General features: G+C 34.2%; 7 protein-coding genes across 8 annotated transcripts; 5 read left to right on the top strand and 2 right to left on the bottom strand.

The window, feature by feature from the left end:
* The first annotated feature begins 5,145 nt into the window (after positions 1–5,145).
* On the top strand, positions 5,146–14,171 carry LOC110690855 (plasma membrane ATPase 4-like). Its single transcript, XM_021867741.1, has 16 exons — positions 5,146–5,196; positions 9,422–9,541; positions 9,630–9,866; positions 10,017–10,778; positions 10,888–11,010; positions 11,114–11,218; positions 11,302–11,446; positions 11,552–11,716; positions 11,816–12,054; positions 12,156–12,188; positions 12,283–12,364; positions 12,462–12,622; positions 12,727–12,900; positions 13,009–13,191; positions 13,296–13,480; positions 13,588–14,171. The coding sequence occupies exons 1-16, from the start codon at positions 5,146–5,148 to the stop codon at positions 13,682–13,684; spliced, it is 2,862 nt and encodes a 953-aa protein (XP_021723433.1). The 3' UTR covers positions 13,685–14,171.
* A 16,097-nt stretch (positions 14,172–30,268) lies between these two features.
* On the top strand, positions 30,269–37,970 carry LOC110690854 (plasma membrane ATPase 4-like). 2 transcript variants are annotated; one of them, XM_021867738.1, is made up of 16 exons: positions 30,269–30,517; positions 33,225–33,344; positions 33,432–33,668; positions 33,821–34,582; positions 34,697–34,819; positions 34,917–35,021; positions 35,099–35,243; positions 35,340–35,498; positions 35,600–35,838; positions 35,945–35,977; positions 36,083–36,164; positions 36,278–36,438; positions 36,546–36,719; positions 36,809–36,991; positions 37,243–37,427; positions 37,549–37,970. In XM_021867738.1, the coding sequence occupies exons 1-16, from the start codon at positions 30,464–30,466 to the stop codon at positions 37,640–37,642; spliced, it is 2,856 nt and encodes a 951-aa protein (XP_021723430.1). In that variant the 5' UTR covers positions 30,269–30,463; the 3' UTR covers positions 37,643–37,970. The 2 variants fall into 2 exon arrangements, with proteins under 2 accessions (XP_021723430.1, XP_021723432.1); XM_021867740.1 differs by lacking the exon at positions 30,269–30,517 and adding an exon at positions 31,971–32,084.
* A 489-nt stretch (positions 37,971–38,459) lies between these two features.
* On the top strand, positions 38,460–41,165 carry LOC110690853. Its single transcript, XM_021867737.1, has 3 exons — positions 38,460–38,730; positions 39,136–39,303; positions 40,765–41,165. The coding sequence occupies exons 1-3, from the start codon at positions 38,582–38,584 to the stop codon at positions 41,006–41,008; spliced, it is 561 nt and encodes a 186-aa protein (XP_021723429.1). The 5' UTR covers positions 38,460–38,581; the 3' UTR covers positions 41,009–41,165.
* A 6,293-nt stretch (positions 41,166–47,458) lies between these two features.
* LOC110690852 (nifU-like protein 3, chloroplastic) lies at positions 47,459–50,243 on the bottom strand. Its single transcript, XM_021867736.1, has 4 exons — positions 49,637–50,243; positions 49,421–49,544; positions 48,418–48,716; positions 47,459–47,984 (listed from the first exon to the last, which is right to left on the bottom strand). Exons 1-4 carry the CDS (start codon positions 49,754–49,756, stop codon positions 47,793–47,795), a joined length of 735 nt encoding a protein of 244 aa, XP_021723428.1. The 5' UTR covers positions 49,757–50,243; the 3' UTR covers positions 47,459–47,792.
* A 276-nt stretch (positions 50,244–50,519) lies between these two features.
* Positions 50,520–54,856, bottom strand: LOC110690849 (pentatricopeptide repeat-containing protein At2g18940, chloroplastic-like). The gene is made up of 2 exons (XM_021867734.1): positions 54,495–54,856; positions 50,520–54,135 (listed from the first exon to the last, which is right to left on the bottom strand). The coding sequence occupies exon 2, from the start codon at positions 53,260–53,262 to the stop codon at positions 50,716–50,718; it is 2,547 nt and encodes an 848-aa protein (XP_021723426.1). The 5' UTR covers positions 53,263–54,135; positions 54,495–54,856; the 3' UTR covers positions 50,520–50,715.
* A 1,882-nt stretch (positions 54,857–56,738) lies between these two features.
* On the top strand, positions 56,739–63,062 carry LOC110690850 (adagio protein 1-like). The gene is made up of 2 exons (XM_021867735.1): positions 56,739–57,342; positions 60,749–63,062. Exons 1-2 carry the CDS (start codon positions 57,110–57,112, stop codon positions 62,370–62,372), a joined length of 1,857 nt encoding a protein of 618 aa, XP_021723427.1. The 5' UTR covers positions 56,739–57,109; the 3' UTR covers positions 62,373–63,062.
* A 2,453-nt stretch (positions 63,063–65,515) lies between these two features.
* Positions 65,516–66,706, top strand: LOC110691061. The gene has a single exon (XM_021867998.1). The coding sequence runs from the start codon at positions 65,516–65,518 to the stop codon at positions 66,704–66,706; it is 1,191 nt and encodes a 396-aa protein (XP_021723690.1).
* The last annotated feature ends 4,705 nt before the right edge of the window (positions 66,707–71,411 follow it).

Below are 71,411 nucleotides of genomic sequence, written 5' to 3'. Positions count from 1 at the left end.
TATTATTGGGTCATCGTTGACAAGTGTATGAATGATCATCACTTGCCCCTAAGATGGGTGGGGTCCACATTTACATTTGAGAAATTGGAAAGACAAAAACGGTGTCGATTTTGTGACGCATCCTAGTCATTTTCGGTTGTCCTAATCTCTCCGTCTTATAGCTTCAAACAATTGATACTATTCTATTTATAACTCTTTTTAATTTCACTTCACTAATTATTTTTTTCTAATGAATATGTTAATATATACAAGCACATATTACAAGTGTATCATCCTTTTTTTTTTCTATAGAATAGACTTTTCATGATATAAAAAAAATTAGAAACTATACTTGTCAACTATGCTTGCTAAACTTCCTTCAATTCAAACATAATAATTAATATAAGTAGTTTTTTTTTCAAAGTTTACTACTCTTTGTATTTCTTTTTGTTAGTCTTAGCTTGTTTTAATTTTCACATTTTTGTTGTATACACTTCTTTAACATGAATGTTTTCAAGTACATATTATATTAAAAAAATTTGACAATTTGAAATTAAGTAATCTCTCCATTTTAAATACGTAGTACTTGTTCCATTTCTTTTGCGCACGTATGCCAATGCAAATATTTGATCAATTATATCTTTAATTATTAATAAGTATAAAATATAACAATTGAAAATTTATAATCTATTCATGGAGAGGATTCCAACAAGTACCCACAAGACTATATTTTTTCTTATGTATAAATCACAAATATTAGTCAAAGTTGGATAAATGAATAGTGCAAAGAGTAGAAATTAATGGAGCAAGTATTTGAAAACGAAAGGAATAAATATTAAGTATTTGAGATTAATCAAAACGTAATATTTTAAAAAGGGTATGTTCCAATTTACTAAAAATAACAGAACTGAATTGATTTGAGCTGAACTGAAATGAATTGTTTATGAGATAAGGGAATGAGGAACTAAACTGAACTGGACTGTTTGGAGCTGAACTGAACTAAACTGAATTAAATTGAAATTAAGCTAAAATATTAAGCCCAAATTCATGTATATATATTTTTTTTCGTATACATATAATCAAGAGCTAGCATTGTAGAATCCATTTGCATTGAAATAATAATAATAATAATAATAATAATAATAATAATAATAATAATAATAATAATAATAATAATAATAATATAATAATAATAATAATAATAATAATAATAATAAAAGGCTTATATATCCTTAGTTTTGACCAAAAAAAATAATGAAGGAATATTTGTAATTTGAACTTTAATAACGATATCCACATGTGAGTAAGTAATTGTTATGTTCATACATATTTAAATTAATTATCGCTGGAACTTATTTTATTGAGATAATATCATATCATATAATTTTGGGGATTATCTTATACTCCCTCCATCCCTAAATTACATTCAATTCCTACTCCTATCTATTAAGTGAGTAATAAATGCTAGAAATAAGAATATAATTTAGGGACGAGAGGAGTAGAATACTAGGTCAGTACCGTGCGATATAGAAATTGTGTATTCAGTCAATTTAATAAAGCTTTTTTGGCTTTGAAATATAATGGCTAGCCAACTATTGTGGTTGGGTTAGTAAAGCTTTTTTGGAAAATGTATAATATATCAATCATTTCCAGCATTAGCTTTACCTTTGAAAAATGATGTCAATAATAGTTTTGAAGGGAAATTTTTTAATAAGAAGCTGTCACATGAATAGTTATGATGTCAGCGGTAATTACTTTTATTAGTTAAAAAAGATTTAGTTAGAAGATATTATCTTGTATTTTAGTCAATTTCTTTTTTCCTAATATATTGTTAGGGTAAGGAATATTGTAACATATATATTTTCCCGCAAGTTAATTTAATGAGAAAGTAAGCCGTGATCATAAGAATTCGATATTCATGGTATCAAAAGCCATGTTGGGTGTGTTGTGATTTGGACCAGTATTATGAACAACTCACATGTGTGGGGGGAGTGTTGAGTCCATATGCAAACTCAAATGTGAGTAAATATATTGTCCCACATTGAAAGAGTGTAAAAGTCAAGATGAGTATTGGAATGTGTATCCTACATTGAAGAAAAAAGAAAGTTGTGTGACTTGTGTCCATTTTATAAGATTAAAGGGCTATTCCCCTTATTGCCATATGGTTTTGAGATCAAAGCTCTTTGTTCGTATAAAGTGGATAGATGTGACAGGTGTAGCTTATGCTCATTTATCACATTTACATTGAAATATATGAAAATTATAAATAGTTTTATTAAAAAAAAGTAAATTAATACTAAAATAATTACCGCTGACATCATAACTACCCACATGGTGGTTTCTTATAAAAAAAAAATCCCTAAAAAACTATTATGGACATTTTTTTTTTCATTTTAAAGGTAAAACTAATCTTTGGAAATGATTGATTAATTATACATTTTTTAAAAAGCTTTTATGATTAAATACACAATTGTGCGTGTGATGCTTTGTTTGTATTTTTTAAAAACAAATATTTTTAGTATTTATGTGATGAAATTTGTTATTTTATTCATATTATTAAATATTTTATTTTAAAATAAATTGTGAATTTTCTATATTATATACTCATATAAAATTCCTAATTTCAAAAGATATTTTATATATAATTAATTTAAACTTTAAAATTTCATTCGTCAATTTTGATTATGTGACATATGAATTATTATATAATTCTATAAGAATTTTTGATGATCTTATTTAATTGGTTATAACTTAAATTTATAATCTAACGCGTTAATAAAATTTTATTCTATGTGGATTTCTAAACATTTGCGAAAAAACCTCTATATAAAAAAAATTAATTATCTTATTTAATTGGTTATAACTGAAATTTGTAATCTTATATGGCATGTAAATAAAATCCTATATGGATTTTTAAAAACTTGGGAAAAACCTCTTTATATAAATATTAATTAATTAATTATCTCTCTAAAATAAATATAAAAAAAAATTATATTTTCTTCTTAACAAATTTACCAATCAAAGACGGCGTGGGGATGGAAGATGACAACTCCAACAGAAGTTCAATTCATGCATTCTCAAAGCAACCGACATGTCACAGGTTGCATGAGAGAGATATGATACTCATACTCATTTCCTTAATGTATTACGGAGTAACGATTATGACTTACGAAGTATTTTATTAATGTGGTTTTAAAAAAACAGTATTTTATTAATGTTATTAATACTTATACAATAAGGTACAAAGTACTGATTTTTAGAGTTACTTTGCTGAAATATGCTCGTTATATATGCTCCGCTTTTGCTATACTTCGTCCATAAACTCACAAAAACAAGGCCATATACGCTTATAAGGGCCTTGTTCACATATTCTGAACTAAACTTATTGGAGCTGAACTGAACTGATTGGAGCTGAATTAAATATTTTATGAGAGAGAGAAATTAAGAGCTGAACTGAACTGAACTGAACTGCATGAAATAATAAGTAAATGTGAACATACCCTAAGTAGTTATAATGGTTTCATTTATACATAGAAAAATTATACTTATTATTATTATTATTATTATTATTATTTATAAAAAATAATTAATAAAGCAACATATTATAGAAGATGAAAAGGAAATATTAATACTCCCTCCGTTTCATAATGTTAGTCCCATATGAAATCAGTCACATAAAATAAAAAAACAAATATATTTGGAATCTAACATTAAAGTACAACAGATTTCATAATTAGTTTACCTTATTTAATTTTTTTGATTTTTCATTAGGAAAGCATAATTCATAATTGCATAATTTAAGATAAAAATTTCCTAACTTAAAGTCATGTCATCAATACACAATCAATTAATTCAAAAAAAAAACAAGTTATAAATGAAATATATTCAATATGGGTAGATATTTTTGAAACGCCCAAAATAGTATATGGGACTAACATTATGAAACAGAGGGAGTAATGTTTTTTTATTAAAGAAAATATTAATAATTACTTTATGTTTAATGTTAATAATAATGCTGCTTAATGTGTAATTTTATCATAATTTCACACACGTATATCTATTTCAAATAATTCACAAATGTATATCATTTTCTGAAAGATATTTTATCTTTATAAAACCCTAAGAGTTGCATATATCTTAAACAGTTAATTAATTAAAAACATTAACTCGATCTCCAAACTCATTCAATTGGCTAAACTAATGAAGTAAAGTGTAATTACTTTTTTTTGTTTGTTTATTATTTTTTCGTATAACCTTTAGTGATGTGTGATTTACTATTTTTTATTAGTCAGATTGAAACTTCCTTTGTTCGTTAATAAAAGTACATACTTGGTTAAAATATCCACACTGATACTCAAAAAATCTTTTCTACTTTACTATTTCTCTAACACTTTACTTAGGGCATGTTTACATTTAATGAGCTGAACTGGATTGAACTGATTGGAGTTGAACTGAAATGAACTGATTGGAGATGAACTGATCTGAATTGAACTGAACTGAAATGAATATTTTATGAGAGAGGGAAATTAAGAGCTAAACTGAAATGATTGGAGCTGAATTGAATCTGAACTAAACTGAAATTAAGTAAATGTGAGCAAACCCTTAATTGTTAATATTTCATATGACTCTATGAATACAAAGTAAATAAAATAAATAACACTATAGACAATAATCTCCGTATTATATTGGTCTCACCTATTTTCTCCACACCGATCGGTGCGCGCATACAAGAGAGGGGGCGGAGGAAGTAGTACCTATGAAACGACCATTACTAAGAATGTGATTTATTAAAAACAACATTAGAAAAAGAAAAAAAAAAGCAATTAATCTCTTTTACGGTATAAAAAGGATACCAACATACACACAAAAATAGTCTTCAGTTCTTCACCTCACTCACTCTCTTCAATCACAATTCACAAATTAACAAAATTTCTTTTTCACCCATACAAAATAAATAAACCCCCCCCCCCCCCCCCCCACACACCCCCCTCCCAAAAAAAAAAAAATAAAAAAATATTAAAGGGCCAACTTCATTGAATGGCTAACCCACTTTAATTTTTTTCCTCTATATAATCACTCTTTTCCCCTCTTTTTTTCTCAGAGTTTCTCTCTCTTTGTTTTCACTCTCTACTTTCTCTCTCCTCTTAAGCAGTAGCAGCAGCAGCCATGGCGAAGGCCTTTAATCTCGAAGACATTAAAAATGAGGCTGTTGATCTGGTAATTCTTCACTCATTCCAATTCAATTTCATTCAATTCAACCCTTTTTCATTTATTCTTGGTTAATTGATTTGACGATATTCATGATTTTTTTTCTTTTTAATAATTAGATTAGTTGTTTAGGGATACTATATCAATCCTCCCGTCCCGATGAATTACAATTCATCGGGACGGGATAAATAATAAGACAAAAGAACACAATGAAATTGTTCGAACCCAGTTCGAAATCCTCTGAAACTGGATTTCGAACTGGGTTTGATTTATATGTTCACTTTAGAGATCTAATTTCAAATCCCATTATTTTTTTTATCCGCTATTGGGCATTGAAAATTTTATCCGAATCAATTGAATACTAAATTCCAATTGGTCACTATCAAAGTATCAAGTTAGTGGTTAAATTGAAAAAATGAAATGCAAAAAATAAAATAAATTAAATGTATTTTTGGAAAAATAAAGTCAAATTAGGGGAAGCATTTTTCGCAGAAATAAGTCAAAAACAACTGATTGACGGTATTTTTTGAGGAATTTGTTTGAAAAGATAATTATTTTAATAATTTTTTTTTTTTATTTTCTGACCTATTTTTCTGCAAAAAGATGTACTCAGTCCATCAAAAGATTCTTCCTATTTTACCTGCTGCCGTTGGTCCCATATTTTTTTCTTAATTTTTTTCGATTAAATTATCATTTTTGTTAATTATATTTTTAATTGTCATTTTGTAATTATTATTATTATTTTAGTCGGCAAAAAATGACCGTTGAAATTATTGTTTTTCTCACCTCCTTCAGATCTCTACTTCCACTAGTTGTGATTAAAATTACGTTTTTTTTTTTTTAATTTTTAATTTTTAATTTTTAATTTTTGAGCCAAGATCTTGACTATATGAGATTATTGTTAGTCGAACATGATTTAGAAATTAATTTGATTGATTTTGATTTGAGATCTTGTTTAAATAGGTAGATTTGATTTTCCCATTAATTTGGCTTAATTTTTTGACTGTCTACTTAAGATTTGTTACCTTTTGACCATTTATGCATGTATGAGAAGTTAAGGTGTGGAAGAAATTCTAGCCTTACTTTTAGCATTTCTGTTACTAGTGTCACATATACTATTTCGGTCCTGTTTCTGTACTAGTTGTCTTAGGTAACTCGCTCATAAATAACTAAGGATATGACATGATTTTACCAAAAACACAATACGGTGTAAATTATATGTCGCGATGATTGACTATTAACGGAGTATAACATGATTTTAATGAAAACACATTTTTCAAACATTGAAAATATGGGTATGTATAATTTGACTATTAAATATATGTTGGGAAATAGTAGTAAAGTTATATTCTTATTCTCATGTATTATTGAGATTTTATGACTCATACAAAACAATTGTTTATAGAGTATTTAATATGATTAGATAATTGGTAAAATAAAGTTTTATGTGATGGAAATAAAACATGGGAAAAAAGTGTCATGCCACTCAATTTTTTGATACCTTTTGGCTATTTGTGTGTGAACTTTTCCATGTAACCAACGATGGCAAAAAAAGTCATGTACCCATATTTCTCTCTTCATTATGTCTAAGATCTACTCCACTAATGCACTAACCTCTTAAATATATTTCACGTGAATTGCTTTTTACTTTTTTAATTTTTAACCGTATCTTATCTTACGGGGTTTAAAAATATCATTCATCATAACAAGTCATACGACATTTACTATATAATCAATTAGCTATGTGAAACACGATAAATCAATTAACACTTTAGTAAGTCATACAACAGCTAAAGCAATCAATTGGTCATGTGAGAGATGACTCAAGTGGTTAGAGCTCCTTTCTTGATTCTAATTGATTCTTGGATAAAAAATTAGTCATGTAAAACGACTCGGGTTTGTTAAAAAATGAATTAATATCACCCTTGAGTATAAAGTCCTGGTTTGTTTGGTTGAAATGGAAGTTTTAATTGATTGATCCACTTTAATAGGGGAAAGCACGGAGATCAAACGGGCATATATTGGGGAAGTCAAAAAAAGGGTGTTATTCTTTAATTACTGACCATTTTGTTAAAGTTTCCTTTGTCACGGGGTTACCAAACAACTAGTTATAGTTTAGGTTTACTTTTTAATCAAACTTATCTAAAATTAATGTCTTGGATTTAGCAACTTCATCCTCCGTATTAATCACCGTACTAGATTCTTGCAGTTTGACCAGTGGATGTTTAGTTTAATTATTTTATGCTCGTACTTTCTCTGTTATTTTTTAGTTATATCACATTCAAAGTTTTAATGTCTTTCACGATTGAGGTTTTATTATACTTTCTCGTATTGTTTAAAATAATTCGATACCCACAAGCAAAGAATTTCTTTTACAAAGGCAAATCGAATACTTTGATTACTCATTAATTCAGTTTTTAATACTATTATAATAGGCACAACTTATTAGACCCCAAACAATTATTTGTTTAGAATTAAATAAATTAAATGCCTAGTTGGGTATCAAATAATTCAATAACAACTCATATTCCTAACAAGTTGGGGTGTGACGTTTTATTTAGGTACTCATAGTCTCATATCCCTTTTAACTACGTTTGTTAATTTATTGCCTTTTTACTTTTTTTCAATCAAATGGGTATTTAAAATAAAATACTCCGTATCTATTAGCAAAAATAGGCTTATGAAAGAAAACAATTTTGGTGATGTTAGGTCCATTTATTATTTTTTGTTTAAAATGTTAATATTTTTAGTGGAAAAATCTTGGTGAATAAATAAATATCTTGGTCTATTGGAGAGGTAGAGAGCCAATTTCGGTAAAATTTGGCTCTTTCCAAGCTTTTGATCATGTTCTCTCATTTGGTAGATTAGATTGAAAGGTGTATTGGTTGAGGTGACATCCTTTTATTGTCATAATAAATTGTTAGTCTCAACTTTGTCCCGATAATTCTAACATAAAACAGCAGTATATGCGATTATTAATTTCAAAGGTAAATAAATATCCTCGGTCACATGTTATCATCGGCTAGGGTCACGACACTTTATGACATGTTTGGATTTGTATGCTCTATATCTATAGATTAATCAAGTTCCACTGTTATTCCAAATGGTTTCTACTTAATGAATTGAATTTATACTTAAATAAATGGAAGCTTCTTTGTTGTAGTTATTGTTGATTGATTGATTTATATTTATGCAACTAACAAAGTAAAGTACAAAAACTAAAATAAGTTTGCCTGAAATAGATGCAAAGTACCTTCCGTAGTACTCAAAAAAAACCTTAATAAAAAAGGAGAAAGAGTAAAAAGAATTTACTCGTTTTACGCCACTGATTCAGCTGTACTGACAAAACTCTAACTGAATAACTGAGGTTAATTTTGGGGTCCACTTTACTTAATTTCTACATTGGGAATATGAATTATTGGTCAAATTTTTGTTTAATTTTATTATTGGGAATATAAATGTCAAAATTTAAGGAGCGTGTGGAACACGCGTTTGTTAAAGCGAGTGAAACAGCCAGCCTAAAATTTCTCTCCCAAAAAAATAAAATTAATTACTCAACTTTTTGTCTGTCATTCACGTTACTCCAGACTGTTTTGTTGGTTCTCCGTACCAACGGCTTTTTTGGGTCTTCGTTTCTTACCGAGTTGACTCAGTTTGTATTTTTATTTTTATTTTTTGTTTAAAAATAAAAAATAATTTAAATGGAGTAATGTATACTGTATACAGATATTTTCTGATTCTATTTCCTATTATCTATAGTTTTTAAAAAATATTTTGATTCCCCTTCAAAAAACAAGACTTAACTTATCACTATATTTAAATTTTTTGGAAATATTATTATTATTATTTAAAGATGAACAACATAATTAATAGTAACATTTTTTAAAGAAAATAAATTGATTGAAATTAGGAATTAACAAATTTGATTAGTCTATTGTTATGAATTTGATCAAATTTAGAAGTCTCTATTTCCCTCCCAAAAACAATGCATTGGTACATTGATCATGGAAGGATAAGTGTTTTCTTGTTCAAGGACCAGATAAAGTGGAACTGTATAGATACATTGGGGTACAGAACTTGACATTTAATTTGTAGTGTTTGTTTATACTTTAGTCACTTACTAATGGGAGCATGAAATTTTGTGGCAACCATCTCTATATACTTCACTAAAGCCGCCTGTTTTTGCAATCTTATCAAAGATGCTTGAAGCTTAATTTTTACATTTTTGTTACAGGAAAACATTCCTATTGAGGAAGTGTTTGAGCAGCTGAAATGTTCAAGGGAAGGTTTGACCACCCAAGAAGGAGCCGACAGGATCGAAATCTTTGGACAAAACAAATTAGAAGAAAAGAAGGTTATATACTGTGGCTTTAGCTGCTAATGATCACTCAATGTACTTGCTGCTGGATATGCATTTTTAACATTATTATCTTGTCATGCAGGAAAGCAAATTCCTCAAGTTTCTTGGGTTTATGTGGAACCCCTTGTCATGGGTTATGGAGGCTGCTGCTATCATGGCCATAGCACTTGCAAACGGAGATGGAAAGCCACCAGATTGGCAAGATTTCGTTGGTATTATTTGTTTGTTGGTCATTAACTCTACTATCTCTTTCATTGAAGAGAACAACGCCGGAAATGCTGCTGCTGCCCTCATGGCTAATCTCGCTCCAAAGTGTAAGGTATGATTTGAGAGGATGAGTTCAATACAATTTTTGTCTGATTGAGAAGTCAAAGACATGGACCTTTCTGCTTTAGTAGGAAAGGCCATGTACTTTTTCCATAACCTTAGTGATGCACCATATCTTACCTTTTCTCTTTGGTGTGTGTAGCTTCTTAGAGATGGTCGATGGTCTGAGTCAGACGCTGCATTGTTGGTACCAGGAGACATCATCAGCATTAAATTGGGTGACATTGTCCCTGCTGATGCACGTCTTCTTGAAGGTGATCCTTTAAAGATTGACCAGTCTGCCCTAACAGGAGAATCACTTCCAGTAACCAAGAATCCCGGAGATGAAGTTTTCTCTGGTTCAACCTGTAAACAAGGTGAGATTGAAGCTGTTGTGATTGCCACTGGTGTCCACACTTTCTTTGGAAAGGCTGCCCATCTTGTCGACAGCACCAACCAAGTTGGTCATTTCCAGAAGGTTCTTACCTCCATTGGAAACTTCTGTATTATCTCCATTGCTGTCGGTATGGCAATTGAGATCATCGTGATGTACCCTATTCAACACCGTAGATACAGGAGTGGAATCAACAATCTTTTGGTTCTTTTGATTGGAGGTATCCCAATTGCCATGCCTACAGTGTTGTCAGTGACTATGGCTATTGGGTCCCACAGGCTGTCTCAACAAGGAGCTATTACAAAGAGAATGACTGCCATTGAGGAAATGGCTGGTATGGATGTGCTCTGCAGTGACAAGACTGGTACCTTGACTCTCAACAAGTTGAGTGTTGACAAGAACTTGATTGAGGTATTTTGCAAGGGTGTTGACAAGGAGCATGTTCTCCTTCTTGCCGCAAGGGCCTCACGTGTTGAGAACCAAGATGCTATTGACACTTGTATGGTTGGAATGCTTGCTGACCCCAAAGAGGTATTGTGTTATTACTGTCTTGGGGATTTGCATATTTAGGAAAGCAGGTATATATTGTGTAAATGGTTCAATGTTTCAGTTGGCTAATATATTGTATAATGGTATATAGGCTAGAGCTGGAATTAGGGAGGTTCACTTTCTTCCATTCAACCCTGTGGACAAAAGGACTGCTTTGACTTACATCGATGGCAACGGAAACTGGCATAGAGTCAGCAAAGGTGCACCTGAGCAGGTAATTTATATTTACTTTCTTTGAAATTTGCAGTGTGCCATTTTGGAATTTTATTTTAGCTTACAAAACTGACATTTGTTTTTCTTCTCTTTTCATCACACAGATTATTGACTTGTGCAATTGCAAGGAGGATGTTAGAAAGAAAGTCCATGCCGTTATTGAGAAGTTTGCTGAACGTGGTCTTCGTTCATTGGGTGTCGCAAGACAGGTTTGAAGATGAATGATAAACATGTACATGGTTTCTGGTTATTTAGCATTAGGCACGCTTATAACTTTAATCTAAATTTGCAGGAAGTGCCCGAAAAGAACAAGGATGCTCCAGGAGCACCATGGCAATTTGTTGGTTTGTTGCCACTCTTTGATCCTCCAAGGCACGACAGTGCTGAAACTATCCGCAAGGCCCTCAACCTTGGTGTGAATGTTAAGATGATCACTGGTAAGGAAATCATCTCTTAACAATTCTTGAATTGTGTCATCTGTTTTAGCACACTATCTGTAATCATTAGGAGGTTGCTGATCTTCTTTTGGTCCAACATTACAGGTGACCAACTTGCCATTGGTAAGGAAACTGGTAGAAGACTTGGAATGGGAACAAACATGTACCCATCTTCAGCTTTGCTTGGCAATGACAAAGATTCATCCATTGCCAGCCTTCCTATCGATGAGTTGATTGAGAAAGCTGATGGATTTGCCGGAGTTTTCCCAGGTGAGACATATCTTCATCTAAAATGTTGTTAAAGGGGATTGCAGACTTGCAGTAACCTCATCTTCTAAACTTAGCATTGTTACTTTATCTGTTGTGCAGAGCACAAATATGAAATTGTTAAGAAGTTGCAAGAGAAGAAGCACATTGTTGGTATGACTGGAGATGGAGTCAATGATGCCCCTGCTTTGAAGAAGGCAGATATTGGTATTGCTGTTGATGATGCTACTGATGCCGCAAGAAGTGCTTCTGACATTGTTCTCACTGAGCCTGGTCTCAGTGTTATCATCAGTGCTGTGTTGACCAGTAGGGCTATCTTCCAGAGGATGAAGAACTACACTGTGGGTTTTGTTTACTTATTTTTTTTTATTCTCCTTTCTCATTATTTTACCGAATTTTTTTGTCTTACCTTCCCTTTCTATTATTATTCTCATTGATGCAGATCTATGCAGTCTCCATCACCATCCGTATAGTGGTATGTAAAAGTCTTACAATTTTTCTGAATTTTTTGATTCATCATTAATCCATTTTCTAATTAACCGTCTAATTTATTCTTTTTAATTCTGTAGCTTGGCTTTATGCTTATTGCTTTGATCTGGAAATTCGACTTCTCACCCTTCATGGTTCTGATTATTGCCATCTTGAATGATGGTAAGAATTTCTTAAGTTGATCGTTTATATTTAGGCTTCTCTATCTAAGTTATACGAAAGAACACATAAACTAAAAATCATCTTTTTCTTCTTTAAGGAACAATCATGACTATTTCAAAGGATCGAGTCAAGCCATCTCCAGTTCCTGACAGCTGGAAGCTCAAGGAAATCTTCGCCACTGGAATTGTTCTCGGAGGTTACCTAGCTTTGATGACTGTCATTTTCTTCTGGTTGATGTCAGACACAGACTTTTTTACAGTACGTAACCATATAGTTTTAATCCTTAATAAGTTCATCTTTTTGTCAAATAAAAACTACTTTTATTACTTATAATATCCACTGACTGTTTCTTCATCATGTAGGAAAAATTCGGAGTAAGATCCATTAGAGGTAACCGTGAGGAAATGATGGCTGCTCTATATCTCCAAGTGAGTATAGTAAGTCAGGCCCTCATTTTCGTGACCAGGTCTCGCAGCTGGTCCTTTGTTGAGCGACCTGGTATGCTGTTGATGGTAGCTTTCGCGATTGCTCAGCTGGTAAGAATTATGTAGTGAATCATCCTTTTCCTTTGTAAAGCAAAGAACATTGTAAAGAAAAGTTGTCTAAATGTTGTGATTTATGATTTTTTTTTTTTCCTCGGTCAGGTGGCTACTCTTATTGCTGTATATCCTACCTGGAACTTTGCCGAGATCAAGGGATGTGGATGGGGATGGGCTGGTGTAGTCTGGCTATTCAACATAGTTTTCTACTTCCCACTCGACGTACTCAAGTTTGCCATCCGTTACATCTTGAGTGGAAAGGCATGGCTCAACTTGTTCGAGAGCAAGGTGTGTGATCTCTCATTGACTCCCGTCTATTACTTTTTGTTAGTACCTAAAAACTATGAAACATAATTATAAAAAGGAGTAACAAATGATTTTGTTGCACACAGACTGCATTCACCAGCAAGAAGGATTATGGAAAAGAAGAGAGAGAAGCTCAATGGGCCCTTGCTCAGAGAACTCTACACGGGCTTCAAGCACCCGAATCTTCTGCTCCTCTCTTCCAAGACAAGAACAGCTACAGGGAACTCTCTGAGATCGCTGAGCAAGCCAAAAGACGCGCTGAAGTTGCAAGGTATGTTGTCAACGAAAACACTAGTACACTACTTACTGTCCCCTGTTGCCTTATATCCATACTTTGGAGTTTATATAAATGACCTTTTTCTTCTTGTATGAATGTAGGCTTCGTGAGTTGCACACACTCAAAGGACACGTTGAGTCCGTGGTGAAGCTAAAGGGTCTTGACATTGACACCATCCAACAGAATTACACCGTTTGATGAGCCCGAGCAAGCGGGAGTACAAGAGTTGAAGACCCCCCTCCATAAGGAGGTGTGTAGTTAAAGACGAAGATGTTTGCTAATTCAGTGATAATGAAGGGCAGGAAGTAGAGCGAATAGGCCCGAAGTAGTGCAGAAAAAATTAAGGAGAACATATAATTTTTATGACATAAAAGTGTCTCCTAAAAACAGCCGAAAATTTTCCCCTGCACTTTGCATTAAGGTGCTGAGAGAAAGCTCTTCCCATTTGTTAACAAGAGTGTTGTGGATAGGATTGTGTTTTGTGTTTTTCTTTTACTCCTTTTGTGGCAGGAAGCTACCTTTGTTGTTACATAAAATTTCAAACCACCTTCCTTATTTTGACCGCCTTTTTTGTTGTGTTTTTTATACTTATCTCCTTGTAATAATGCATTAGATTCAACCATATTTTGGTGGCTTGAATTCTCTTACTTTGAGTATAAATTATACAACATTTTTGTTTCTCCTATTGTAATATGAAAACTGATTGTGATGCTACTTTGGAGGTTTAAAGTAATCGAACAAATTTCATTTACATTTACACAGAGGTTACACGGGTTAATAAGCACACGACTAATGACAGATCGAAACCTCTTGCTGATTTTGCAGCTTGATCGTTCCATCATCGCCTTAAAAATTATGTGAGCTTTTGAGTTAGATTTGAGCATTACCATTAACCATAATCCATAATCATCTTGTATGTTCTGAAGAGAAATAATAAGTCTATCCGAGCATATATGCAATTGAAATGCAAGTACATGAAGACTTAAAATGGCACCAACATGAAAACAACATAAGCCTCTTCTTTTGTTGACATGACACAAACCAATACGCAATACCCCTCATAGCATAGGGAACAATTTGTCATATTGTACTTCAATATTTGATGCGTGTATATTTGACTATTTGGTATCGTTTAGGCCAAAATCTAGTTCAATATATCAAATTGCGTCCTTAAAATTTAATTTTAGATGGCATGACATAAGCTTACTACTGAAATAGCTAAATTTGAACAAAGTCCGAGATAATAACCAATACCTATGGAAAAAACATCTAATAAACGTAATTGTACCCTCTTATCATGTACATCAACTTACTGAACCTTCAAGGGATAATGGGATATGTAGACGTTAGAATTTCAAGCAATTAATAGGCAAAGGTAGGTTCCATCACAACCTTAATTGAGGCAAATCAACAATTAAGTGGAGTACATAACATAGAAAGAGAGAATCATAATACTATATATCATCAAAACACTAAGCCGTTAGAAAAATGATTTAAGAATAAGCATAGGTTACACCACTCTAAGCTAGTAAGCTTAATTAGGCATAATGACAATAATATAGCTAAATAAAGGAAGAAATAAAGCAAGAGAAAAAAAAAAACTTGGTGTTACCAAATTTATGAAACCTAGCTTGATTGCTTTCACCATGGTTGTCATATTGTATACTTGTATGTGGACGTTGTAATCTTCATAATTTTACGGTTTTAGTCCCGTTTCACCTCATAAGTAGTACTAAAACGCACTTCATAACTAGCTTATTTGTTGGAAGGTTTTCTTCCCCATCCTAGAGATTTCTCTAGTTTTAAAAGCTCAACAAATGATAGACATATATATATGCTAAGAAAAACAAATCGATTTATTCGTATATATGAGACATAATATGCTTGTGAAATATTCCAAATCATGAAGATCACATCATTGAAGGATTAAAGCTATGCTCCTCCAATACTTTCATCCATTTATCAAATGATTTAGCATGTAATATGCTTGGTATATTTTACATGCGATGTGACTAGTCTAGTACACTTTATTGGTCAATTTTTGTATGGAGTACCTAATATTACTTGCCAGTAGTAATTTGTCTTTTTTTTTTTAAAAAAAAATAAAGAAAAAATAAAAAGTTGTATAACTTGTATATGTATTTACATATGTTGTCATTATAATAATTCTTTTGAAAATTCCTACATTTCATTGAGGTTTTGACGTTTTGTAAATCACATTGTTTTAAAATTTATGCCAATTATTTTGATGTTTATTCATATATAAGTAATTTTTATTAGTGTAAAAATTTATATGATTTTCAATGACTTAAATGATTTATTTTTTTTCCTAAAATCTGTGAAATTAGGTGAAGGATTTGTATAAGCTTTTATTTACCGTCGCAAGCTTTTTAAGTTTTTCACACTTTTATCTAGAGTTGTCAATTCAGATAAACGAATCGGGTTTGGGTTGGTAAGAGTGGGTCGGGTCAACTCGGGTCGGATTAATTCAGATTAATTCCATAACCTATGTGGGTCGGGTTTGGGTTGGGTCATGCTTGAGTCGGGTCACATCGGGTCATACTTCTTATCGGGTTTGAGTCGGGTTAATATACGTAGTATATAACAATATACTAGGAAACTATAGTTTATAATTTAAGAAGATAATTATCTCCTTTGACCATACAACAAATATATACTATATTGAACTCCTAAATTTAAGAATGATGTTCCTTTCTTTTGCTGGCTTGCACCGACTTAATCTCCCAAGATAAAATGCTTTGATCAACAATAATGAGGTGGTCTAAATTGCATTTAAGGTGATTTGAAATCGGGCCAGGAACAATTTGGGTTGAATTTAGGTCGGATCAATAACAGGTCGTGTTAATTTCGAGTCAGGTTACTAACAGATCGGGTTGAATTTTTGGGTTAGGTAAGTAATAGGTATGATAAAATTCGGGTCAAGTCAATAACAAGTCGGGTTGATTTCGGGCAGTTTTATAACAGGTTAGATTAAATTCGGGTCACCTTAGGAATGGGTCGTGTTGAATTTAGGTCAGGTTAGTAACAAGTCGGGTTGAATTCGGATTTTGACGGGTTAAACATAGGTTTGGATCAAATTCGGTTCAAGTCAGGTTTGGTGCAAGTTAATTAAATTGGCCGCTCTAAACCGGTAAATCGGTGCAAGTTGTAAACCGGTAAAGTGGACGTTTAAAAGCAAATTGAATAGTTCCACACACCCAATTGGCCTCCTGGAGGGTATTAGAGACCATGGTAAAAATTTCGTCAATTTTTAATTCCGGGCGAAAAAAAGTTAAAAATTAAAATTCCAAAATTGAAGGCTAATATCCACGCTTTTTGAGAAATTTTAGAGGTTTCGGGACCCGATGTCGAAAAGTCTTAAAATTCTATGGGATACATCTCGGGGTCATATAATGTCGTTTGGAACTATATATGATCATTATATGTTGTCATAAATGTTCGTAGTAGGCTTGAGTTAATGAAATCTGTGCAAGTTGTAAACCGATAATTAAATTGGCCGTTTAAAGGAAAATTGGATGGTTCCATCAACCCAATTGAACTCTCGGAGGATATAAAGGACCATGGTAAACATTCTGGCAATTTTTATTTTCGGACGAAAAAAGTCAAAAAAATCCAAAATTGAAGACTAATATCCACGCTTTTTGAGAAATTTTATAGGTTTCGAGGTCCGGTGTCAAATAGTCTTGAAATTTTAGGGGTTACATCTCGGGGTCATATAATGCTGTTTGGAACCATATATGTTAATTATTTGTTGCCAAAAATGTTTGTGGTAGGCTTGAGTTAATGAAATTGGTGCAAGTTGTAAATTGATAAATTGGTCGTTTAAAGGCAAATTCGATGGTTCCATCCACCCAATAGGACTCCCGGACGGTATTAGGGACCATGGTAACATTTCGGCAATTTTTATTTTCGGGCAAAAAAAAGGTCAAATTTTCAAAATTGAAGGCTAATATCCACGCTTTTTGAGAACTTTTGGGGGGTTTCGGGGTATGGTGTCAAAAAGTTTTGAAATAATAAGGGATACAACTCAGGGTCATTTAATGTTGATTGGAACCATATATGATCATTATTTGTTGTCATAAATGTTCGTGGTAGGCTTGAGTTAATGAAATCAGTGCAAGTTATAGACCGGTAATTAGCCGTTTAAAGGAAAATTGGATGGTTCCACCCACCCAATTGGACTCCCGAAGAGTATTAGGGACCATGGTAAACATTTCGGCAATTTTTATTTTCAGACGAAAAAAAGTCGAAATTTTCTAAAATTGAAGGCTAATGTCCACGCTTTTTGAAATTTTTTGGAGATTTCGGGGCCCGATGTCGCAAAGTCTTGAGAATTTAGGGAATGAATCTGGGGTATAATACCGTTTTGAACCATGTATATATGATCATTATGTGTCGTCATAGATGTTAGTGATAGACTTGAGTTAATGAAATCGGTGCAAGTTGTAAACCGGTAAATTGGCCGTTTAAAGGCAAATTGGATGATCTCACCCACCCAATTGGACACCCGAAGGGTATTAGGGACCATGATAAACATTTCGGCAATTTTTTTTTTCCGGGCAAAAAAAGTCAAAACATTTCCTAAATTAAAGACTAATAACTACGTTTTTTGTGAAATTTCGAAAGTTTCGGGGCCAGGTGTCAAAAAGAAATGAGATTTTATTAGATACATCTCGGGGTCATATAATGTCGTTTGAAACATAAATGACAATTATATGTTGTCATAAATGTGCGTGGTAGGCTTGAATTAATGAAATAAGTGCAAGTTGTAAACTGGTAAATTGGTCGTTTAAAAGCAAATTGGATGGTTCCACCCACCTAATTGGACTACCAGAGGGTATTAGGAAGAACCATGGTAAACAGTTCGACAATTTTTATTTTCGAGCAAAAAAAGTCTAAAAATTCCAAAATTGAAGTCCAATATACACGCTTTTTGAGAATTTTAGGAGGTTTCGGGCCCGGTGTCGAAAAGTTTTTAAATTCTAGGGAATACATCTCGGGGTCATATAATGCCGTTTGGAACCATATATGATCATTATTTGTTGTCATAAATGTTCATGGTAGGCTTGAATTAATGAAATCGGTGTACGTTGTAAATCAGTAAATTGGTCGTTTAAAGGCAAATTAGATGGTTTCACCCACCCAATTAAACTCCCGGAGGGTATTTGGGACTATAGTAAAAATTTCGGCACTTCTTATATCCGGGCGAAAAAAGTAAAAAAAAAAAAAAAAACAAAATTGAAGGCTAATATCCACGCTTTTTGAGAAATGTCGAATGTTTCGGGGCCCGGTGTCGAAAAACATTGAGATTTTAGGGGATACATTTCGGATCATATAATGCCGTTTGGATCCATATATGATCATTATATGTTTTCATAAATGTTCGTGTTAAGCTTGAGTTGATGAAATCGGTGCAAGTTGTAAACCGGTAAATTGGTCGTTTAAAGGCAAATTGGATGGTTCCACCCAGCCAATTGGACTCCCGGAGGGTATTAGGGACCATGGTAAAAATTTCGACAATTTTTATTTTCGGGTGAAAAAAGTAAAAAAAAAATTCAAAATTGAAGGCTAATATCCACGTTTTTGAGAAATTTTGGAGGTTTCGGGTAGAGTTGTCAATTCGGGTAAACGGGTCGGGTTTGGGTCGGTAAGAGTGGGCCGGGTCAATTCGGATCAATTCCATAACCTATGCGGGTTGAGTTTTGGGTTGGGTCATGCTTGAGTCGGGTCACGTCAGGTCATATATCTTATCGGGATTGGGTCGGGTTTTGGTTGTATTAATAACAGGTCGGGTTACAATCGGGTCGGGTGAACAATAGGACGGGTTTAACTCGGGTTTTCACGGGTTAATACGAGTTAGGGTAATTCTCAAGTTCAAGTCGGGTTCGGTTCAAGTCATTCTCGGGTTTGAGTCGGGTTTGGTTCAAGTCAATAATTTGCAGGCTATAATCAGGTCGGGTCATTTTCAAGTCAGGTCATTCTCGGGTTGAATTTAGGTTGGGTTAGGAACGGGTCGGGTTGAATGCAAGTCATCAGGTTAGTAACAAGTCGGGTTAAATTCGGGTTTTGAAAGGTTAAAACGGGTTTAGGTCAATTTCGGTTCAAGTCGGGTTCGGTTCAGGTCAATAATTTACGGGTTACATTCGGGTCATCTCCAGGTCAGTTCATGTTCGGGTTCGGGTCTCACATACTCGGGTCAACTTGGGTCTAGGGTTGGTTTGAGGTCGGGTCAGGTCAGGTTTGGGTCACCATTTTTTCTAAGAGTTGCAATAGTTCTAAAATTAACATTATAATGTAATATATATATATATATATATATATATATATATATAATATATATATATATATATATATATATATATATGTATATATATATGTATAGGGGAGGAATCCGGTGAGAATAGGTCCATATGTGAGAATTCATACTTATATGAGAACTGATTTAAAATTTAGAACATGTGACTCAAATTAAAATTTTGAACATATGAGTAATAATTTAGAACATTTGTGTGAGTAATATGTTAGAACATCTGATTTAAGAATTAGAACAAGTGATTAAAAATTTATAAAATTTGCTTTATGAAATTTTAAACATATGAGTAACATTTAGAACACTTGATTTAAGATTATGAACATGTGAATAAAAAAATTTAGAACAAACTGATATTGAATATAGAAAGTGTGAGTAAAGAATTTAGAACATACGAGTAAAAAAAATAGAACATACGCTTTAAAATCTGGAACGTATAATTAAAAAATCTTAGAAAATCTGGAACATATAATTAAAAATCTTAGAACACACGTTTTAAAATTTAGAACATAAAAGTTCAAAGTTTGGAACAAGTTATTTAAAATTTATGACATCAAGCTTAACTAATTTATGGTTTAGAACATGTGAGTAATAAATTAGAACATTTGATTTAATTTAGAATACCTAAAAAAAAGTTTAGAACATCATACGAGTAAAAATTTAGAACATAAAGAGTGTTCTCACATAAGAAAAATTCTCATATAAGAAAAATTCTCACGAGAGTCTTCCCCTATATATATATATATATATATATATATATATATATATATATATATATATATATATATATATTGTCAGATTTCGGGAAAACTCCTTGATTAGAGTGATTTCCATTGATCAATATTTATAGGGTTACAATGAGAAACCTAATCGTATTAGGTAACTATAAGATAGGTACATATATCAAAGATAATCTTATATAAAATATATCCTAAATCTAGTGTGAGAATATTTTACGGATATTCTCTATCATATATAATCAATTTAGAAAGAAAAAAAATGTCAAACAAATATATTACACAGTTCGATATCATAAACGTATTTGCATAACTATGAGCATCCTACCTTTTACCCTTTAAAATACTAATTGTATCACTATTTAATTGATAAATTATAATTTAAAAAAATTGATATTGTTACAAAATTGATTAATAATTGGATGATGTTGAGGGGAAAAGGATTCATATAATCTTGCTAGCTTCATACGTACTTTAACAAATTAAAATGTATAAAAATCTCAACACCAGTTACCCAACTATGGCACAAGAGCAACAACTTGACATTTTTGCATAAATAATTCATAATTAATTACTCTATACAATTTAATATGGACCTATATGGTCTATGGATCTTAGAAAATGTCTAATCAAGAATGTGTCGTAATTTTTGAAAGATTCATATGAATATTCTGCCATAAATTATAAATTTTCAAAAATGGTTCCTAGTAATAATTAGTGGTTGCAACTTAATAATTCAATACGCCATCTATGATTTCTTACTCTATAATATTTACAACAGTTTAACTTTAACACTCTTTACAAAGCAAAGTACTAATTTGACTACATTATATACTAATATATGATAACCAATACAAATTTTTCCCTAGACTCTAGTGTATGCAGCTTCCCCTACCCCCCCCCCCTCTATATTACGTCATTTCATCATCTAGTGACATTTTTTTCTGATTTTTTTTCCTCTTTCTTTACTTTCTAATCAAGCAAGTATGTAAATATTTTTACATAACCAAATTGCTTCATTTTCTCTCTCCTCATTTCACCAATTTCATTTTCTCTCTCCTTGTTTTCACTGATTTCATCTTCTTTCTCCATTGTTTTTTCCCCTCTCTCTTCTTCCATGGAGATTTCGAGCTCAATTCCATGGAGTCAATTTTATAGATTTATTTTCTCCATTTTCTTTATAGTTGTATTTTTATTTTGATTTTTTTTATCTAGTTTAAATTTATGGTTTGATTGCAATTTCTTCTATTCAATTGATTTATGTATTTGTGTAATTTTTATTTGATTGCAATTATTTCGATTTTATTGATTTGAATTTAGTTAGTTGTATGTTTCCTATTCAATTACATTTGTTATCGCTATTGTTATTGGCAATGTAGGTTGTTACTTTTGTATTATTTGTTGTTTTTGTTTTTTTAAATGATTGTTAGTAGGTTCAATTTGGTAAAATTGAGTATTATTGATTTTTGCAGCAGTCTTGTATTCGTGACTTACGAAAATTGAATAGGAAAAATTATTGGAAAACTTTTATACACCGTAATTGAACATGTACTAGTTTATAAATGAACAATACTTTTTAATGATTGTAAATAAACATTTAATTATTTATAATTGAACATCTAATCATGGAGTATTAAAATTCACCTATTATGGTTAACGTATCATTTACAAATTTATTAGTGATCAATAAAAACAAACAACCTTCAAGTATTACAAATTTATTATGAACAAATAACTCTATATCTAAAAATTAATAACATACAAGTATTAAGATATGTTATAGACTATTCATTAATATGCAAATGAACATATATCAACATGAATATGTACTATTTTAATGTTCATTTATATATGCGTAAACGTTTACTATTACATTCTAGAATACAAAGTATATTTTATAAAAAAAAAAAAATTAACATGTTCATGACATAATAGGTGTTTTAGTATCAAAATGAACATTTAAGTATATGTATATTTTTATTTAAAATAAATACATTTAATTGTTAAAAATAAAATGATAATGAATCATAATGAAGATGTGCATTTATCAATATAAAAATGAACAATTTTTACATGATAAATTTTTGTTTGAACAACTAGTAGCTTTATAATTACATGCATCTGTTCCTTAAAAAAAAAAAAAAAATTACATGCATCTGATGCATGTTTTATAGGATAGACACTATTTTATTGGTATTGCTGAGTAATTTAATTAACTGTCTTTTAGTCTTCTTTATAATAATAATACACGTGTATTGAATTGAAAATGAACATATATAAATTAATATGTGAACAACCATGTTTATAAATATTGTACTTTGTAATAAATATATATCTAAATGAAAATAGATGTTTATAAATATGAACATATAATTATTTAAAAGTGAACATATGTGTCTTACAAAATGAATAACTTTATGTATGACAATGAATAAATATTAAAAATTAATTGTACATTTTTCTATATATAATAAAATATATTAAAACTTAAACAAACATCTAATAAATTAACATCTTATATCATTATTATTGCAATGTAAATCTATCTATTAAAATGAAATGCTTAGAACGAAAATGGATATCTATTAATATGAAAATAAATATTATAATATAAAATACAACTCCACACATATTATCCAACACAATAAACGTTTCGATCCGAATTTGAAAAATCCAAGCCCATGTTATTGGTTCATGTTGCTTGACGAATCCATGCCTTATTGATCTCCTTATTTTTGCTGTAATGTCTTCCCTTTTTCCTTGCTATTGTGTGATCTAACTCACTATATCTACGATTCTTTGTTTAACTAATAGGAAAAAAAATTAATGTATTAGATTTGAGCAATATCAGAATAAGTGTTAAATTGAACCAATATTTATATGAATATGAAAATGAGTGAATATAACAATTGACATGATTGATATGGAAATGAAAATCTATTAGTATATAAATGAATATATATTAGTATGGAAATGACCATTTATCGATATAAAAATGAACAACTATTAACACATAAATGAACATATTTACGTATTCAATATGAAAATGAACAACTATTTCTTTATAAATGAGCATATATTAGTTTGAAAATGATCATGCATGAAAGATAACAATTGATGAACATGAAATATATACGCGAATGAACTCTTGAAGCTATATATCAATATGTGATTGACCATATATTCATATGAGAAAATGTATATATTGAAATATTCAAAATTGAAATGTTCATGAAACATTTGAAGTAGATAACAAAAGAATATGAACATTTATCAAATTTCTAATAATCGTATGTTAATATATGAAATTGTGAATGACCAAATACTATTGTGTGATTGAACATTTACCAAAATAAAAAATGAACATTCGTCAAATAATTTGCCACTTCAGACTATGAAAAAAATGAACATTATTACACGAATGACTATGAATTATTAAATAAATGAGCATTTATATTAATTATCTATTAATATGTAAATGATAGTTTTTTCAAAAAAAAAAAAAAACAGAAAAAAACATATGAATAATAGTATACAAATGTATAGATGAGCATTTATCAAAATAAAAATGAACATTTATCAAAAGTAAAAATTCACAACGAATTAATTTTATTAATACTTAAATTTTTCCAGAACATATGTTTTCCTTCTTTGGAACTGTTTTCTTCACTGTACAAAAATTAAAATCAATTGACTAGTTTTTGAACAAAAATTCCTAAAAATATAGCGAATACTTACGTTGATGCATTTTCCATTGTTGATGTTTCGATTTTTGTTTTGAAATACAATAACAACAAAAATTTAGTAAAACCTAGGGTTCATACTTGTTTTTGAACCAAATATGAACAAAATATCTTTTTTTTTTCGAATTTCGACCTTGTTTTGTTGAATTTTGTAATGATTGAACAATTTTTATTGATAATTTGTCACTAATTCGTAGAAATTTTCTATTAGAAAAAGTATATCAATGGGTTTGGAGAGAGAAAATACAAAATGGGTGTAGAGAGAGAAAATGGAGAAAAATGGGTAAGGAGAGAGAAAATGAAATGATGTTTTTTTTTTCTTTAAAAAAAATTAATGAGGGGGTAAAAAGTGTGGTTATTGTGCAGTTACTACACAATTGCAGAAAGTGGGGTTATTGGGATTGTTTAGGTGTTGTTTAGGAAGGGGGTGTAGGAATAGATAGCTACACTAGATTCTAGGGGTATATAATTAGATAACCAAATGTTATTGTGTACTATCTTGTTGGATTCCTCTCACTATCAGGGCGTCTCCGGTAATTTGGTGGCCCTATTCTAATTATAAAAATTGGGCCCTTAAATTTTTAAAGGACTATTTATAACAGGTTTAAAATATTATTATTATAAAATGATTTTTTTTTTGGTTTTTCACAACAAGAATCATATTTCTAGATTGAGTCAATTCTTCATTTTTTTTTGACGTTTTTCACAACCAAAATCATATTTCCTAATTTTAGGAGCCATAATTAAAAAAAACAACAATTTATATTTCAGAAATAAAAAAATTATGCATAAATTAAGATAACAAATATATATAGATAGATACAACCTGCTCTTTAATCAAGTAATCAACCTCTGCCCACTCCAGATCCACCGAACAAGAACAGTTCGCCAGAATATTGAGTGCTTCCATTAACGTTTTTTCCACCTTTTGAATTGAGTTAAAATTGAAAGAAAACTGAATTGTGTGTATTGCTTGATCTAGAAATTAGTATATTTTGTGTGTATTGCTTAATCTAGAAATTAGTATAAATTAATAAAATTTTGACCGTTAATATCTATTGAATCGTCATTGATTTTGATTAGAGTATAAATTGTTCTTCAATTTTGCCAAAAAAAAAGAAAAAATTAAGTGAATTGGAGATAATTAGGCAAAATAGGCGTTTATGAGTGATAATTATTGAGTGAATTTAATTTTGTTTTGGAAATCAAAAGACAAAAGAGATTGAATTTTGGATAGGAAGATTTTTTGGGTTTTGGTTTCAAAATGGAGGTTTTTACAAGGAAGAAGATGAATAGGTAAAGTAGATTTTTTTTTTAAGTCAATGATTTTTTTTTTAAATTGTGGGCCCCTGATTTTTGGGGGCCCTGTTACGTGTGTGAGGAAAAACCTCCTTAAAGCCGGGCCTGCTCACTATATATTATCAAATTTTATATAGTATTTTTTTTTTAATATTTATATTTATGTGTAACTGCATTTATTTAAGGTTAATTATAGGTTAGAAAATAGTAACATGTATTTATCAAATGTATAAGTCAAATAGTTGCAAGTATTAAGGCTAACCCGTTAGACTTGCATGCAAATTTTAAGCATTAATGATATAGTATAAAAAAACATTTTGCTGGACAATAAGATTAAACTTTTTGTTAAAATGATCTTTTAACAATTAACATTAGTAAACTCAATTAAAATATATGTAACAACTTTTTTTTTAATACCTAATAACGACAATTTTAATTTGATATGTTGATGTTAAGCTAGTTCAAATTATAATATTCTTATAACGCATCCCCAATAAATGGGAGGACCAAATCTAAGATTTTAATAAAAAAAAAAATATAATAAACTTGATAATATAGTTCCTACAAGCTACAAGGACACTGCCAATTTACCCATTATTATATGAATTTGCTCATTTATTATTTTGTAAGTCAATATTCTCAAAAACAAATAAATTTATGACACTTATACATGTCCCTATTAGGTTACCACATACCACCCTTTTTTTAAGCACTTGGACGAATGTTTGTTTTTTTGTCTTATTTTGTGTTTCGTCTTTTTTTTTTTTTTTTTTTTTTTTTTTTTGGAAAAGCTTTGTAGAAGAACCAAGAGTCATGAAAAGAAAAGGAGATGGGGAAAGGGGCAACTCCGCAAGTTGTGCATGTCTTGTACGAACTTCAATATTTTTCTTTGAAAAAAAAAAGATTTCTTATTTTCTCCAAAATCTTCAAACAAGCTAAGTTTTGCAACACAAACATTTTTTTATTCCAAAAATATTTTTTTTTTCGAAAAAGAAACGTCTTAGGATTACTATTTAATTGCTACATTACGTCGTTTTGATAATAAAGGTCATACCCGTTTGAGTATTATGTCTTTGCAAATATAACATTGTTTATTCTAGCTAACATTCATGACTTATTTATCAAACATATAACCAACTCGAACCCGTAATTTGTGGTGTATAACAAAGAGTTAGTTAAAAATTAAAAGGAATATAAAATTATAAATGAAAGAAATTTCAAAATATTACGGCAAGGCTTACCAAAACAACAAACCCTCCCCCTCCCTAAAAAAATGCATACTATATATGTGCCTATAATAATTAAGGTTGGTCTTTGAAGGTATAATATCCTTTCTACTACTATTTTTTTTTTCTTTTTTTTTTTTGTAATATGGAGAAGGAAAATTCATTCATTGATAAGAAAGCCAATGACATGTAATGTTAAAGAGATGAATCTAACAAATTTAACCTTTATATTTCATATCAATTGGTGTTTTATGGCTTTTTTTTTTAAAAAAAAATTATTTATTAAAAAAAGTGAGACTATACTTTTTTTTTTTAAACCTAACGTATTAAAAAACAATTATTATCATGCACAAAGTCTTTCTATAGATTTTAACGTGAAATTTCATAATATTAATTTTTAAAATTTTTTACTAATGTTTATTTATATCAAATTAGTGTGTACCAATATATATATATTAAATTAGTGGTCAAACTTATGCATTGACACGTATGTCAAACTTGAATGTGTTAGGTTAAATATTTTGCAACAAGTAAAGTATTACGCATGATCAAATAAATTGTCTTTTGGCTAAGGTGCAACAAGTCTAACAATGACAAATTGAACCATGCCTCAACTCGTCTGTAACGATATATTAATTTACCGTTTTTACAGTGAAAGACCTATCGATCTACTCTGACACTTTGTATTAAACAATAAACATTATAATTTAGAATTTTCCATTAAATTCATATACGCGTAATCGATAAATCAAATTCCTTTTCGATTCGCATAAATCTTCACCATCATTATAATTATAAGTATCTTTGAAATAGTAAGCTTAATGCTACTCTCACGTTACAATAAGTTGAGGAGAATATTAATTAATGTATAATATATAATTATGCAATAATAATAATGTAGTAATAATAAGGCAACATATAATGTTGTCCTCAACTGTATAAGAAAGGCCCTGGCTTCTCGTTGACAACAAGAGTGTCATCACTTGGTCAAAGATTTGGGTGGTCCAATTTGTAATTTGCCAAATGTGTCTGGCATCTACCTTTAAACCATTTTCATTTCTCACATATTTAATTAGTTGCCAAAATTTAATTTTTATAAAGTATAATTATATGTATTATTATATTTATTGTTAAATATGGAGTAGTGACTATGTCAATCAACTTCAACATATGAGGACATTATTCAATAAATATATACTTGTATACTTGTATATATGTTGCAAACTATATTTGCAAGTACTTCCTTTCATTAACCTTTTAAATGTTTGAAAAGTAAAACTTTAATAAAACTTGTTAGAATTGTTTTATTTTATATTACAATTAACTATATGTTAATTTTGTTGGAATTGTTTTAATTTACCTTAACTTACATATATAATTTTAAAAAACTAACAAAATGTGTAACTAAATAAGGGCATGTTCTCATAGATTGAACTGAACTAAATTGAAATGAATATTTTATAAGAGAAGGAAATTAGGAGCTGAACTGAACTGAACTTAAATGAATATTTTTATAAGAAAAGGAAATTAGGAGCTGAACTGAAAAGAACTGAAAATAAACGTATGAGAACAGGCCCTAAGTGACCTCCTATAACCATAACATAGTAATTAACCTCTATCATTTTAACCGTATAACCCTATGGTGGCTGGTCACACGATTATAAAAGTTAATGTTAAACCAAATACCGGAGTAATCAATTAATGTTGATATAGATAATTATAGATTGAAGTGAGTTAAAAACCATGATTCTATGAAAGAAAATTGAGAACTTTATAGTTTACTCACTAGCACTTTGCTTGGACATTTGGAGTGTCCAAATGATGACAATAAGTCCACCACTTAATCATCAGTGTCACCTGAGATGGGTTCAAATCTACATATATCCTCATTTTAACCATATATTCTAATATGCGTTACTAATTTTGGGGGCTTTGAAGTCTTATAATTTTAGGGAAAATACAAGTTCATCTGTAAGATAAATGAATTTTTGTTAATCTGATGACATTTTTGTAAATATATTGAAAAAATAGGGTCATTTTAGTCAGTACTTTTGGTGAGCTGTCCAATTACTGTTTGCTTTTTGCTTTTACAGTTTGGTGAGGAAATTACACATGTACCCCTCAACCAGTACATAATAAGACGCATATACCCCTCCACTGGTACATGAAAAGATAATTATATTTGTTTATCTGGAGAATTGACTGGATATTGCTCATAATTTTATTAAATTAATTAATGTTCAACTATGTGCTATGTGAATGGGCCGTCGGATCGGATGAATAAAACTTGATTTATGTGGGATAGGGTGAGTGAATAAGAAACAAGTAAGGTTTCAAATTTGGTACCTTCTATCCAATTTTTGTTTGATATGAGTTTTAACATCTACACTCGCCCATTACCCATCAATCCATATTCATAATCATTTTCACTAATCAGATTTAGATCTATTTAGTTCACATCACAAAGTTTCTCCAATAGAAACCAATGTGAAATTGGTTACACTTTTCTTATTAATTATTTGTCTTTAATTTGTTCTCCAAGGACTTTTGGTATGTCTCCTAATAATATCTATTTACTTGTTGTATCAGACTCCTAATATCACAATAATCTCTCACATAATATCATTATCATTATAAATTATACAAATTTTTGTATGCGGCTGACCGTGGTGCGACAGGGGTTACTTGTAGGATGTTATTGGTTTTGTCAAGGGTTAATTGTAGGTGTTACTTGTATTCTGGGGTTACTTGTATGAGTATTCCTGGTTTTGGTCAGGGGGGACTGTAGGGTGTTACTGGTTTTGTCAGAGGTTACCTATAAGTGTTACTGGTTTTGTCAGAGGTTACCTGTAGGTGTTACTTGTATCTAGAGTTACTTGTATGGGTGTTACTGATTTTGGTCAAGGATTACTTGTAGATTGTTACTGGTTTGGTATGGGGTTATTTGTATGAGTTACTCAGAATACAAGTAACCCCATGGTACAAGTAACCCATACAAGTAACTTCATAATACAAGTAACACTAGAATACAAGTAACCCCTGCCGCACTGAAAAACCTCTGTATAAATTATTATCATTATATCATATCAATACTTTTACATCTCATCAATAAGCGCAAAATCTATCAAATTATACCCACTTGTTATCCTTATGAATGACGAGAACCAAACGACCTCTAGAGCTCTAGACTTCTAGGTACGTGACTATGTCTATTGCATGTCCTTTGTAGAAAACCAAACCTTGTTAATTCTAACTCCATTAAATTAAAGCCAATTTTGTTGAGTCATATGCTTCAATTCAACTCTCAAATGTCCAATTTCACAACAATATTAATCAGCGCACGATCAATTCTAACTCTATTAAATAATTGATGTTTCAATAATTATGACCCCTATGAAATGTTGTCACAACTTTTTCATTAATTTAATTTAATTATTTGGATTGACTAAGACTACTATGGGTTGTTAATACTTGTATTTTTTTTTCATATATATACGAGAATGCAATATTCTTTTGGTATTATGATTAAAATCATAAGAAAAAAAAAATTCACTTTGGGTTTTCTCTCTTTGTTATTTTCTGATATTTTCTCTTTATTTTTTTTTCTTTAAACTTTTTTTTTCTTCTCTTTTTTATAAACTATGGCTAACAAAGCCATCGATTTTGAAGGCCTCAAGAATGAGGAAGTTGATCTGGTAATGCTTCTTCATTCAATCCCTTTTGCTTTCCTTAATTTTATTTTAGTTTGATTTCTTAAGTTTTTATGCATGGAGTAGTTTGTGAAATTAATTGGTACAAATTAAATTTATATTTTCGAGTTTGTTTATCCTATAGGTTGATGCTCATAATCTGATTATATATACAAGCATTTTGACATTATTATAAGTGAGATGTTACACGATCATTTAAGTGCACGTAAAAATAGCTATTTTCAAAAGTTTTACTTGCAAAAAATTGTTTGATTGACGCAAAAAGTGAGTATGTAGGAATCAATATAAGAAGACATGAAAAGTTGAAAACCAAACCAATTAATACCTCAAGCTATTCATTACATTTTAATGCTAGCATTATAACACAATTTTTGCAATGAATTTATTTCTTCTTCAAAAATGTTTAAATAGACTCCACAATTAATGGTTTCATTAGAAGTTAGAGTGATCAACCTCCCTTTTTTTTTGGTTATTATATTGATTGATGTTATTAACGCAACTATATATAAAAACTTATTATTGTCTTCATGAGAATATATTTGTATAAGAAAGCAATTCATAAACATGATTATTGAAACTCTAAAGTTATATAAGTTCATATAATCTGCAACGAAGAACCATCATAAAATTACAACGGCTTATGAAAATTGTCTTAGCTTTTAAATTTTGCGAATGGTTTTTATCACCTGTTGTAGACAAACCATTGTAACTTGACCATTTTGTAGTAGTACTTGGCATTAATATATCCATTGGAGATATCAGGTACAAAGTATATTACTCCATATTAGGCTCTTTCCAAGTTGTAAGCTTGTGATCACGTTGTTTCTTTTTGTATAGTTTGTAGTAAAGAACTAAAGATGTAATATAAGGTCTCTTTCAAGATATTTCTTAAGCCGGCTCATAAAAAAAAAGGGACTTTGTAAATGTTTGGTTGACCTTTTTTCATCTACAATACGACAATCTAAAAAACCTTCTAAAATTGTTCAAAAATTACTACAGTAAATAATTTTAATTAAGCAAAAAAATGAACCTTGATTTTATTAATGCAAATTACAAAGTATAGAGCTCATCTGAGAGTAAAGTAATGGTCGACTAGTTGTAACATATAAAATTAATCCTAGTATTTTATTTTTAAAACTATAGATTAAATTTTCAAAAGCAACCTTAAAAGTTACCTCTAATTTAATATTTTTAACTTTTCATAAAAGCTACTTCCACAGCTAAAAGCTACCCTAATCATTACTTTGCCAAATACTCATATTTTTTGTTTAGTAATTCTTTAACCAAGTCAAACCATTAAAACTACCTTAAAGCTACTCAAAAACTACCGCCGAACACGCCCTAGACTTGTGAGTAGTTTATCCACTTGGCATAGTGATTAGTGAGGTAAAAATAAACTCAAAATTGAGGTATTTCTAGTTTCTAGTTTTCTACCCTCCCTCGTCTTTCTTCCCCAAAAATCCAATCACCCAGCAATGGAAAACAAATTGGAAGCTAAAATTGAAATAAATTTGATTTTGATGAAATCAAGGAGATACAAGACGATCTTCAGGTGTTTGTCAAACCCATTTCCTATCTTTGCAATCACTAATTTTAATTTAGTAATTTTGTTTTATAAATGTAATGTATTGCCGAAAATTTGAAATTCTTCTAATCATCTGATGAAATGTCATTTGTTTTACCTAAGTGTTGATGCTTATCTCTCTTATTGGAAGCATTTGATTGTAGTATAAAATGATTATTTTGGTTGTTTATAATCGTTGTGCTAAACAAAATTCTGATTGTGGGAATTTTTATTTTTGGGTATTTTATGATGAAATTGGTAATTTAGATAATGGGAAATAAGGGGATAATATAAGTAGTTCATTGAAATATTGTCAAAATAATTGAATAAGGAGTAACATTGTACTCCATTTGTTTCATTATGTTTATCACATTTAGAAATTTCTTAATTATTTGAAGAAAATAATTTTGACTCGGATTATTCATCGAAGTATTATACCCAGTAGAATAAAAAAAATAATATAAAAAAAAGGAATTTTGATGCATAATTTTCAACTTTTCAATTTTTTTTTTTTTTTTATCATTCGGATTATAATGAGACCAACATTAGGGAATGTAGGGAGTGATAAATTTGCGTGATGGACTTATACCTTAGATTTTGTTAGAATCGTTTTAATGTATAGTTTTCGATTATCAACTTTGACATTAGCAAATATGCTGATCAAATAGTGCAGATTTTTTCGGAACTCAAATGTGGTGTGCATATTATTGGTCAAAATTTGAAAATTTCCGTGATTTATTTTCAACTCGGAAACCTAAATTTGAACATTAAGAAAATCTTTTAACATTTGCCTCATCATTCAAATTCTTGTAAAAAATAATACACTATTTCTGCTCATAGAAGTGCTATGTAAACAACTTATGGGTGTATAATGCATTTAAGTTACCAGCCTAAAATTTAGTTTAGCATAAGATTTATAATTAAATGCATTGCAACTCTCTTTGATTCACGTTCAATTAGTGGAAAAGACAATGGGAACATGTAACTTGTTACAAACTATCCATAAATTCTATAGAAGACGATGTCTTTAGAGGTTTCCAAGAGTTGTAGGTAGAGGCTTAATACAAGAACTTCTGTTTGTTTAGTCTGTAGGATTACTTTAACTTAAAATTGAATGGTTTTTCACAGGAAAAAATTCCAATTGAAGAAGTCTTTCAGCAGCTGAAATGTACTAGGGATGGTTTAACCACCCAGGAAGGAAATGAGAGGATCCAAATATTTGGACCCAACAAGCTGGAAGAGAAAAAGGTACTTGATAAGAATACTTTCTGTTCAATACTAGCTTAGTTTATTATTTATTTTATTGACATCATTCGGTTATAATGAATACAACAGGAAAATAAATTCCTCAAATTTCTTGGATTTATGTGGAACCCCTTGTCATGGGTCATGCAAGCTGCTGCTATTATGGCCATAGCACTTGCTAATGGAGGTGGAAAGCCACCAGATTGGCCGGATTTTGTTGGTGTCGTCTGCTTGTTGGTCATCAATTCTACTATATCATATATTGAAGAGAACAATGCAGGAAATGCTGCAGCTGCGCTCATGGCTAATCTTGCTCCAAAGTGTAAGGTAAGATTTGTGGCGAACTGGCAATTATAAGCTTGTGTAATTGAGGTTATCTTTCATGTCAATCAGACATATGGAAAGGCCATGTACTACTCCCTCATCTTTTGTTGTTGCTTATTTCCTTTTTTTTTTGGTTCTCTTTGGATGGAGTGCAGTTGCTAAGGGATAACAAATGGAGTGAATCAGAAGCTGCATTGTTGGTACCTGGAGACATCATCAGCATCAAATTGGGTGACATTATCCCTGCTGATGCACGTCTTCTTGAAGGTGATGCCTTGAAGGTTGATCAGTCTGCTCTTACCGGAGAAACATTTCCTGTTACCAAGAACCCTGGGGATGAAGTTTTCTCTGGATCAACATGTAAGCAAGGTGAGCTTATGGCTGTTGTTATTGCCACTGGTGTCCACACCTTCTTTGGGAAGGCAGCTCATCTTGTTGACAGCACCAACAATGTTGGTCATTTCCAGAAGGTTCTTACCTCCATTGGTAACTTCTGCATTATCTCCATTGCGGTGGGTATGGTGATTGAGATCATCGTAATGTATCCAATCCAGCGTCGTAAGTACAGGGATGGAATCCATAATCTGTTGGTTCTCTTGATCGGTGGTATCCCAATTGCCATGCCTACAGTGTTGTCTGTAACTATGGCTATTGGGTCCCACAGGCTGTCTCAACAAGGAGCTATTACAAAGAGAATGACTGCCATTGAGGAAATGGCTGGTATGGATGTGCTCTGCAGTGACAAGACTGGTACCTTGACTCTCAACAAGTTGAGTGTTGACAAGAACTTAATTGAGGTATTTAGCAAGGGCATGGATAAGGAGCATGTTCTCCTCCTTGCTGCAAGGGCCTCACGTGTTGAGAACCAAGATGCTATTGATACTTGCATGGTTGGAATGCTTGCTGACCCCAAAGAGGTAATGCTGTTATTGTCTTGGTAATCTGTGTATCTAGGAATACAGGTCTATATTGTGTAAACGGTTTAATATTTCAGGTGGTTGATTTTTTGAATCTTGAATGTTGATATGTAGGCTAGAGCTGGAATTACGGAGGTGCACTTTCTTCCATTCAATCCTGTGGAAAAAAGAACTGCTTTGACTTACATAGATGCTAGTGGAAACTGGCATAGAGCTAGTAAAGGTGCACCTGAGCAGGTAAAATTACGTTCTTTTAGATGTGAGTTTATGCTCTTCAAAACGTTTCTTTCTTTTTGGGCTACAAATATGCGATTCTTTATTTTTCATTATGCAGATTCTTGACTTGTGCAATTGCAATGATGCCATCAGAAAGAGGGTTCATGAGGCGATTGAGAAATTTGCTGAACGTGGTCTTCGTTCATTGGGTGTAGCAAGACAGGTTCGAAGATAAAGATAATGTAAACAGCTTCTGCTTATTAAATTAGGCAGGCTTATAACCTTAATCTAATTTTGCAGGAAGTGCCTGAAAAGAACAAGGAATCTCCAGGTGCACCATGGGAATTTGTTGGTTTGTTGCCACTTTTTGATCCTCCAAGGCATGACAGTGCTGAAACCATTCGCAGGGCCCTCAACCTCGGTGTCAATGTCAAGATGATTACAGGTAAGTTGATCATCATATAATGATTCTTAAATTGTGGTCATCACTTATAGATAACCTGGTTGTAGTTTTCATTAAATTTTTTGTTCAACACTACAGGTGATCAACTTGCCATTGGTAAGGAAACTGGTAGAAGACTTGGTATGGGAACAAATATGTACCCATCGTCTGCTTTGCTTGGAAAAGACAAAGATTGTGCCGGCCTTCCTGTTGATGAGTTGATTGAGAAAGCTGATGGTTTTGCTGGAGTATTCCCAGGTGAGAATTTTCTGTATATCAAATATTGAAACTGGGGATTACAGTAAAGTAGTAAACTCATATTCTATAATCAAGCCTAACTCCCTATGTTTGTTGTGCAGAGCATAAATATGAAATCGTCAAGATATTGCAAGAGAAGAAGCACATTGTTGGAATGACCGGGGATGGTGTCAATGATGCCCCTGCATTGAAGAAGGCAGATATCGGTATTGCAGTTGACGACGCAACTGATGCTGCAAGAAGTGCTTCTGACATAGTTCTCACTGAGCCTGGTCTTAGTGTTATCATCAGTGCTGTGCTAACCAGCAGGTCTATTTTTCAGAGGATGAAAAACTACACTGTGGGTTTTGTTTACTTTTTCTTTTTCTTTCTTTCTCCTTGCAAGCCTCTAATTTTAGCTTTTATAGTCTAAACTTCTGTTTCTTATTTTTTCGTTTTGGATGCAGATTTATGCTGTCTCCATCACAATCCGTATTGTGGTATGTATATTCCACATTGTCACACAGTCCTGGATTAAGTTATGTGCTGATAAACAATTTCTTTTTTTCTTTCTATTTTAATTTTGTATAATTTTAACAATGTAGGTCGGTTTTTTACTTATCGCTTTGATCTGGAAATTTGACTTCTCACCCTTCATGGTTTTGATTATTGCTATCCTAAACGATGGTAAGAATCTTCGAAATTGATCAACTTGGTTTAAGTTCTGTAGTCATATTTATGTTTTCTTTTATGAAAGAACACCTTATTGCCATCCTGAACCATCTTTCTTCTTCTTCAAGGAACAATAATGACTATTTCAAAGGATCGAGTCAAGCCATCTCCACTGCCTGATAGCTGGAAGCTCAATGAAATATTTGCCACTGGAATTGTTCTTGGAGGTTACCAAGCCTTGATGACTGTCATTTTCTTCTGGATTATGAGTGACACCGACTTCTTTTCTGTATGTAATTGTTTATATTTCATCCTTGGAAAAAAAGATATCCATTTTACAAAATATATTCATACTAAATCTCACATTATCTACTGCCTGTGCCCTCTATCATGTAGGACAAATTTGGTGTAAGAAGCTTGAGAGACAGTCGCGAGGAAATGATGGCTGCTCTATATCTCCAAGTGAGTATCATAAGTCAAGCCCTCATTTTTGTGACCCGGTCTCGCAGCTGGTCCTTTGTTGAGCGTCCTGGTATGATGTTGATGATAGCTTTTGCGATTGCTCAGCTGGTAAGAATTGGTTTGATTAGCCCTTATATCCCTACATGTATATAAATGAAGTCTAAACTGTTATGGTTTGTGGATAATTTTTCTTTCAGGTGGCAACTGTTATTGCTGTATATTTTACCTGGGGTTTTGCTGACATCAAAGGATGTGGATGGGGATGGGCTGGTGTAGTTTGGGTCTACAACATAGTTACTTATTTCCCACTCGACATACTCAAGTTTGCCATTCGCTACATCTTGAGTGGAAAGGCATGGCTCAACCTGTTTAACAGCAAGGTGCGTGATCTCCTATCAAGTACTCATGTCTAGTTCAAAATAATGCGTACATAGCCATAACTCCATAAGTACATTCCCTTAGCTATATAGTCTGGCGTAAGTTGAGTGATTGAAAAGTATTGATATTAGATAACAACGTGATAGGATCATAATAGTAAAGGAAGCAACATATTTTGGATAATAATGCTAAATTGCTAATGTAGTCATATTGAGTTTATTGACTAAAGTGTAATAAATGATGGTGCACACAGACTGCGTTTTCCAACAAGAAAGATTTTGGAAAAGAAGAGAGGGAAGCTCACTGGGCTGAAGCGCAGCGGACACTACATGGGCTTCAACCACCCGAGGCTTCTTCCACCCTCTTCAGTGACGGTGCCAGCTACAGGGAACTCTCCGAGATTGCTGAGCAAGCCAAAAGGCGTGCTGAAGTTGCAAGGTGGGAATGAATACTGCATACTTTACTTGTTTCCATGTTTAGGAACTTGAATATATATATATATATATATATTTTTTTTTTTTTTTTTTACAAATAATAAGTTTCCTTTATATGAATGTAGGCTTCGTGAGTTGCACACGCTTAAAGGACATGTTGAGTCAGTGGCGAAGCTCAAGGGCCTAGACGTCCCCCAAAATTCTAACTACACTGTCTGAAAAACTTAAGTGAGCGAGAGAGCAAGCTAAGAGATCAAGACCTCCGTAAGGGGGTGTGTAGTTGATGACGAAGACGTTTGCTGATTGAGTGATGCTTTAAGAGCAGGGACTAAGTTAAAAGGCCCCAAGTAGTGCAGAAGTTTGTGCATGAAAGTTTATGGAGAACAATTAATTTTATGATGTAAAAGTGTCTCCTAAAACAGACCAATTTTTTTTGTTATGATTATTTTTTATTGTTATAACATACTCCATATCTTATTTGATGTTTCTCTGGAAGTTCAACTAATTTAATAAATTTATTTGATTTTATTCTGAATTTCAACTAGTTAAAATATGAAGAATATTCACTTAATCACTTTACATTATCAATAGTGTGTGCGATGTTAATATTGATGCGTTACCGTTAATATGCAAACCTTAGAGAGTAAATGAGTTGCAGTTCGTATAATATTGACCGAGCAACCCCTTTAACGCTAACGAAATCCTAATATTAACCTCTATAACACTAACGAATTAACTCCTATTATGACTGGCCATAATTTGTGGTTTTTTTATAAAAAAAATTAATTTTCAAAATTGTCTACACATTATTGAAATAATATTGTTTTATTAAGGTATACAAGATTAACTACAAAATTCCAATGGACTAGAGCAAAACAAGTGTTTAATTTATAAATCATCACATATTTATTTTTTCAAATAAAATGCAAAATAGACAAAATTCTTGAAAAAAAATTATCATCCATTATCCATCTGCCACGTGTGAATATTGCTTATCATGGAAAGTTGAGTGATCCAAATTAAAAATGGACACCAAAAAAAATAAGTCACATACTGGTAAAATCCCCAGTTATTCAACTGAAAACAAGAGAAAAATCAACTTGATAATTGCCACTAATATATTTTTCCCAGTAGAAATTTGAAGAAGAAGGTGAAAAAATGATAATGGGATCTTTGCAAAAGAGTTTCTTCTCAAACCCACTACTAATTCAAACCCAGAATCATAAACCCAGAACCCCAATTTCATTTTTCATTGTTTCCTGCAAATACCCACCAAATGATCACCACAATCAAACTGATTCTTCAAGGTAAAATTTTTTCAACTTTTTTTTTTCTTTTTTTGAGATAATTAATTTTGATAATCTAGTTCTTGTATAGTGTAGTAGTTAAGTTTTGTGAATGTATGGAATGTCAGAATGATTTTTTAGTGTAATTATGGCTACTTTTCTTGCTTTATGTTTTTGGTTTAATTTTCTGATAATTGCTTGAATATTTAGTTCAATTTTTTTATCAAAGTGTTTTTTTCAAAGTGAATTGCTATTTTTCTTGCTTTTCCTGATACATTCCTGAGTAGCAATTAGTCTTTGTGTAATTTTTTGGGGAAATAAAAAAGCTAATTTCTTGCTACTAATTTTGGGTTATTTCCCATAAAATTAATTGATAATTCTATATTTCTAATTTGATGAATAATTTTGTTATTTTTGGGTGGTCAGGAAAATAGAGAAGCAGTTGGCAAAGCTAGCAATAGTAACATTGGCAGCAGGACTATTGACTGTTGGATCAGTTGGTGATGCTTTTGCTGCCAAGTCTGGTGGTCGTGTTGGTGGTCAGGCTTTCCGTTCTTCGGCTCCTCGTGCTTCTTCTCCTAGAGTTAATTCTAGGTATAATCTTATTACCCTTATTACTTTTTAGCTTTAAATTTTTTTTATTGTTGGGTTTTCAAGCTTCGAATTGCATGGATTATACTTAAATGCCTCCATTAGTTGTCATGTTATGTAAACTTGATGCATTTTGTATTATAAGTATAATGGAAATGATGGTCAGTTTGCGACTCTAGGGATAAGGTTGTGTACATTTGATACTACCGGTGATGCTGGTTGAAGTGTTGTGATATTGACTATGATTTAGTTCTTATTGAGGTCAGGATGAATGATTTTTGAATTTACATTGAGTGTTTGTCAAGTTATGTGATGAGGAAATGTATTTGTATGAGGAACTTTGGTGTTCTTGATGATTTGTGCAAAAAGTGTAGTATACTTTGACATCATAACTGGAAAGTTCTGTGATTTATTCATACAAAAATGTGTTGCTAATTTATATTGTGTTGAAGTCTTGATCAACTTCAGCGTTGTGGTATGTTATCTGTTTGTAAGGAAGTGTACTTTATTTCAATTCCAAATCTAAAACGACTAAATGAGTACAATCAATACCTGTTATGACTTAAGAGAGCATCCACTGACCTATAACATGCTACAAAACTTTTGGTGCGCATTTAAGTTAATTCTATTCGAAAGCAGCTCTTGCATTATCCTGGAAAGTCCTCATGGCATTCTTTAACATTAAAATAAGAGTTTAGCTCAGTGGAGTCATCATCTCATTTACTTCAAAGGGTTTAAACTGTAGCCATACATGTGTTGGAATCGGAAGTAAAATGTTCTGATTATAACTCTTACTAAATGATCTTGTTCTATTTCTGATGCAGTAATGCTGAATGGTTATGTATACATGACTTTTTTGCTGTAGGGTCATGAGTTCTGAAGTTTGATGTAGGCAAACATTTAGTGAATGTGAATATTATCTTGAACCTTGATTAATCATGAGGCCATTTTGGCTTAAGAAGCAAGTGCTCTCATCTGAAGATTTTTACGCCATTATTAGGCTAAGTGGAATGAAATTCACAGTACCATCTCCTTGTATGACAACCCCTGTACTGAATTAATAATTTAATAGAATCCTCTGCAAATTCCTTCTTTAGTGGCATAACCTTGTGTTTCAAGCTGTAAGCAATGTATCATGCAGAAATCAGTGCACGTGTACTGATAGTTGGACATTTAGTAGATTTTGATTGGACTTCCTAGAGAACTCACAAGAGAAAGGGTATGATATGGAGGTTAATTTGGCCAGACATATCACATCCTAAGTCATTTGGAAATTAAACATGACTATTTGAGTATTATTTGTGGACGGAAGGAATTAGCTTTGGTATATTTATAATCGAGATCCAAAGAAGAATATTAATATTGGAAGAAGTATAGGATACCAGTAAAGAATGATCAGCTATACAATTTTTTGGTTGGAGTGTGTGTCTCTTTATTTTGATAATTTATGTTCTTTTTCGGCAGGACCAACATCTATGTGAATCCACCTGTAGCTCCACCACTTGTTGGTGGCTATGGATTTGGCCCTGGTATCCCATACTATGGTGGATGGGGTTGGTCGCCATTTTCATTTTTTGCCCCAGGCCCCAGTGTAGTGGTTGGCATTGGTGGTGGATTTGACCTGCTTGTCTTGTTCATGGTTTTTGGAGCGGTTTCAGCTGTTGTTAGGAGGTTACTTAGACCTAGGGAAGAAGAGGATGATTATTAGAGCAGAAGATAGCCAACCGAAGGACTCCATGAAGTTGATGATGTATAATTGTATATGACTGATGTTTTGCTACTCAGATTACATATGTAGGTGTAATTATTCCTGAAATTCGAGTATTATCCAGATATTATAAAATACACGTATTGTTTTGCCTCCACTGTTGTTCTGCTTCCATTGCTTTGAGATGAACTCCCAGAACAGGATTACAGGCATACAATTTTTTGCACTTTGGAAAATCTAGTTGCTATGTGCTGCAGGATCTGAAGTATCTGCCTTGTTGGGTATTTGGGTAGAATGACTTCCATTGCAGATTTGCAGGCATACTCAAATTCCGAAATGGGCTAATGGTATTGAAAAATCACTTGAAAGTTGTTTGTGTGATTAATCCTAAACCTCCAAAATTTCTCAAAAAGCGTGGATATTAGACTTCAATTTTGGAATTTTTTGACTTTTTTTCACCCGAAAATAAAAATTGCCGAAATATTTACCATGGTTCCTAATACCCTCCGGGAGTCCAATTGGTTGGGTGGAACCATCCAATTTGCCTTTAAACGACCAATTTACCGATTTACAACTTGTATCGATTTCATTAACTGAAACTTACCACGAACATTTATGACAAAATATAATGATCATATATGGATCCAAACGGCATTATATGACCCCAAGATTAATCCCCTAAAATCTAAAGGATTTTGGACACTGGGCCCCGAAACCTCAAAATTTTCTCAAAAGCGTGAATATTAGCTTTCAATTTTGGAATTTTTTTATTTTTCTTCGCCCTGAAATAAAAATTGCCGAAATGTTTACCATAGTCCCTAATATCCTCCGGGAGTCCAATTGGGTGGGTGGAACCATTCAATTTGCCTTTAAACGACCAATTTACCAGTTTACAACTTGCACCGATTAAATAAACTCAAGCCTACTACGACCATTTATGACAACATATAATGATCATATATGATTTCAAATGACATTATATGACCCCGAGATGTATCCCCTTAAATATCAAAACTTTTCGACACTGGGCCTCGAAACATCCCAAATTTCTCAAAAAGCATGGATTTCAATTTTGAAATTTTTTGACATTTTTTCGTCCGAAAATTAAAATTGCCGAAATGATTACCATGGTCCCTAATATCCTCTTGGAGTCCCATTGGGTGGGTGAAACCAACTAATTTGCCTTTAAACGACCAATTTACCAGTTTACAACTTGCACCGATTTCAATAACTCAAGCCTACCACAAACACTTATGACAACATATAATGATCATTTATGGTTCTAAACGGAATTATATGACCCCGATATGTATCCCCTAAAATCTCATTTCTTTTCGACACCAACCCCAAAACCTTCGAAATTTCACCGAAAGCATGAATATTTGCCTTCAATTTTGAAAATTTTTGACTCTTTTTTGCTCGAAAATAAAAATTGCCGAAATGTTTACCATGGTCCCTAATACCCTCCGGGAGTCCAATTGGGTGGGTGTAACCGACCAATTTGCCTTTAAACGGCCAATTTACCGGTTTACAACTTCACTGATTTCATTAACTCAAGCCTACCACTAACATCTATGTCAACATATAATGATCATATATGGTTCCAAACGGTACTATATGACCCCAAGATGTATTCCCTAAATTCTCAAGACTTTGCGACATCAGGCCCCGAAATTTCCAAAATTTCTCAAAAAACGTGGACATTAGCCTTCAATTTTTGAAATTTTGGACTTTTTTTCGACAGAAAATAAAAATTGCCGAAATATTTACCATGGTCCCTAGTACCCTTTGGGAGTCCAATTAGGTGGGTGGAATCATCCAATTTGCCTTTAAACGGCATATTTACCGGTTTATAACTTGCACCGATTTCATTAACTCAAGCTTACCATGAACATTTATGAAAACAAATAATGATCATATATGGTTCCAAACGACATTAAATGACCCCGAGATGTATCCCCTATAATTTCTAGACTTTTCGACACCGGGCCCGAATCCTCCAAAATTTCTCAAAAAGCGTGGATATTAGCGTTCAATTTTGAAAGTTTTGACTTTTTTTTGCCCAGAAATAAAAATTGCCGCAATGTTTACCATAGTCCCTTATACCGTCCGGGATTCCCATTGGGTGGGTGGAACCATCCAATTTGCCTTTAAACGACCAATTTACTGATTTACAACTTGCACTGATTTCATTAATTCAAGCCTACCACGAACATTTAAGACAACATATAATGATCTTATATGGTGCCAAACAACATTATATGACCCCGAGATGTATCCCCTCAAATTTCAAGACTTTTCGACACCAGGCCCTGAAACCCCCAAAATTTCTCAAAAAGCATGAATATTAGTCTTCAATTTTAGAATTTTTTGACTTTTTCCGCCCGGAAATAAAAATCGCCGAAATGTTTACCATGGTCCCAAATACCCTCCGGGAGTCCAATTGGGTGTGTGGAACCATTCAATTTGCCTTTAAATGGCCAATTTAATTACCGGTTTACAACTTGCACGAATTTCATTAACTCAAGTATATTACGAACATTTATGACAACATATAATGATCATATATGGTTCCAAACAGCATTATATGACCCCGAGATGTATCCCCTAAAATATTAATATTTTTCTACACCAGGCCTCGAAATCTCCAAATTTTCTCAAAAAGCGTGGATATTAAATTTTTTTATTTATTTTTTTCTCCCGAAAATAAAAATTACCGAAATGTTTACCTTGGTCCCTAATTCTCTCCGGGATTCCCTTTGGGTGGGTGGAACCATCCAATTTTCCTTTAAACGACCAATTTACCGGTTTACAACTTGCACCGATTTCATTAATTCAAGCCTACCACGAACATTTATGACAACACATAATGATCATATACGGTTCCAAACAACATTATATGACCTCGAGATGTATCCCATAGAATTTCAAGACTTTTTGAAACCGAGCCCATAAATTTTCAAAATTTCTCAAAAAACGTGGATATTAGCCTTCAATTTTGGAATTTTTTGACTTTTTTTCGCTCCAAAATAATAATTGCCGAAATGTTTAGCATGGTCCCTAATAACCTCCGGGAGTCCAATTGGGTGATCGGTGCAAGTTGTAAACCGGTAAATTGGACGTTTAAAAGCTAATTGAATGGTTCCACACATTATTTCTTTTTCTTTTCTTTTCTTTTCTCTTTTATTTTCTTTTAACCTTGTAATTATAAATACCCATTTTTGGGTTAGAGAGAGAAATAATTAGACAATTAGAATTAGACCATATATTTCTTAGCTTAGTTGAGAGCTTCTCTCTCTAGATCTAGGGTTAGTTTTAGGAGTAGATTTTAGAGAGAGAAAGTGAGGATTTTCAATGGTTATTTGAGAGGTTGAAGATTCAAGATAACAATTATATTAAAGATCTCCATTATCAATCAATGAAGATTTCTCAATCTCTCTCCTCTTTATTGCTTTATTTAATTTCATGTTTGTTTGAATTGATTTTGATGTTTGATGCTTGATTAGTATAGTTGTTCTTGATATATTGTGAATTCTTTATTTCTGTAGTTGATTGTTGATAGAAGATGATACTTGAGAAAAAAAATGGTATGCTCTTCCCAAGTTGTTGCAATTGACATGATTACTTGTTGATCCCCATTCCTAGTGTTTTATTTACTAGGTTACTTGTTTCGTTAGTTGTTAGTATTCTCTCTTACCTTCGTCTTTGACCAAGCTTAGGCGCATAATTAAAAGTGCTTGAACATTACCGTTCCTTTGGGTTCGACCCTTGACTTGCCTCTATACTCGTATTTAGGTTTGTTAAGTGTTTATAAATTTTGTTTGACCGAGGGAAGATTAAATAACGACCTAGTTATCCCCTCGTCAACAAAGCAGCCCGAGGCCGCGGCCGCGGCCAGCTCGCGACAAGTTACTGCTCGAAATCGACTGATTTAAGCTGAAGCCACCCCGTGCTCGCGACCAGCCTTTGGTTGCTGGCTGGGTTGATGTGCGCTAGCTGCTTGGTGGTGCAGCCTAGGTGCGTGGTTGCTGAAGCGTATGGCTGCTCGGGGTTGCTCCTTGCTGTCCGAGGCAGCTTGCTTGGGCTCCTAACTTGGCCGAGCTTGCTTGGCTTCAATTCCTGAACTTGGCTCCGTTGACTTCTCGGGATGCGCTTGAGCTTCCTCCTAGATGATTAAATCTCGGGAAACTCGACACACCTACAAAACAAGTCAAAGAAACGGAGAAGCGAGAGAAATAGCCGAGAAATGAATAAAATAATAAGAAAACCATTCAACGCACGCATTTCTCTAAACTTACACACAAACACACAAATCAAGCATTATTTCCTAGAACCACAACATAAAAGACTAAACACGAGCATAAAAATATGAAGAAAACCTAGTCTAAGAGTGTCATAAATGCCACGCATCAGAGGGCCTCAAAATCTTGATCGTACATACCCTCCAACCAGATTTGCATACCCTTCATTTAAGCACTAAGGGCATCTAAGTCGGAGTTATAATATTGGTGTTGTTGTTCTTGATGATGTTGTTGTTGTTGTTGTTGTGGAATTTGTTGTTGATGATGTTGTTGCGACTCTTCTTCTTCTTCTTCTTCTTCTTCTTCTTCTTCTTCTTCATCATCATCATAATAGGGTGGGCGGTGACTCAAGGGGATATGCCAAACATTCACCACATTCTCGCGGTGTTGCGAAGTCAAGGAGGGGTTAGGGAGATAGCACCAATGCGTGTTATCCCTAAGCCAATTAAACACCTCGTCATCATTGTTCTTTGCTAAAAACTGAATTTTCATTAATTACTTGATGTCGAGGTATAGAGAATCATCATCTCCCACCGGAGTACAAGACGACTAATAGTTATCGAGCTCAAGGTTGGTCACTAGCTTTGTGACCATGCTACCACATGGAATCTCGTCGGATTCCCTATCTTACAAACCTTGGCAATACTTCACAAAGGTGTACCCCAATTTAATTAACTTACACCGAACCCGACTTGAACCGAAATTGATCCATACCCGTTTTAACCCGTCAAAACCCAAATTTAACCCGACTTGTTACTAATCTGACCTTAATTCAACCCGACCCGAAATTAACCCAACCTGTTTCAAACCCAACTTGTTATTGACCTGACCCAAATTCAACCCGACTTGTTATTAACCCGACCTAAATTTTACTATACCTATTTCTAACCCAAACCAAAAATTCAACCCGATCTATTACTAACCCGACTTGAAATTAACACGACTTGTTATTGACCCGACCTAAATTCAATCCAAATTGTTCCTGACCCGATTTTAAATCACCTTAAAATGCAATTTAGACCACCTTATTATTATTGATCAAAGCATTTTGTCTTGGGAGACCAAGTCGGTCCAGGCCAGCAAAAGAAAGGAGCATCATTCTCAAATTTAAGAGTTAAATATAGTATATATTTGTTGTATGGTCAAAGGAAATAATTATATTCCTAAATTATGGAGTATAGTTTCCTTGTATATTGCCATATATATTATAGTCAAAGGAAATAATTAGCTTGATAAAAATGATAATTATCTATTTATAGTTAGTTGAACCCGAATATGACCTGACTTGGAAATGACCCGACCTGATTGTAATCTGCAAATTATTGACTTGAATCCGAGAATGACCCGACTTGGAAAATGACCCAATTTGATTATAACCCGCAAATTATTGACTTGAACCGAACCCGACTTGAACCCGAGAATGACTTGACTTGAAAATGACCCAACCTGATTATAATCCGCAAATTATTGACTTGAACCGAACCCAACTCAAACCCGAGAATGACCCAACCTGATTCTAACCTGCAAATTATTGACTTGAACCGAACCCGACTCGAACCCGAGAATTACCCTAACCCGTTTTAACTCGTGAAAACCCGCATTTAACCCGACCTATTGTTCACCCGACCCGTATGTAACCCGACCTGTTATTAACCCGACCTAAACCCGATAAGAAATATGAGCCGAAGTGACCCGACTCAAGCATGACCCAACCCAAACCCGACCCGTAGAGGTTATGGAATTAATCTAAATTGACCCGATCCGAGTTGACCCGACCCACTCTTACCCGACCCAAACCCGAGCCGTTTACCCGAATTGATAGCTCTAGTAATTATTATTCATGTATTCAAATAGAATAGATTTTGAAATGCTAATTGGGATTTTTGGCATACTCAGTGTATCCTATGCACAATGCTAAGTAGCTACACCAAATACCTCTTATTAAACTGGAAAGAGAGTTGGTTTCCTTAATCTAAAAGGCAAAAAATTGAAAAAAGGTTTAGATAGATTATTTATTTCTTTCAAAACAAATTATTTCATCCATAAATTTACGTCTAGGTTAGAAATGGTCCGAACACTTTCCCTGAATCAATTTTCGGATCATAATCACTCCAATGCTAAAAGGTATAAAATATGGGAGGTGGAAATGAAAGAAACAAATTCAAATGAAGGCCTTGAAGCCAATATATTGCAGATAACAAGCTCAGAAAACTTTGTTTCAATATAAATACAAGTAACCACTAAGAATTTTGTGGAACTATGCACTAAAAGTAACCCTTTCAAGAGAAATTTATATCCACTGCCTCGTACAATATGCAGTGTCTGGTAATCTACCAAGTATCGAGGGAGCAACTTATCATCTTAGAAACGTGAGCATTCCAAGGCAATCTTCTGAAATGAATTCTAACAGAGGGAAAAAAATGAACTTGGAAGTTCAGCTTCTCTCTGTCACCAACAAAATTCTGTTTCGTGGTTGGGAATGTCTATTCAATCAGCTGGACAGAAGCTATTAAAGGGATTTTCTCTCTTAGCTTCTGTGTAATGGCAACGCGTACTGTCATCACCCCAGCTGCAGGTCCATTGAGCCGCACTTTGACAACATAATCTTCAATTTTGTCGAGTTCAAGCACCCCACCTCCTGTGCCTGCTAAGTATGGCCTAATCTCGGCTAGAAGCTGAAGAAACAAAGTTGTATACTTCATTAGCAGAGCTTTACAGTTACATAATATGTGACTGCTCAAGTGTTCTACAGAAATAACCCCTTCAGAAAAAACTACAATTTTCTGTGAGGTGAAACATCAAGCATATATACGAGATTGCCTTTAAGCACGACTATTATTATATTTTTACATAAATCCCCTAATAATTCTATTTCTTATTGCATGTTTTTAACCAGTAAACCTCCTTAAACAAAGGTTCACATAGATCATTTTAGGCTCGAAAATGCAGGGGATATGGTATGAAAACAAAGCTAGTTCATGCCAATAATTAAAGCTAATTGACAAATGTACTAGCTTTCTCAAGTTCTCAACACTTAAAGTGAATAGATTGGAGAGGATGGCAAGGCCTAATTTCTTGGAAGATAAACTGCATTAGTCAGGTGCTCACCTTTTCGACATTTTCCTCATTGAGTTCCAGGCCAGTCTCGGTGTCTAGGATCTGTTCTACCTCCAAAATTTCAGGGATCTTATCACGAAGACGAGTTTCAATCCCCATCTTCAAAGTCATAGTTGAACTTGGGCATGACCCACATGCTCCTTCCAGCTTCAGCACTACTACCAAACCATCGATTTCGTGCAATGACACATTTCCTCCATCAGCCATAAGGCCAGGCCGCACCTCATCCAGCACCTTCTCCACATTCTCTTCGGTTAATGGAAGCACACAAGTTGGTGACACCACATTTCCTACAGTAAAGCACAACACATCGATAAAATGTACCATTAGTTGTAAAAGTTATGCCTCGGAGATAAAGTGCATATAGTACTTATCAAGCTCTTCTATAATAGAAACATGAATCTAAATACTACATTGATTCATTTGACTATGATCATATAATTCATATCAGACATCAGAATTACTCCGTAGGAAAAAAGGGATTTTTTACTGGCTCAATTACAACACCCTTGCAGTTCAATCATTCCAACTTCAATCAAACAATTAAAACCTTAATTTCATAAATGGTATCGGCTAAATGAATCAAACTTGATTATTTCATGTAGTCATCGACAAAAATCTTCCCCCTCCATCCCTTACAATCCAATGCTTCAATCATTCCAACTTCATATATATAACTTTTGTTACTCGTGTATTACAAAATTATCACTTGATTTACACCCCTTGTTAATCGAGGCCCCCATTTATTTAGGGACTCGTGCAATCACTCATATCCATTAATAAAAAATTGCCACTACGACTCGTGTAATTTGAACTAGCAATGCCACAACAAATTAGAAAAATCAAAGCAACATTATCAAGAATATATTTCTGACTATATTACTATCATCAGTTCATAACTTCAATGCAAAATTTCCTATTTCTAATAAATTTCAAAATCAAAGGTCTAAAAAACTAAAATAAATAAATAACATTGTGTATTCTTCTGACTTACCAGCTTGAATGTTCTTACGTACACAATTATCAAATTTAAAAAAATTGCTTGAAACAAATTGACCTCTGACATAACTGCTTTGTTTCCCAGAAAAAATGCTGCACTTTGAGTTACTTCTATGCACCTGCAAATAAATAAAGTAATCAAAATTAAGAATTAAATATGGGGATATAAAAATTCTGAAAAACCCAGAAAAATGAATGATAAAGTTTGAACCTTGACAAGAGAGAAAGCAGAAATTGGGAAATTTTTATGTTGATTTTGGTGATTATAAGAGGAAGAATGAATTAGTAATCTTTCTGGGTTTGGCTTATGAGCCACTGATAATACTCCCATATTTTCTGTTTCATTCTATTCAATAGAATCTGGTGACTCCCACCATTGATTAAAGGTTGATTTTAAAAAATTAAAATAAATGTAATTATGCAATGAAATGAAATGGAGAAAATGAAAGATGATATTTTTAGATAATTACAATAATCTAATTTGATGCAGGAAATTGATATTTTGAAACATTTTTTTTTTTAAAGTTATGATAGGATATTAGGATTTAATAGGTTTATAGTTGAGAAGGGTGGAGAGATTGCCACGTCACAATCTCATAGATAATTTTTTTTTTTAGGGAAATCTCATAGATAATTCAATTTTTATAAAGGTGTAAAAATGAGAAGTATCATATTTTCCATTTTTATTTGTCAATTATTACTTTTTTTTTTAATAGGGTCAATTATTACTTCATGCAACCTAGAGTAAATTATTTCATGCACCTAGAGGTATCAAGTTTGTGGCACACCAGTTTGTGGCACGTTTAAGTCGTGCACTCGCATAGGCCAGTCTATTACAATTTATCATCATATACGAAAGGTGTATATTTGAGGAATGGATATTGATACTCTTGGAAACGATATCAAATGTATGTACAAAGTTTTTTTTGGTGTTCTACCCGGTTCACCCTTTGGGCTAATCCGAATTCGGGGATCAGTTCTGGGTGGTTAGGTTCCAGTCCCCTCCCAATTGTTTTTGTGGGGGATCGAATACGGGTCCTCCCTACCAAGTGTAGTCCCAATCACCACTACACCAACAGCCAATTGGTAATTGAGCTTAATTCCAACTAGAAACATTCAAGTATTAGCTTGATACAGCTGTAATTTCTTATAAAAGAATTTTTCATCCTGTTATGAAAAAATCATCATGAATCTCACTAATCTGAATTACAGTGGCTAAACAAAAAGATAGCAAAACTGAGAGACGGGACATCTGAAATTTTCCCTATTATACAAAATTACATCAGGAAGTTACAGTTCCTCGTCCTGCCTAATGCGAGATATGAGCCGATGTAAAGATTGATCATCAAAAGAGTTATCCTTCTCCTTGATTCTGGTAACAAAATCAAAAGCTTCTCTATATTTGTTTGCTTTACAGTAACCATCTACAATAATCTTATAAGTCAGCTCATTAGGCCAACAATCATGCTGAATCATATAGTTTATAACTTCATCGATCTCTGAAAACATCCCTCGCCCTGCATAACCAGCCATGAAAGTGTTGTAGGTGACTATGCATGGGCGTATACCTCTTGTTGTCATCTCTGACATAATCTTTATTGCTTCCTGCATCAAACCTTGCCTGCAAAATGCTTTGATGACTGTGTTATAAGACACAAGATCAGGTTTTCCACCGCTTTTCAGCAGGTTTCGCAATACCTCATCTGCCTTCCAACATTCCCCAGCTCTTGCATACATATCCATCAAGCTATTGTAAGTTATTAGATCAGGCTGCAATCCATTCTCTTGAATCAAGTGCATGATTTCTTGAGCACGGTCATACATTTTGTTCCTTGCATAAATTGAGAGCATTGAATTGAATACAACTAAATCGGGCTTATACCCACTTTTCTGCAACTCCTTGAATGCTCTCTCCATACCGGGCAGTGCCCTACATTTGAAATTTGCAAGGACAAGGGTCCTTAGAAGCATCCAGCTGGGAAAAATTTGGCCCTGATATATCTCTGTTTCAATTCTTTGTATGCCCTTCACGTTCCCTCCCTTCGCATAACATTGAATCATTGAGGAGTAAGAGGTGTCATTAGGCTTAAATCCCTTGTTCTTCATATCAAGCATGATTGATTCTGCTGCTTGCCAATCTCCCTTTCTAGCCAACGCATTCAAAAAAGCATTGTAAGTTGTGACACATGGGCTAAAACCTGCTTCCATCATCTCCTCAAATATCTTGGTAGCATCAATTCGTGAACCACACCGACCATATGCACTGATCAAAGTGTTGAATGTATCCCGGTCAGGCTCAAAACCACTACGTTTCATCTCCTGGAAAACCCGATTCACAAACTTCTCCTTGCCAGTACTACCACACATTGCAAGCATTGTGTTCCATGTAATTCGATTAGGAGAGCACCCGGTTACCTTCATGTCAAACAATATCTCTATCATCTCTTCTGATCTTGACTTCTTCCCTAGCATCCCGAGGATAGAATTGTAGGTACAAACATTAGGAACACAACCAGAAACCTTCATATAATTGAACAAAGCCAAAGCCTCATCAACCTTTCCAGCTTTCCCATATGCATCAACCACAGTGGTATAAGTAATTGCATTGGGCATTATCCCTTTACGAGTCATTGTATCTATCACAGCAGCTCCTTCTTCAAGAAACCCCGCCCTCACATATGTAGCAACTAGCTCATTATAAGTTACAGAGTCAGGAGGACAGCCAGTCTCCTCCATTTCTTTCAAGATATTCAAAGCCTCAGAGTAAACTCCGGCTTTCCCAAACACTTGAAGCAAAGAGTTATAAGTAACAGTTCCTGGTTTATAACCCTGTGATTTCAACTGAGCAAAGAAATTCCTTGCTTCATCCAACAACCCCTCCCTACCACAAGCAGAAATCACAGTACTACAAGTGAATTCGTCGAATTTAAGCCCTTTACTCTTAATCTCATCTAGAAGACACAATATCTTATCCCAAGACCTACCCATCTTTCCATAAACATCTAGCATTACATTATAAGTCACCAAAGTTGGAACCAGACCCTTCTCCTTCATGTTCTCAAAAATCGAAACCGCCTTCTTATACTTGCCCGTTCGAGCATAAGCATGAAGAATCGAGGTATAAGCTCGAACATCTAATGTATACTCTTCAAGAGGAATAACATCAAACAATTTAACTGCAACAGTATGCTGTGATTCTCTACCTAAAATCCTAGCCATCAATTCAACAACCTGATAATTCATCTTCTCATCTTGTAACCTAACATTCATCAAACCCCATTCAAACAACAAAACAGCCTTTTCCCAATTCCCCAAAACATCTAACCCCTTCAATAAACTGATTAAATCAGCTTCTAACAAATCAAATTTCACAGAATAAAAGAAATCAATCAAATTACACAAGGGTATTCCCAACATAGAATTCAATAACAACTTACCCTTATCAGACAAGAAATCGAGTGAAGCAACACCATTCTTACCCACTTCATCCGCCACCATTCGAGTGGCGGAATTCGAGTCTATGCAATGAAAACCATTATTATTGAAGGAGTTCAGAGATGAAAGTGGCAAAGAAGGCAAAAGGGTATTATTGGAATTGGTGAATTTAGAGAAATGGGTATTGGTTGGAGTAGAAGAAAGATGAAGAAGGTGTTGAAGAAGAGAATCAATGGCTAAAGAAGGAGGAGGGTTTTGGGATTGAGGAGGAAGAGGTAAAGTAGTAGAGCTAAATTTCAAGGCTATATTTGGTTGTTGTTGATGATTTTGTGGAAGAATTGGTTTTGGTTTTGCTTGTTGAATTGGTAATGTTGGTTTGTTGGGGAAGATGGTGCCTTCCATTGAAGCTAAACATGTAAAGATTGAAGCTTTATGTTAATGGAAATGGAAGAGAATGAAGAAGATAAAAGGGGCTAAAGTTTTGTGGGAAATTGAGTGAATTGGATAAGTAAATAAGCGGTTTTGAAAAGGGAAGAATGTTAGAAAGAAAGAAGATAACAGAAAGAGAGAAGAGGTCACCATTAAAAGAAGATTGGGAGTAGTTTTTCAGTGATTGTGCACTTGTGTGCATTTGCCTAACCATAAGATCTTTTGAGATAGATGACAATAATTCAGAAACTATCTACAAGTATTTTTTTTTTTAGAATTTTTTTTTCTTTGATAACAACCATAAACGATTGTAAAATTTGTAATCATTTTAGAAATTACCACTTAAAATTTTAAATATATATATTTTTTTTAGGAAATTTTGATTTTTACCACCTTCAAATAACGACTTTATTGAATTTACCACCTCCAAAAAAAAGATTTACTTTACCCCCTTATAAAAAAATTAAACATCAGTTTTCCCACCTAAGCCTAACTCTGGTGACGAAAACCACCAGTGGGGCCCGCCATAACAGCTAGTTTTTGAAATTATCCCCAAATTCTCTCGATTTTCCTCCTAATTAAACAACCTTCTTCATTTCCACATCAAATTGTTGAAGATTGAAGTTTTTTTTTTTTGCGATTTTCTTTACAAATCCTTAATTTGGGTAGTAAATGAGCCAAAGTTCATCTTATAATTTGCTTATAGCTTGGTTTTTGGTCTGATTTGTATCCTTAATGGCTTAAGGATTGCAAACAAAAATGTGTTTGATCTTATAAATACCGAATCCGTGGATGAGCAACAACAATTACTCGTACCTGAGCTGCTTCAATTTCTGTTTCCTGAACCTGATTGTTATATGACAGAAGTTTCAGAAAACAATCGGCGACGAAGAATAGATTCGACTTCTGGAAAAAAATTGTTCTCGTAATTCGGAGGTAGTGTGACCATTTCTACTGCCAAATTTTCATTGAAGTTAATTGTATTTGAACACAATTACCATAATCTAACCCTAATTTTACTGCCTAATTGAAATATCAAAAACCCCAAATTAATTTACACTTACATGAACCCTAATTATTTACAATATGAAATTGGGGTTGAATTAATAACAGAAAACATGCAATTTCAATTATACTTAGCAGTTGTAACATAATCACGCAAACAATTGCAAAAAATTACAACAGAATTCATGAAAATTGCTTACCTTTTCGCTGTTTGTCGTCGAACAGTTCAATTGATTCAGGGCCGAGTACAATCTTCAATAATTTGATAATTTGAGGATGTGGGATTGTTAAGGATCACCCAAAATCAGAATTTGTGAAGAAAATGGCAAAAAAAAACTTCAATCTTCACGAAATAGATGTAGAAATGAAGAAGTTAGGTTTAAATCAATGGGAAATCGGGAGAATTTGGGGATAATTTCAAAAACTAGCTGTTATGGCGGGCCCCTCTGGCGGTTTCCGTCACCGGAGTTAGGCTTAGGTGGGAAAACTGATGTTTAATTTTTTTATGAGGTGGTAAAGTAAATCTTTTTTTTTTTGGAGGTGGTAAATTCAATAAAGTCGTTATTTGAAGGTGGTAAAAATCAAAATTTCCTTTTTTTTACAACCAACAATTTTCCAAACAAATAAAATTTTCTTACAAAATACAATGACGTCATAAATTATTCTCCTTCTTCAATTCTCATGTTCAATTGCAGATTTTGTCCACAAATATTAAAATTGGGTTAGGTAAAAGTGTTAGGGCTATTGTAGTAGATTCAACATAGTTCAAGCTTACAAAATTATGATATATATGCTGGATTTATGATTATATCTAGTTATTTAGAAAAACATCTATACTATATATTAAAATGAGTTCCTAATCAAGGATGTTTATGTCAAGAATTGAACTCAAGTTCATTGGAAAATGGATAAGAAGCCATACCACCTTTGCAATCTAATACAAAGTACTTTTGTTTATTTATTCTTCTTAAATATAGTTAATGTATGGCATGAGATTTTTTTTATACAAATTACTAGATGAAGCCCGTGCGATGCACGGTTTGTTTGATTTTTTTTTTTTTTTTTTTGGTATTTATGAGCCTAAATTTTTTTATATATTTAGATAAAATTCATAATATTAAAAGATAATATATAATTAATTTAAAATTAAAAATCTCATTTGCCAATTTTTCTTACATGGCTTTTGAATTATTTAATTCTAAAAGAAATTAATAATCTCGTATTTAATTGGCTACTACTAAGATTTATAATCCTACATGGCGCGCTGAGAAAATTAGATCCTACGTGGCTCTCTAAAAACTCGGGAAAAAACTCCCCTTTATATATATATTAGATTTTCTTCATCTAAATCTATAATAAAAGTATTTAAGATTATCATAATACAAGAAAACTACAATTCAATGTAAAGAATATTTAACGTATAGATCCGGGGCATCGCCCGGGCTAAATACTAGTTTGAATTTAAGGAAAAGACGTGTGAGCCCTAATTCTTCACTGCAACAATTTGTACTAAAATTTGAACAATAATATCAATTAATACGTGAATTAATGCAAATTAGCCCTAATTTCGTAATTATTCACTAAATAACAAATCCCAATTTCAGTTTAAAACCTAAAAAAATGAACACCATAATTTCATAAATTAGGTACCTAATTGTTTGTTTTGTTTTGCATAATGTTGATTTACAATTAAGAAACTGAAAAATTGACAAACTTTTTTTAAGGCCTAATAGTCCAAACATCACCAAAATCGTAAACTTTCTTGACTCTACATGATCATGATTAGAATATAAAGGTGATCACGGGACGGGTCAAAATTTGCCTAAAACTGGTTGTTAAAATTTTCCAAATCCGAAAGACAATTAAAAATCAAGTTAGGCCCAAAATTCATGTCCAAAATTCTGCCTAAACCCGTAAATTTTTCGGCCCGGGTCAAGGTCAGGCTAGATTTGATCAAATTAAGGATAGGCCGATCAAAACTTTAGCTGAGTCCAAGAATAAAATTGTCTCAAAACCTCACTACTTTCCAGAAACATTTTCCTAATCCTAACAATTCTTACTTCAAATCATGATAAACAATCAACCTAACCTGATGATCCATACCTAACTTGACATAAACCGAACTTACCTTAAACTAGATCCAAAATGATTCACCATCGAACTAACTTATCCTAACTGAATTGGCCTCTATCTTAAGTAAAATTTACATTTACTCATATAAACCCGACTCAAGTCGAAGGGTTAGGCAAATAATTACTCTTGTATTGACCCATATAAACTCCCCCTCTTCCCCTATCAAGACCCCACCTAAAAAAGAAGTTAGAAAGCCAAAAAAAAATCAAGTCTTTGTAGTCTCTAGTACTTTGTACTAAGTTCCTACAAATCCCCAAGTAATAAATAAACAAGGTTCGCTTATCTAGCAAGCGTTAAAACTAAAAAGACGCAACCCACAAGAAAGAAGAACAAAACACAGAAACAAGACACAACATAAATATTTTTACTTCTCAAATTAAAATCAACCAAAAATCCAATCTTTCATTTGCTCAGATATTTTTGTATCATCTCATCATTCTTTCTCTCTGTACCTCGTTTTTCTTTCTTCTATACGCACCGAACTTTTCACCCAAAGATCTCTATCTCTCTTTCTCTTTCCTATCCACTCATCTTTAATCTTCTTCTTCAAACCCTAATCATCCCCACTTCCCTTTTTCCTCTGCATTTTCAAAATTCCCCCTTTTTTGATCTTTCTTTTCTGGGTTTTTGATGGGGTAACCTAGTTTTAATTTCAAGGGGTTTTTGAGAAGAGGGATACAAAATGATGGAGTGGGATAGCAGCTCCTCTGATGATAGCGGAGATGAATTTGAAGGATTTTTGCTTAATGATGGAGTTGGTTCTGTGCCTTTTCCTGTTCAAAATCTCCTTCAAACGACGCCGTGTGGTTTTGTTGTTACTGATGCTTTGGAAACTGACCATCCTATTATTTATGTTAATACTGTTTTTGAGATGGTTTCTGGATATCGAGCTGAAGAAGTTCTTGGTCGAAACTGGTAATTCTTCAATTTTTTTTTTTTATTTTATGTATTTGTTCTATAATGGAGTTAATTTAGTGATTTAATTGGTATTCTTTTGATTTTTTGATGTGGGGTTTTATGGGTTTTTGCAATTTGTGGCTGGAATGATTGTTTTCGGCAATTTAATGTCATTTTTTCAAGTGGGTGTTTGTAATTTGCTGGAATTTTGATGATAATTCTTCTAATGAATTATGAAGAATATAATATGTAATCAATTTGTTTATTTAGTAAGTAATTGGTATTTTTATGAATTTTTTGATGTGGGGTTTTCTGGGATTTTGCAATTCGTGGCTAAAAATGTTGTTTTTGGTAATTTAATGTCATTTTAAACTTTGGGTTTTAAACTTTTTTTTGTTGGGTTTTGTAATATTCTAGAATTGGTTAGGTTTGATGGAATAAGAATAATTATGAAAAATTCCCTTTTTGGTATTATGTCTCCAGTTAATTATCTCTGGTTTCATCGCTTGGTTACTTTTGAGGGATACATAAAAGGGGTAATACTTGGGAGTTGGGACAAATTGTTGTTTGTGATATCATAGGAAACTTTAGAATAATGTTTAATTAGGGATTGATAGTGTTATGTACTTATGTATGAAATATGAATGTTTGGACCTTTGTTTCAATTGAACTTTCCATCAGCTGATCATGACATGGCTTTGGTTTGTCCGGTCTACTCTGTGGCATGGGGTTCGTACCAATAAAGATAAACAAAAAATAATATTCGTAACTTGAGCTAGGACAGCTCAAGCTGGTCTTCAATTGGAGCGTATTAATGCTCAATGACTTTAGACTAAACCTTTACTTAATCAGCTCTAAATCACTGTTTGTTGTTGTTAATTATGAAAGATAACTGGCATGCTCTACCACGAATTTCATTATTATTAATTCACTGTTCTTGAATGGAAACTATATGCTTTGATGTCTGTAGCTCAGCTCAAAAAATCCTGCCCTGCTGCAGCTGCCTCTTAGTCTGAAACTTATGGGGCTTTACCAACTCTTTGTGTTTAGTATACTGCTTGCTAGCTTGCTCCCTCTCTGTTATGTCTTATTGAGGTGCTAGGAGCTCTATTGGGAAATAGTTTAGGTGAATATAAATTATAAACTGAAGTTTTTGGTGTTGGATATGACCTTAAGTAACTGAAGTTTTGAAATTGGACCTTATATCTGGAAAAGCTTAAACTTATTGGCCTAAGTATTGCTTTATCAGCCTGCATGTCTATCTTCAGTGTAGGCTGAATCTAATTGCCACAACTTGTGTTATGTTTTGGCCACTGGCCCCCAACCACTTTAGTTCATGCATGCTATTGTATGATGACTGCACTTAACATGCACCTGGTAGGCTGGTACTATATGACAATCTATGCATATTGGTTGGTGTATGTGCTTGCACCTTCAATTGCCTTAGTTTTAACATGCTGGAAATCTGGAATCTGCATGTGATTTGGTATATACTTGTGAAATGTGATAATGAAATTTGTCATCTTACTCTTACATCACATCAATGTTTATTTCTCAAAGGATATTCTTTCTTTTTTTTCTTTTTAATTTTACCTTGGGTTGTAGGTGTAGCTTTCTTGTACCTGGTGTGAATTTATTTAAGTAACCTTTTATAAGCAATTGCTTCTTTAGGAAAAGAAGTTGGGCATTCTTGCAATAAGTTTGTGACTTTAGGACACAGTCACTCTGCACCCAGTTAGAAGTCTTAGAAGTGGTGTTGTGTTGATGCTTATTTTATTTAGTTTCGGTGGATATAATGTGGTGAATGTATGATTTTTTGGATGGGGGTATGAAGCATGATAATTTCTGTACAGAATCAGTATCAAGAGTTAGAATGGCGTTTTTTTTCTTTGCCATGAGTTGGATTGTTCCTTTATGTTGCATCAGCTCTAAAACATCATATTTGGTCATAGAATGAAATTCCTCATCTTTTAGTAGCCTCAATATAGTCATTGAGTAATAGTTTGTTATCTCTCTCTAGCAATTTGTTAAAACAACTGACGTCAAGTGATATTAAGTCTAGCTTTAGGAGACCTATTACAAGTTTTCTTTGAATACATATTCAGTTCTAGTAAGATAGCCCGTCCTACTACTGAATTATCTCTATGCTGATAGACTGTATACACTGACACACACAAACAATATTGGTGCGTCCTTTGCCATTTGGATCATTACTATGTGAGCTTTGCTCTTTTATCAAATTATTAATTGTCTGACTCGTACCATATGAATTTTATACCTCATATTTCCTCCACCAAACACTCACTTGGACACAAGTCTGCGGCACACACATACAGGTGGTTGTAATAGTGAGGCTATGTTGCAGGAGGAATTCCATTCAGTCACCATGTCTTTCTCATGCTGTTTGTTTAATACTTTTTTTTTTTCATTATTATTTTTATTTTCCCTTCATGCTTCCCTCACCATACTCACCATGGTGCCTAGTGCTTTATGCTTCCATGGCAATGGTTATATTGAAAGAAATGCAAGTGATCACTCTCTGATAAGCAATAGTATGTAAAAACATAAGTAACTGAAGTAATCATTCAATTGTTGTTAAAAAAATCTGCAAAAGATATAGCCATACTGGATATTAAAATCTCCATCTTAATTGGTTTGTTTAATTTTTAAAACCCTGCATTGTCATTCTCATGTCAATTGTCAAATGAGACATTACCCTCGTTATCAATTACAGTACAGTACAATTGCTAGTATGTTAGAACTCGGAAGTGTGTTAAATCAAACAATCATTATGGAGCAAATCATTATCTTGGGTCTGGGAGGCAAATCCAACTTTATACAATATCCTAAAGTTTTGGGTGTCTAATGATATTTCCCCCAGCATTAACCCCGAACAAATTTCCTTTTTTGCACCATTTGTTTAAGAAGTGTTCTGTAGTCCCATGTATGTAATAGCAGTAAGCAGTTCCTTGTCTCCTCCAAGGACAAATGTTTGGTGTTCAACCTGACTATTGCTGTTTTTTTTAGTACTTCCTCATCCCAATATGAGCTTTACTTTTATCTTTTGGGTGACTGTTCATTTCCTTTATACAATTATGTTTTCGTTTTCCCTCTTCATCCATATATCTCTCCTTTTCTCTACACTATTTCATTCTTGATTTTTTTTCTCTACCCACTTTCAACTTTTAAAACTGTATTTAACAACTGTTCTCAATCTGCACGTCAATCCCAAGTGATGCTCATGTTGTGGTGGGGGTGGTATTAGGTATTACTGTAAATAATAATTTGATTAATAGGCACTTGGAGTTTTAGTGTTCTGGACGTCCTCTGTGATCATATTCTCTGCAATTAAACTATTTTTATTGTGCTATTCTGTTTATGATAGAGAGGATGGATGAAATTGACTCTGTATGCTGCTCTGCAGTCGTTTTTTGCAATGCAGAGGTCCATTTGCTAAGAGAAGACATCCTTTGGTGGACTCTGCTGTTGTTGCGGAAATAAGGAGGTGCCTTGAGGATGGGATTGAGTTCCAAGGTGAATTGTTAAATTTTAGGAAAGATGGCTCTCCTCTCATGAACAGATTGCGGCTGGTGCCTATCTATGGAGATGATGAAACCATTACTCACTTTATTGGAATTCAGTTATTCTCAGAAGCTAATGTTGATCTTGGTCCACTTCCTAGCTTTACAGCAAAAGAATCCATGAGGTCATCTGATCTATATCGTTCCAGTCTTTCATCATTTCAACCTTTTCAATCTCGAGAGCGAAACATGTGTTTTGAGGTTTGTGGGTTGTTTCAACTGAGTGATGAAGTCCTTGCTTTGAAGATATTGTCACGGCTAACGCCAAGGGATATTGCTGCTGTGGGTTCTGTCTGCAGGCGGCTTTATGAGCTAACAAGAAATGAGGATCTTTGGAGAATGGTATGTCAGAATGCTTGGGGTAGTGAAACCACCCGCATTCTTGAGACTGTTCCTGGGGCAAAGCGACTTGGGTGGGGCCGGCTGGCTAGAGAACTGACTACCCTTGAAGCAGCTGCATGGAGGAAGGTGATTGTTGGCGGTGCAGTGGAGCCATCACGTTGCAACTTCAGTGCTTGTGCAGTCGGTAATCGGGTTGTCTTGTTTGGTGGAGAGGGGGTTAACATGCAGCCTATGAATGACACCTTTGTGTTGGATCTAAATTCTAATAATCCTGAGTGGCGGCATGTCAAAGTGAGCTCTCCACCACCAGGTCGTTGGGGTCACACTCTCTCTTGCGTAAATGATTCAAATCTGGTTGTTTTTGGTGGTTGTGGAACTCAAGGCCTGCTTAATGATGTTTTTGTCCTCGATTTGGATGCCAAGCAACCAACCTGGCGTGAAATTTCTGGATTGGCTCCTCCTCTTCCTAGATCATGGCACAGCTCTTGTACACTTGATGGGACCAAATTAATCGTGTCGGGTGGATGTGCAGATTCAGGGGTACTGCTGAGCGACACCTTTCTTCTGGATCTCTCATTGGATAAGCCCGTGTGGCGAGAAATTCCAGCAGCTTGGTCTCCACCTTGTCGTCTTGGCCACTCATTGTCAGTTTATGGTGGGGAGAAAATCTTGATGTTTGGTGGTTTGGCTAAGAGTGGACCACTTCGCTTCCGTTCAAACGATGTATACACAATGGACTTGAGTGAAGAAGAGCCATGTTGGAGATGTGTTACTGGAAGTGGGATGCCAGGTGCTGGAAACCCTGGAGGCATTGCTCCTCCTCCTCGGTTGGACCATGTAGCTGTGAGCCTTCCAGGTGGTAGAATTCTAGTGTTTGGTGGATCAGTGGCTGGTCTGCATTCTGCCTCACATCTGTATCTACTTGACCCTACTGAAGAGAAGCCAACGTGGAGGGTGCTAAATGTACCCGGTCGACCCCCAAGATTTGCTTGGGGACACAGCACTTGTGTCGTTGGGGGCACGAGAGCTATAGTTCTTGGTGGTCAGACAGGAGAAGATTGGATGTTAACTGAGCTTTATGAGCTATCCTTAGCAAGTAAAGTTAAAATTGAGGATCTGCTATAGGTAAAACATCAGCATCATTTCTTCCTGGAAGTAATAAAAGATGAAGGATTTGTCGTTGATTATACGTATCTGTTCAACAGCCAAATTTGCTGTTGTGCAGACTGCAGATAGAATTTGTCATCGGCTGTGTCAGCCTCAGGTGGGTACTCTTGGGCGAGCTCTGGCTTTGCGTCTTTTGTCAGATTGACTTCATTCCAGGTTTTGATTTTTGGGGTTTGTATGAAGTTTCACTCTGAAAATTTGTGAATCATTCTTCCACTTTTTACTGCAGATCTTTTAGGTGGGTTAGTTCCTGTAGTGTAGGTTATCACTTTGCTATTCTTGTTCTAGATCCTGTGTTTTTGTTTTCTCCTCCTGTTTGAGGTCTGTAGTAGCTGTCTAGGATAATGGGTAAAAATAAAGGTTTAAAAAAAAAAAAAAAGGTAAGATGGAAAGCGGGTTTGCATGTATATAGACCCTGTAATGTACTGCTTTTAGTATGCATCTGTAGTGAGAAATACGCTTTTGCTCTCTAATTATCGTACAAAGATCAATCTCTCTTCAGGTTTATACATACTGCAACTGAGGAGGTTCTGATGAGAAGCTGAAGCCGAAGCCCGGTTTTATTACTGCAATAGATTGATGTTACTATATATTTTTGTTCTATTTTACTGCTAAAAATCTATCTGAAGAGTTCTCTTTTCATTCACATATTTCTAATTTACACATCTATTCATTTTGTGGTGTGAGTCATCTCACCTGCTGATATTTATTCATTTTTGTTATGCCTTAAGATTTTAATTATAGCCTGTTGTCATTCTTTTTTCTTTTATTCCAGTTAAGCATTTAAATTTTACAGTTTGTTCAGGTGATACAATCTGAAATACTTTGCAGTTAAGATTTTAGTTTATGATATAATCACGGTTCATTTCATGTACTTATAGCTCAGTATACTACCTCCGTTACTGATTATGTGCAACGATTTGACATAAAGCAGAGAGGGAAAATGTCAAATCATTGCACATAACCTGTAACGGAGGTATTATGTACTTTTTAGTTGAATATAGATCTACCCATAACCCCAAAAAGGGTATGTTTGGCAAATTAAATTTAAGTAGCATCTCTTATAATGGTACCTTGTGGTCCTTATTGCTCCATGTTCATGTCCACTCATGGTACAATTGTACATTGATACCATACCCATTGCCAAGTTGGCAGCAATTTGAAAATTAGATGATAAAAGGATTTTTTACAAAACTGAGCCCTATTAGCAAACTATTTACGAATATAGACGCGTGGCCAAACTATTTACGGAATTGAGCTTCTGAGGTAAAACGCTACCTCGGTCAGCGTTTTACCTCTGTTATTATTTTTTTAAAAATTTCTTATTTAGTGAAATACAAATTTTTTTTTTAAAAATATGGAAATACATAAAAACGCTGCCTCAGTCAGCGTTTTTGTCTCAGGCTGTAACAACCCTTAAAACGCTGACTGAGTCAGCGGTTTTGCCTGGTATATTTTTTGCGCACTCACTCTTCCTCAAAACTAAAAACTCAAACTCACTCTTCCTCACGCAATAGCCTATCTTCCTCAAAGCTCTGCCGTCGCCGCTGCCGCCTGCTGCCTGCCGCCGTCGCCGCCGCCTATTGCCCGCTGCCGCCGCGCCTCTCCTCTTTTTTATAATCACATTGTTAGTACTTCTCACTTATTTGTTTTTAAAATTTAAAAACCTAGGTTAGTTTGATAATTATATACTACATTGTTTTAATTTGATAATGTTGTTGTTTAATCTAAGTTAGTTTGATGTAAATTGACAATTATGTTGATAATTCTAAGTTGGTTTGTTGTAATTTGATAATTGTCTAGTATAAAAGCCCTAAATTGATGTTAGTTTAGTAAGAAAGTTTATGATGAAATTGTGGAAATGTTTGATAAAATTGTTGAAAATGTTGATGAAATTGTTGATAATGTTGATGAAATTGTTGTTTTAGTTTGATAAAGTAGCCTACATTGTTGTTTAATTACGAAAATTTTGTTATGTAGAATATGTTGGTTGTTATAGTGTGAATATGTTCGTTGTATACTTTGTTGTGGTTGTAATGTGAATTGGAACAATGTTGGTTAATTATGTTTATAGTGTGAATATCTTGGTTGTTTTTGTGCGAATTGGTGGAGATTGCATGCAATTAAGATGTGTTTTTGGTTATTGTATAGAATATGGCTGCACAAAACGCAGCTTTGTTATGCCGATGGGGGGGGTGAATTTGTGTCTGATGGACCGAATGTCCAGTATAGTGGTGGAAATATGGAACCATTGCCACTTGGACCGGACATGACTTTCAACGATCTGATGAACAAGGTTCATAGCATTATTGGCTTAAACCCAATGAATGTACAACTTAACATTCAAATGAGGTTTGAGACTAATAATGCGGTTCAAGTGTTACCTTGTTCTAACGATAGACATTTGAAAGCTTTGAGGAGTGCTGTTTTAATGAGGGGTTATCCACATGAGATATATGTAGAAATAGCGTCTACGTGTACGCAACAAAGTACTCGACCAGATCAACAAGCTACCTATTTTTCCGGTTACACAGAGTCCTTCCGAATGCCCTCACAAGACATTCCATCAACTGAATATGGGATGGGTTCCTTCAGCAGACTGCTTCATGACGATCGGTTCCAGATGCCGTTGAGTTCACATATAGCTTCACCTGTATATGGTGGAACATCTACGACAATGTTTGGCCAATCTGGGCCTTCGACATCGAACACAGTTATATCTTCTCCCATGCAACTCCAAAGTTATTCACCTACGCAGCATGATGATCATACATCACCGTCTCAACCACTGGTGAATCATCTTGAAAATCTACAACATATGGTGAATAACGAGTTGTCTCTGTATGATGCGCTCCGGGAAACAAATGATGAGGCTGAGAGCGAAGAGGAGGAACCAATTCTGGATAACATGGATGTTGATTCTACAGACATGGAAGGTGGGGAGGCCATGGTTAGAACTCCTATTCCTTGGTTAAGTCAAGTAAATGAGAATTATGAGGTTGATCAATATTGGGCCGAATCAGGTAGTCATACAACATTTGTGACCGGGGGGGGAGTTTGAGAAGGGTATGTTCTTTGAATCTAAGAAACTGCTTCAGGAAATGGTGAAGAAGTATTCTATACAAAGGAACCAATTCTACACCACAGTGACCTCGAATGAGAAGGTCCTTCATCTGCGGTGCAAGAAGAATTGTGGTTGGTCGCTACGAGGCACCAAAAAAAGTGAACACTCAGACGGCTTTACCATAGTCACATACAAAGGCCCACACTGGGACACCTGTGTCACTGAAGTGTTATCTACAGATCATGCACACTTGGATTCATCCATAATTTTCGATTTTGTGAAGTCTTTTGTGCAGAAAGATCCATGCTTGAAAGTTGAATTTATACAGGAACTCATATCCAAGCATTTTCAGTTCGACGTTACTTATCGAAGAGCATGGTATGCTAGGGAGAAAGCCATAACTGAAGTATTTGGAGATTGGGAGAGTTCTTATGGCCGACTTCCGCACTTCATGGAAGCACTCAAACAGTCAAACCCGGGAACCGTTGTTGTATGGAAACACAAAGCTCTGGTAGACGGTGTTTATTACAGCAACATGGAAGTGTTTGAACGAGTATTTTGGGCCTTCGGCCCTTGTGTTGAAGGTTTTAAACATTGTATGTCTGTCATCTGTATCGATGGGACACATTTGTACGGGAAATTTAAAGGAACATTGTTGGTTGCTACAAGTGTGGATGCAAACTTCCAAGTATTTCCGCTTGCATTTGCGTTAGTCGAAGGGGAAAACATTTCTAGCTGGTCTTGGTTTCTGGGCTGCATTCGGGTTCATGTCACTCAACGGGATGGCCTCTGTGTTATATCTGATCGACAAGCTGGGATCATTGCAGCAATGAATGACCCTAACGTTGGATTCACCGAGCCGCGAGCCTATCACAGGTTTTGTGTTCGGCACTTGGCTTCTAACTTGAAGACTCACGTGCGAAGAAACGACATGAGAGATATGTTCAAGGCTGCTGCGTACCAAAGACAGGAAAGAAAACTGGTAGCTGATATGAGTTTGATCGTTCAGGCGTGTACCAAGGCCATACAGTATATTGTCCAAGTGCCCTTGCCTATGTGGTCTTTGTTTCACGATGCTGGTCGCAGATATGGGATATGTACTACGAACTTCTCAGAAACATTTAACAATGTGTTGAAGGGTGCTCGATTTCTACCTATCATGTCCCTTGTTGAATTAACATTCCATAGAGTCAATAAGTATTTCACTGATAGAAGGGAATTATCTTAGACTAGATCTGAATAGGGACTTGCATACTCCCCCAAAGTCACATCCATTATGGAGAAAAACATTGCAAAGGCTAGATATCACAAAGTGGAAGCGTATAACCGTCGACTGTTTATGAACAGATACCATGGACACCCGAGATAGGACACCCGGACCCACCGACCCTTCTGTCCTTACACTACAGGACACACATCGTAGCGTTGACATTTGGAGTCAGTCGGTTGATCCGGCAGGCATACTGACATGCAGGCACTACACTGTTGCGTTCCTTGGCGCTTGGGTTATCGATCCCCGCATTCTGCCTTTCGTGGAGTACGCTGGCTTCATGGGTATACATCGGATGGCGTTCAGAGAGGTCGACCCAGCGCTTGTTACTGCGCTTGTGGAGAGATGGAGGCAGGAGACGCACTCCTTCCATCTACCTGGTGGGGAGGCGACCGTGACGTTGCGAGACGTGGCGATACTCACACGGCTTCCCATTCATGGGAGTCCGGTGTCTGGATCTGCGTTGGCCGATCCCCCCGGTTATGTAGCTCAGGTTCTCGGGGTTCAGCCAGGACCGGACGATATCAGGGGCGGCGGATTGAGGACCGGCTGGATACGCGACACTTTTCGTGTGTTGCCTGATGGTGCTGATGAGGCCACTATTGCGAGACATGCTCGAGCGTACCTTTTTCTGCTCATCTCGGGTGTGTTGTTCGGTGGCAAGAGTGGCAGCCACTTACAGATCATTTATCTGCAGCTGGTAGACCACGACTGGGAGCATATTCGTGGCTACAGCTGGGGCAGTGCTTGTCTGGCGATGTTTTATCGCCATCTGTGTAGAGCATCCCGCCGGGGTTCTCGTGAGATCAGCGGACCATTATTTTTGCTTCAGATAACCTACCTATCTGTTAACAATTTAATTCGAAAAGTTCTTACTTAGTTTACAATTAACCTAGTTTTGTGTGTTTGATGTCCGGTATTGGTCTTGGGAGCACATCCATGTAGGCAGGCCAGGTAGGCCTGCTATACATCGTCAGGGGCAGCAGGATCAGGACCAGCAGTATGAGCGGTACATTCCTCCACCACGGCCTTCCGCTGACGAGGCGTACGCTTGCAGATGGGCGGTCCCCAAGCTGACATATGCGCATGCGGCGAGGGGCCTGCCGTACTACCGAGACGCCCTTGATCGACTGACCGAGGATCATGTGAAATCTTTAATTTGTTTATGAAATTGTTATTTATTATGTATACTCTTAACATATTTAATATGCACTAACCTGTTTATTATGTTACTTTTTATGTGTTATCGCAGATGACATGGGACCCGTATGAATCTGATTTAGTTGTTGCCATGCCTCCACATCTGCTAGATCATCAGGCGCAGTGGCGTTCTAGGGTCCCCCTGATCTGTTTTGATGTCGTCGAGGGTCACCTTCCAGATCGAGTCATGCGACAGTTTGGACTACGACAGACTGTCCCCCAGCAGTGTGACACTAGTGCCCGGCTGCACCGCATTGACCGTCGGGAAAAGAACGACAGGAACTGGCGGACGGAGCATGCCCAGTACATTGACTTGTGGCATCGACGGTTGGAGTTCGTCGTCACTGGTGACCCCATCCACGACGTTATGGATCTGTACGATCCATAAATGGAGTGGTACATGCGGATTATACGGCGTTTCATCAACCCCAGCTACACACCGCCATCCGCACATTACCATCCATCCTTTGACGTGATCAGGGGATATGTAAGTGTATTTGATTAACTTATTTTTATCAATTTTAAATTTGTATATCATTCAACTAACAAATCTTTAATTACTGCAGGCGTTGGATATGACGGCGATGGTTGACGCACTGTCGGACGTCCTTCCAGGCATACCTGAGCCGCCCAGAGCACAGGTCGAGCGGGTGCGAGATATGGGCATGCTACCTTGCAGAGATATGGTCACGCCTATCTCGCCCACCCCCGGGACGATCATGGCGGCCACTCTAGTCACTCACAGTTCGAGGCTGGCCAGAGTAGCTGTGGGGGTGATCCTTCGTCATTCACGGGCGTAGAGGAGTACGACATTTGCAGTTCCGCGCCCCTACGTCATCCTGATGACCCATCTTCCAGCCAGCTGACTCCGCCAGTACGCCCGAACCCATTTACCACGGTCCGTCACTACAGCCGTCGTCAAAGGCCGAGAGTGGACATACAAGATAGAGAGCCGTTACACCAAATTGATGAGTCAGAATAGGATAGAATTATCTGATTTATTTGCTGTAATGACCTTCTCTAGTTTGTTGTACATAACACTTACATTACATTATTATTTGAATAATTATTTGAATGAATTTATGTCTTGTTTGAATTTCAAATTCCTTATTTGTCCACGTTTGACTCATTTCGTTCAAAATAAAATGTGGATGTGGAGGTGGTGGATGTGGAGGAGGATGGGTGGTGGAGGTGTTGGAGGATGTGGAGGAGGAGGGTGATGGTGGTGGTGGATGTGGAGGAGGAGGGTGGTGGTGGTGGTGGTGGATGTGGAGGAGGAGGGTGATGGTGGTGGTGGATGTGGAGGAGGAGGGTGGTGGAGGATGTGGAGGAGGAGGGTGGTGGTGTTGGTGGATGTGGAGAGGGTGGTGGATGTGGAAGGGGGCTGCACTGGCTGCTGTTGGGGGCCTGCTGTTGCTGCCTTCAACCAGCAGATAAAACGCTGACTGAGGCAGCGTTTTATGCTTAGGTGTAAAACGCTGACTTAGTCAGCGTTTTTCTCTGTGATGGATACAAGAAAAACGCTGACTGAGTCAGCGTTTTACTGTATTTCCATTTTTTTTTAAATTTGTATTTCACATAATACGAAATTTTATAAAAAAAAATAATAACCAAAGGTAAAACGCTGACCGAGGCAGCGTTTTATGTCAAAAGCTCAGTTTCGTAAATAGTTTGGCCACACGTCTAGATTGGTAAATTGTTTGCCAATTAAGCTTACTTTCGTAAAAAATCCATGATAAAAAGGGTTTAATAACTTTGTTCTTTTCCTCTTTGTCAAAAAAAAAAAATAAAAAATAAAAATAAAACTTTGTTCTTTTCCACCTATTATAAACAAATAAATTGACATTCAAAAGAAAAAAGAAATTCCATATAGAATAAACTCAAATAACACAAGTGCTTTTAGAATAAGTTGAATACATTAAACTCAAAACATGTGCGAAACATTTAATTGAGATGAATTATCTTTTTTTTTCCCCCTTAGCAGTAGGAGGAAAGAAAATCCTAATTAGACCTTAAATTTTTTTTTCCCCTTAGCAGTAGGAGGAAATAAAATCCTGATTAGACCTTAAATTTTCACTTTCAAGCAGACAATTTGATGTAGGCAGAAGAAGAAAATATCTACACCCAAACATCCATATTACCAAATGAAACAATTAGCGTAAAATAGTAAATATCGTCTTTGTTATAATACTATACTAGTGTATAGCCCGGGCGTTGCACCGGTTGCTACTTTAATTAGACCTTGTGATTATCAATTGTATACATTTATTTTCATCTTTATAACATAATTTATGATTGACTTATATGGTTAAGTAACTATCTTTTTTTGAAAAGGTTGGGTGTTCGAATCCCCTTATCATCATCGTTGATAATTTTGAACTCCTACAACCTATCATTGAAAAGTGATTGGAATGTCCTAGCCTCTTTCACTTCAAACTGGTCCTTTATACATGTGTATGCATCCCTTGGTGGTGCTATGGTCCATGCTAAGCAAAAAGCTCAATGACGTGGCTCGAAGGATTCCAGGAGAAAAAGATTCATGCCCTTGATGTCTTATATAACTCCTGTTATCTTTGCTCAAAAAACAGGATTCAAAGAAGCCTATCTTCTTTGGTCTATTCAAGAATTTCGACTACTTGATCATCTATTCTACAAAAAGAAATGCATTATCATTGCTTAAGCAACATGATTTCCCACTAGACTTGCACACCAACTTACCAATGTACCGAGATTCGACCTGAATTTGACAGGAAGTGATTTTCATTTTCTTTAGACGAGCGGATGCTATAGCGAGGGATTAATTTGAGGACAATGAAACTTAAGGCCAAACCTATGCAAACTTTTTCGCCTTTTTCCGCAAACACTGAACCCTAAACCATGAAAAAAATTGAATAAAAATAAACCTGCAATTCTTAGGTAACCCTTAATTTATTTTTATTTTTTTTTTGTTTTTTTTTTTTTACACAACCCTTAATGTAAGTTATGGCCTTTGAATTGATTAACGCTACGATTACTTGTCATTTGACCATTGCTTATGAAGATGCAAGAAAATCAACATCGACGGAATAAAATTAGTTGTAAGAATTGGATTACAAAGAATTGTATAGGAGCATAAAGTAATTAATTAATGTGCCATGACAAAAAGAAAAAAGGGTAGTACTATGTTCTGATGCCATTTAGCAAAAAAAAAATGAAATTTTCTTTGAAGAGGCGGATTTACCAAGAATGGTACACCCAAATTTTTGATAAAAGTCGGAATGAATATACAGTTGTTTAGTAAAAAAACTAACTTTAGGTTCTTTTTGTATATCTAAAGAACATCCATATACTACATATTAAAAAAGATCATAATAATATAATGTAATAAACATTATTTATATTCACCCACCATAATCTAAAGACAAAATTTAAAAAACATTTCATAGTAAACAGTAAATAATGTCACAAATAAAAATATATTACA

This window comes from Chenopodium quinoa, unplaced genomic scaffold, assembly GCF_001683475.1.
Source record: "Chenopodium quinoa cultivar QQ74 unplaced genomic scaffold, ASM168347v1, whole genome shotgun sequence".
Lineage (NCBI taxonomy): Eukaryota > Viridiplantae > Streptophyta > Magnoliopsida > Caryophyllales > Amaranthaceae > Chenopodium > Chenopodium quinoa.
This window is presented reverse-complemented; position numbering and strand designations above follow the sequence as displayed.

What these genes read in the sequence shown, in the direction of transcription:
- LOC110690853 (XM_021867737.1), top strand. Translation starts at nt 38,582, where the DNA reads ATGATAATGGGATCTTTGCAAAAGAGTTTCTTCTCAAACCCACTACTA. An exon ending in AATCAAACTGATTCTTCAAG is followed by an intron (nt 38,731 to 39,135) that starts GTAAAATTTTTT and finishes TTGGGTGGTCAG; the next exon opens with GAAAATAGAGAAGCAGTTGG. An exon ending in TCTCCTAGAGTTAATTCTAG is followed by an intron (nt 39,304 to 40,764) that starts GTATAATCTTAT and finishes CTTTTTCGGCAG; the next exon opens with GACCAACATCTATGTGAATC.
- LOC110690850 (XM_021867735.1), top strand. Translation starts at nt 57,110, where the DNA reads ATGATGGAGTGGGATAGCAGCTCCTCTGATGATAGCGGAGATGAATTT. An exon ending in GAAGTTCTTGGTCGAAACTG is followed by an intron (nt 57,343 to 60,748) that starts GTAATTCTTCAA and finishes GCTGCTCTGCAG; the next exon opens with TCGTTTTTTGCAATGCAGAG.
- LOC110691061 (XM_021867998.1), top strand. Translation starts at nt 65,516, where the DNA reads ATGGTGAAGAAGTATTCTATACAAAGGAACCAATTCTACACCACAGTG.
- LOC110690854 (XM_021867738.1), top strand. Translation starts at nt 30,464, where the DNA reads ATGGCTAACAAAGCCATCGATTTTGAAGGCCTCAAGAATGAGGAAGTT. An exon ending in CAATGTCAAGATGATTACAG is followed by an intron (nt 35,244 to 35,339) that starts GTAAGTTGATCA and finishes TCAACACTACAG; the next exon opens with GTGATCAACTTGCCATTGGT. An exon ending in TATTGCTATCCTAAACGATG is followed by an intron (nt 36,165 to 36,277) that starts GTAAGAATCTTC and finishes TTCTTCTTCAAG; the next exon opens with GAACAATAATGACTATTTCA.
- LOC110690852 (XM_021867736.1), bottom strand. Translation starts at nt 49,756, where the DNA reads ATGGGAGTATTATCAGTGGCTCATAAGCCAAACCCAGAAAGATTACTA. An exon ending in CTGCTTTCTCTCTTGTCAAG is followed by an intron (nt 49,545 to 49,636) that starts GTTCAAACTTTA and finishes ATTTATTTGCAG; the next exon opens with GTGCATAGAAGTAACTCAAA. An exon ending in ATGAGGAAAATGTCGAAAAG is followed by an intron (nt 47,985 to 48,417) that starts GTGAGCACCTGA and finishes TTGTTTCTTCAG; the next exon opens with CTTCTAGCCGAGATTAGGCC.
- LOC110690855 (XM_021867741.1), top strand. Translation starts at nt 5,146, where the DNA reads ATGGCGAAGGCCTTTAATCTCGAAGACATTAAAAATGAGGCTGTTGAT. An exon ending in AAAATGAGGCTGTTGATCTG is followed by an intron (nt 5,197 to 9,421) that starts GTAATTCTTCAC and finishes TTTTTGTTACAG; the next exon opens with GAAAACATTCCTATTGAGGA. An exon ending in TATTGCCATCTTGAATGATG is followed by an intron (nt 12,365 to 12,461) that starts GTAAGAATTTCT and finishes TTCTTCTTTAAG; the next exon opens with GAACAATCATGACTATTTCA.
- LOC110690849 (XM_021867734.1), bottom strand. Translation starts at nt 53,262, where the DNA reads ATGGAAGGCACCATCTTCCCCAACAAACCAACATTACCAATTCAACAA.